The 69,186-nt window shown below is 50.1% G+C and overlaps 3 protein-coding genes across 5 annotated transcripts in view; 2 read left to right on the forward strand and 1 right to left on the reverse strand.

Annotated features, from left to right (window-relative positions):
* Window positions 1-2,178: 2,178 nt before the first annotated feature.
* Window positions 2,179-6,962, reverse strand: MMGT1 (membrane magnesium transporter 1). The gene is made up of 4 exons (XM_062006893.1): window positions 6,845-6,962; window positions 6,244-6,296; window positions 5,255-5,358; window positions 2,179-4,349 (listed from the first exon to the last, which is right to left on the reverse strand). Exons 1-4 carry the CDS (start codon window positions 6,924-6,926, stop codon window positions 4,187-4,189), a joined length of 402 nt encoding a protein of 133 aa, XP_061862877.1. The 5' UTR covers window positions 6,927-6,962; the 3' UTR covers window positions 2,179-4,186.
* Window positions 6,963-8,531: 1,569 nt separating this feature from the next.
* Window positions 8,532-34,267, forward strand: SLC9A6 (solute carrier family 9 member A6). The gene is made up of 16 exons (XM_062006584.1): window positions 8,532-8,808; window positions 15,090-15,289; window positions 15,639-15,716; window positions 16,367-16,443; window positions 17,342-17,454; window positions 19,587-19,692; window positions 23,206-23,347; window positions 23,574-23,679; window positions 23,905-23,993; window positions 24,202-24,315; window positions 25,888-25,999; window positions 26,897-27,050; window positions 27,208-27,238; window positions 28,950-29,029; window positions 29,569-29,674; window positions 30,950-34,267. Exons 1-16 carry the CDS (start codon window positions 8,547-8,549, stop codon window positions 31,223-31,225), a joined length of 2,046 nt encoding a protein of 681 aa, XP_061862568.1. The 5' UTR covers window positions 8,532-8,546; the 3' UTR covers window positions 31,226-34,267.
* Window positions 34,268-47,516: 13,249 nt separating this feature from the next.
* The window catches only part of FHL1 (four and a half LIM domains 1), a 33,707-nt gene continuing 12,037 nt past the window's right edge, over window positions 47,517-69,186 (forward strand). For 2 of the 3 annotated variants that reach the window (XM_062007033.1, XM_062007034.1), the window contains exon 1: window positions 48,372-48,512. The gene's annotated coding sequence lies outside the window, so the exon portion shown is untranslated. Of the gene's footprint in view, window positions 47,675-48,371; window positions 48,513-69,186 lie in introns of those variants that run through there. The other variant, XM_062007035.1, reaches the window with a different exon arrangement.

Consider the following 69,186-nt stretch of genomic DNA (forward strand, 5'->3'; position numbering starts at 1 on the left):
GTGGGAGGCTGCAAACCAGGAGCAGCAGCATGCTGGTCTTGGGGAAAAAAGAGAGGGGAATATTTGGCCCCTTCCCTCCCCTCTGTGCTTTGTGAAGTGGTGCTTTACCCCGGGGTTGCCCTTGCAGGGGCCTGTGGGAGCCTTGTGGTAATGGCCCAGGGCAGGAGCAGCAGCTTTGAGTGGGCGAGGGAAAGCAAGCAGCAGCTTGGAGCGCCAGCCAAACTGCCTCCTCCAAAACTGCATCTTGCTGCAAGGGCCTTGTTCTTTGCCCTTCTGTGTCTGGATGGGGGAGGAAATTGCTGTCTCAGTGTTTGCCCAGCGCAGCGGGTGCTCGCCCTGCATCCCGCACTGCAGCAGTGACCTCCTGGGCTGGGGGTGTCTGAAGTACACAGCACAAATCCCTGGGCAGGAGGGGGCAGGGAGGAGGGGGATTTTTTTTTCTTTATTTCTTTTTCCATATCCCAGAGAAGCTGGTTCCACTGGCCCCGGGCCGGGCGCGGGGGCACTGCCGGCACCTGGAGCTCTGCGCAAGGCATGTGGGCATGGGAGAGGGGCAGCAGGCCTCTGTGGGTTCCCCAGGGCCACTGCCATGGAGTGAGACCTTGGTTTGATAAGCCAAGTGTCACCTTTTCCATTTTTTCCCCCTCTCCTTTCCTTTGAATCTGGCTGGTAAGCTGTGACACTGCACGGGCTGGGCCCCTGCCAAAGAGCCCTGGGGCTTATGTTCCTGCTCGCTGCCAGGCTCCCGGCTGCCTCACTGCTTGTGAACTCCCATTTGCCTTTCTTGGCTGGAAAAAGGATTAAGTTAGCAGGACAGGAAAATTAATTAGCTGCCATTTTAAGGATGTAGCTTTTGTTGCAGTCAGAAGTGTTTTAAAACGACATTGTGTCACTGAGACCAACCTGGGGCTGATTAAAAGGCTTTTACCTGCTGGAATATCAGATTTATTTCCACTATGGTTCTCCCTCAGGTGATTACAGCTTCAAGGTGAAGCTCAAGGCCGAGCCAAAGGAGTGTTCTGACTGCTCTCCTAGTGCTGGCCGTGCAAAGCTGCTCCCAAAGTTGGTTTTTTTCTGCTTGTTTAACATTCAAAATAGCCTCTCTTCGCCCTTCCCCTCAGCACAGGCAGCCTGCCAGCTCGGCACAGGCACGGCGGGACAGCAGGGAGCTGCAGAGCCATCCCTGCCCTGCCAAGAGTCCCCACTGGACTCTCACTGGCTGGGGAGGAAGAGTAGAAAAAAACCCCAGCAAAATGAATGCAGCTTAAACCTGCTGCTCCAGCAACGAATGCAAGCCATCAGCACATTTTTTTAAGTAGTCTTTAATGGAACTGAAGCATCACATCCTGGAGCCAAAGCAAATTGTGATGGCAGTAAATGCACACAGACAGGCTGAGGATGAAAACTCTTTCCCCTAATCCAAGAAGCTCTTGGCACAACTGTTGTTTTGCTTTTGAAGGAGGGAAGGTTGTCTGTGGAAAACTGCATGTTGCAGGTAAGCACAAGGTAGCCTTGGGAGCTGGCTGAGGTGCCCCTTCCTTAAAACACCAGTTCGGGGGTTTTAAAGCCCTCATATTCAGTGCTGGATGCACACAACTGCATGGGAAGCAAAGGCTGAGTCTGCTGCTCGCTGGTGCAATCACAATGGATGCTGTAGTTAAGAAAACTTCTCTAGTTCTTTGCTAACTTTTCAACCTCCCTCAATGGAAAAGCAGAACAGGGAGTGAAAAATGATCTTGCTCAAGTCCAAGATTTTAACTCTCTCCAGCCCCATGAGTAGGATGAATGTTTCCTCCAGCAACTGTTGCAATACCAGACCTCTCAGGAGCCTGTCCCCTGGGCTGGCAGGGGATTAGCACACAGCAGAAAAGCTTTTACTGTGGTTAAATGGAAGACAGAAAATGTCAGCTCTGCCAGAGACAGCGACTAGAAATCTTGAAGGCAGGCAGATCCCCTCCACTTCCCTCCTCAGTATTTTGTTTAGCTACTTGTAGTGTGTTTGATTCCCCCTGCTGAGCTTATCTCCTAGTACTGAAGGCCAGGCCAGGCATGCACCTTCACACAGAGCTGCTGAAATTAAGGCAATCACTTCTCACCAGTGGCAGGTGGCCACTGTTAAGGTCCTCACCTTTGCTGCAGCAGGCTCTGGGGTGGTCAGAAACAAACACACTCCCACCACTTGATATCAATTTTTATTGGACATTGCAAGATCAATAAGAAAAAATAATTTGTACAGCTTTGTGCTATACCCATTGCTGCTGCAGAGTAAGGTGACGTGGCAGGAGCAGCGAGAGCCCCGCGGCAGCTCCTGCTCCGCTGCCCCCGGCCCACAGCAGCACTTTCCCCCTTGGGCAGCTCCACGTGGCCTTATCCTGGCACAAATGGGGCTCTTCAGTGAAGGGTGAGCAGCTCTGCTCTGAGGCACCCTCTGCAAAGGGCACACTGCCCAGCACAGGGGCAGGATCAGTCTGGTACAGCAGTTATGGACCCTGTGCCTTGGTCCTTCCTCCCTCTCGCTACTGATTCTGCCTTTTCTCTGTGCTGCACAAGGTCACCTGCCCAACGTTCAGCCCTCTCCTCCATGCAGCAGCTCCTGCACATTAGCCTCTTCCCCACGGAGAGCTCTGTCTGCAGTACAGAGCTGACCTGACACTATGTTGGAGGCCTTTGGTGGCAGCAGCTGGCAGGAGCTCATTTGTGACACCACTGAAGTGGGGGCAGGGGGGAGGACCAGATCCTGCAGCTCCAGTGCTTTCAGCAGAGTTAACCCTTTCTAACCTAACCCAGATACTTGAGTGACTGTAGAGCAGCAGCTGCAGTTACTGCTCCAGCACTGGGGCACCCCCTCCATAGGACGGGCAGAGCTAGAAAAGGGCCTTCAGTTTACAGTATTCTTCACTAAGCTTTTTGCCTTTGACAGCTCTTGCAGTTTAAAAAACAAAACCCAAAGCAAGCAGATGCTGGAATAAAAGGCTGAGTTTCCACCGCAGCAGTGAGACATCCTCAGACTGCACCAAAATCCTAGTTGCCCCCATCAGAATGTTGAACTTGCCTCCGCCACGTCAGGTAAGTGAAATGCCAGACCAAGAGAAATTCAAGCATTGATTTAGCCCCTAAGGGGAGGTGGGAATTTAGACATTAGTATCATCTAATACAGGAAATGGAGACCGTTATCTTAAATCAACAAAGAGCTCAGCTGGGAAAAAAACGAAATCAAACTGAAAGGTTCTGCTGGCAGAAAAGGGTAGTTGTACCCTGAGTGCTGGCTACCTGGCTGGGTTAGTGCCAGCCCACAGGCACAGCCACTAGGCCATGCCAGGAGGCGCATTTCTTACAAATCTCACAGTCATCTCACAGAAGGTGACTCTGGAACTTGTCCCTGGTGCCAACGCAGCGTTCAGCCATCTGATGGACATTCACAGCCAGAGAGAACAGAAATGCAGTGGGCAAAGAAGCTGAGTGTGGGGCCTCCCCACAGCCCAGGCACGGCTGCCTCCCAGGCAACCTGAGGCAACACAGGGCAGTTTAGATTTAAACCAAGGAGGGCAGCAAGGAGAGAACATGGTAAAGAAAAACTAAGGGGGAAAAAACCCAAAAACCCAAACCCCAACATAACTGTTTTTCAGCATTGTAAAAAAAAAAAAAAGATAAATGAAAAGGATCTTTTTGCCTTGCTATGCCTACACCACACAGGTGCCCCAGGCATTCGAGGGGCAGGAGACACTGCCCTTGGCTGCTGTGAAGGGATGGATGCAGCACACAGCGGCTCCGAAGGAGTTCCATGGACTGTAGTGCAAGCAAACTCAGAACATAAATAGCCCTCAAACCTTCCCTCTTGCCAAAGAACATTAACCATGGTAAAAACCAGCTTGCTTTTTGTGTGAACTGAAGTTAAGTCAGCTGCAACTTGGTTTAATATATGAAAATTTGAAGATGTGTTTCACAGCAGAACTGTGGGATGATTTACACTGAGTTGCCAATTCACAATTCAGTCACTCTCATTAACAGTGTACAAAGAAGGTCCTTTAGTTTATATATATATACATATATATATATATATATATATACTTTATAAAGTCTGGAAGATCAATATAAATACTGCTCCAGAAATTAAAAAAGTGTTTACATCCCCGACTTGAATGTTACATCTCAGTGTCCAGGATCATCACCATCAGCTGGAAAAGTCTTAGCGGCGCAGAGGTTCAAGTTTTCGGAATTTCAGTGACGAGCTGGATGACAAAGCATCTTGGTTTGAAGAAGAATTCACTGTGTCTGGGGACTGGAACAACACTCTACCCCGATGATTAAATACATAAAATGATGGGTGGTTCCTTAACGTGTCAAACGTCCTTCAAAACAAAGGTGAAAAGTCAACGTTAACACTCGTTCAGAACAGGGGGGTTTGAAGAATCCAGCCTGGGGTACGACAGCTTTTACAGACACGGAAGTACCATGTTTACAAGCCAAAACTCTTGCTCTTTTTAGCTTTCCTAAACTTTATGACTTTCCTAAACCAAACCACAGAGGAAATGCAAAGCCAAGTGTGAAAAATGCCACCTGCCTGACACGCAGAGGCTGTCAGCCCCACAGGCGACCTCCACCCTCCCTCCCCAGGACCACTGTCTGCACTCCTGCCAAACCTGCCACCCTCACCCCAGCTGTTAATGCCCTGATGCTGTTTACTCTCAGCTTTCCATCCCTTTCTGTGCTGAAGCTGAGGGGTTTAGGTAAACACTGTGAAATACAACAGTGGCAACTTGTTTCCTTTCCACACTCCCCTGTGTTTTTGGAGAAGCTGCAGCCACCCATCCCACCTCATCCCCTTTGCAAAATCTCAACTCAAAATCCCTTCTTAAAGTCCTTCAGAGATTCTGCCTGAATAGCTCAGCGTGAGAGTCAAGTGACTGACGCGTGTAAGGAAATAAGCAGAGGGTGAGGCAGACACACTGCCCCGAAGCCTGTGAGACCCTCTTGCAACAGCAGTTTGTGACTGCTGAGCTCCTACTTCCCAGGTAGACATTTCATTCCTCTACCAACTCTGCACAGCAGGATTTTGGATGAGGAAAAGCAGAAAGCTTGTTTAATTTGTTCTGGGTATCTAAGTCTCTCTGAAGTTCAAGGCACTGTGGGCTTCCCCAGGTAGGAGCGTTCCTCTCAGGATCTTTTAAGAACTGAGCTGGAGAGAGAGAGCTATTTCCCAGCGTTCAGGGAGCAGCAGATACAGGTGTTTATAGAAAGAAGAGTTAAAACATACTTATTTTTTAGTTCTGAAGTGGCATCCATGTCTTTAAATTCTCCTGCGATATGTACTATCCCATAGCAGGTGACTGCAAAGGCTAGCAGAGTCTGAAGAACTATCTGTAACAGAAGGAAGCACAATGCAACACACACATTACTCCACATTCTTCACATTTACTGAAAAATCTCATCTTTCAACCTTGGGGCTTTCACACAGTGACAGCAGGAGCTTTATGGAGGTGGGCAATGCAGCAGTAGGGAAACTGAAGTACATGAAACACCTTTATGGATGGCAAAGGGGTGGCAGAGCTGGGGAGAGCTCCTGCTGCCTGACACGCTCTGCGTGGCACCAATTGAATCAGTTCATGTGGCTCCTCAGCAACACCCTTAGAACAAAACAGTGTGTTCTGGTGCCCTTCAGGATCTAACGCTCTCTCTGAGGGGTGAGCTGGCTGCCAACACACGCTGCACAGCCGTGCACGCCTGCTTCTCCTGGGTGTTCCATCTCCTTGCCTTTCTGATTAAGCAAAAAAAGGAACAGATAACTGAAGTGCAATTAAAAAAACCCCAAATAAATGTAAAAAATAAACACCCCTCCCCTTCTTCAGGAAAAAAAAAACCCATCAGGTTGTGCTGGGATCAAATGGGCACACAGCCACGCTGGATAAACAAATGTCAGCCAACAAAAGCCTGAGAGGGGAGGATGTTTATGCTGCAGAGAAGGAGATGAATGCAAAAGCTCTCTGAGCTACATTCAGGGAATTCCTGGACAAGATCTTTCAGGGTAGTTCTAAAGGAGAGGGAGGTCTGGTCCTGGGGTTTGTTGTCTCTGACAGACACAAGACACTGCAGGAAGTTTGAACGGTTCTTTTTGACCGAGGGAGCTCAGACCAAAGTGCAATTTAAAAATTAATCTGCCCTTTATTCTTCCCTATCTCATTAAAAAAAAAAAAGAGACTAAAGTATCCTCACAGCATTACACCTGCCAAGGGCTGTAAAACTTACATCTATGGGCAACGTTTCATCTTCCTTTTCTGTTAATCTCATATAAGAACGATCTACAAAACAAACACACAGAGGAATCAAACACCCTGTACGAGCCAATAAAGCCAAGAGCAACACTCGCCCTCTCCCACCGCTGAACTTGCCGTGTGTCAGTCGCGCCCGCACCCGGGCTCCGCTCCTCCCCGCCCCCAGCAGTCCCGGGCACCAGCCTCCTCTCCTCTCCTCGCTGCCCACAGGGAGGATGGCTGCGGGGACGGAACGCGGCTGCGGTCCCGCAGCCCTCCGCGTCCGTCCGTCCCCGGCTGCGGCGAGCCCCGCGCTCCGCCCGCTCCCGGACAGCCCCGGCCCCGCTCTCGGACAGCCCCGGCCCCGCTCTCCCCGCAGCCCAAGGACAGGGCCGCCCCGCCGACGGCCCAGCAGCCCCGCGGGGCGGACGAGGACGACGATGCTGACGATGAGGCCGGTGCCGCCGCGGCCCGGCCCGGCGCCCGCCCCGGAGCTCCCCCGGCCGCCGGCAGATCCCGGTGCGGCCTCCCCCGCGCCGCGGACCGCCGCCCTCCCCCCGGCCGTGCCGGGAGTCCCCTCCGCGCCCATCACTCACGCTGCGCCGCCGAGAAGGCCGCGTGGGCGAGAGCGAAGAGCCCGATCCCCACCAGCCCCTTCCACACCGAGGCGGCCGCCATCGCCACCGCCGCGCCCGCTGCCGCCGCCAGGGGCGCCCGCCGGCCCCGGCGCACCATGATGGCGTCACGGGGCGGCGCCTGCGGCGGGGGCGGCGCCCGCGGCTCGGAACAGAGGCGGGCCCGGGGGATCGGAACAGAGGCGGGCCCGGGGGATCGGAACAGAGGCGGGCCCGGGGGATCGGAACAGAGGCGGGCCCGGGCCCCTGGCAGCCCTGCGCGGGTCTCTCCAGCAGTTCTCAGTCACTCTTCAGCTGAGGAGCCCACAACTGGACACAGCACGCAGATGTGGCCTCAGCAGGGCACAGCTGAGGGGGAGCAGAACCGCCCTTGAGCTGCTGCCCACACTCTCCTGGATGTCCCCCAGAATGCCGTTGGCTTTCTTGCCCGAGGGCACGTTGCTGCTCGTGCTTAGTTTGCTGTCCACCACAACTCCCAGGTCCCTCTCTGCGGAGGTGCTCTCCAAGAGGTAACTCCCACTTTCCACGGGACGAGCTGGACAATTTCCCCTTATTTCTGTGGTAAATAAGGTGCAGAATTTCTCTTGGTCTCACTCTGAAGCTGCCCAGGGCTCCTGGCACCACCCTTGTGCCTTGGCCAGGTGTGAATGCACCATGACCCTCCTGTATCCCCCCAGCCTTGGGCTGCAGGGCTTGTTCCCCTTGAGCCTGGGGCAACCCCCAGACCCTCTCATTAACCCCAACTGCTCCGTGCATGGCTGTGCAAAGGCAAGGCCCATATGAAACTTCTTCCTTCCAGTAAGTCCATTTGGGGATATTTTATTCTTCTTGCAAAGCTCCATGCATTCTGGCCACCTTGCATTCCTCCCTTTTTCACAGACTCACTGAGTCACAGAATGGCAGGAGTCTGAAGGGACCTCTAGAGCTCATCTAGTCCAATCCCCCGCTAAAGCAGGTTCCTCTCGATCATGGGTCACAGGAACGTGCCCAGGTGGGTTTGGAAACGTCCAGAGAAGGAGCCTCCACACCCTCCCTGTGCAGCCTGTGCCAGGGCTCCCTCATCTCAACAGTATATTAGTTTTTCCTTATGTTTAAGTGGAACATTGTGTTCCAGCTTATGTCCATTACTCCAGATTCCTGCAAAAAAGTCCTACCCATCCTCTTGACACACGCCGTTTAGGTATTTATAAGTATTGATAAAGTCCCACTTCAGTCTTCTGCAGATGAAACAGCTCCTGCAGCCTTTTCTCATCACAGCGATGTTAAAACCACCTGAGCAGCCCTTTTTGCACCCTCGCACCCCCTTCCCGCTCTCTGGCCCTTCCCCTACGTGCCTTCTCTCCTGTTCGCCAGCCTCCAGCCTTCTTCCCAAGCACCAACCCTTCCTCTCACAAACCCTTCTCTGCCCGCTTGCAACCCGCTTTCCCCGTGAGGAGCCTCCAGGCGCCGCCTTCGCACCCTCCCACCCGCTCTTCTTTTTAAAGAAACCCCATCTCAAGCCCCTCTTTCCGCCCTGCCCAGCCTCGCCTCCCCGGCGCCCGCGGCCCCGCGCTCCCTGCCGGCCTCGTCCCTATCCGGGCTCCCGGCCGCGCTGTCCCCGCCCCCGGCGCCTGCGCCCAGCGCCGCTTCCTGGTGGCGCCGGGGCCGGGCCGGTACCGGGGCGATGGCGGGGCCGGGGCCGGTGCTGGCGGCGGCGGTGGGGCTATGGGCGCGGGGGGCGGCGGGCGGGGAGGTGGTGGCGGCGCGTCCCGGGGCGCTGGAGGAGGAGATCGTGTCGGAGAAGGCGGCGGAGGAGAGTCACCGTCAGGACAGCGCCAACCTTCTCGTCTTCATCCTGCTGCTCACCCTCACCATCCTCACCATCTGGCTCTTCAAGCACCGCCGCGCCCGCTTCCTCCACGAGACCGGCCTCGCCATGATCTACGGTGAGGGGCGCCGGCACCCCCACCCCCCCCACGCACCCCCCACCGTGTGCCCCTCGCCCTGCCCTCGGCGCTGGGACCCCCCTTCAAACCGGTCCCGGCACCGCAATGGGCCAACCGGAGTGCCGGAGTTGGTGCCCGGCCGCCCGCTTTCCCGGCACTGCTGGCGGGGACCGTCAGCCCGCTGTGCCCTTCTTCAGTGCCTGGCGGCCCCTTGCCGAGGGGCTGTGACAGGCCTCGTTGTGCGGAGGTCTGTGTGGGTGAAGGGGTGTGAGGCTGCGGGGGGACGTGCTGCGTCCCCTCTCGTCTCGCTGGGATGGCCGGGCTGTGTGCCCCCTCCCCTGCATCCCGTGCCAGGCACTGTCCGGCTGTTGCTGGAGGGAGGGTTGGTTGCTTTCTAAACCCAAGATATTGAGGAGTTATCTAAAATCAGCTTTCAAAATCTCTGTCAGCAAGGAAGTGGTTGGGTTTTCCCAGATAGCCTCAAAGGGCAGCTGCAGCACAGGTGAAGCTGGAAGGGTCAGGGGCTACCACAGGCCAGGTGGCCATGTGACCATGTCCCTGAGCGCTGTCAAGTCCTGCTTGCCTGTTCCAAAGTGGGGACTTGGGGCAGCATAGACCAGGCTTTGCACTGGTCAGGAGCCTTGTGTCGTGCACATGGGGCCAGAGGTTGTTTCCACTCTTTGTTTCGCACACATGAATTTCCAGAAGCTGTCCACAAAGACTGGAGAGGCCATTTAGGGAGATACTGCTGCCCTTTGCCATGCTCAGGGAGGCCTTATGTCCTGCTGCTCAGGGACCTGTGCATGCAAGCTCCTACTTTTGGGGTTCCTTCTCCTGCTGTGACAGAACCTCTTGGTGAGATGTCCAGTGTGTGTTCTCACGAGCAGTGAAGCAAGGCTGTGGGTCAGAGGAGCGGGTCTGCAGCTGGTTGAATTTTAACAGTGACCTGTGATGTACTGAGGTGACGTGGCCTCGTGAAGTGGCCTGAGGAATGTGTGGAGGTGCCATACGTGACTCTGCCCAGATTATCTGGCATGATTTGGAGTTCAATCAAATTAAGACTGGGAAGCATGCTAGGGGACTAATTAATGCAGCCACAGATCCTTATCCAGATGGGATTTGTTGAGTCTAGGATTGAAAAGGTGTCTTCTGCTAAGTGCTGTGGTTAATGTCTGTTCTCTGCTGGCCCTTGGTGGTTGTGGGTGATGTGTGACAAAGCTCAGCCAGAGCAGCGATGAAGCTGAGCCTCCTGCCCAGCAGAAAGCTTTGCTCTGAAGGCTGTGACTTGACCCGTTCAGGACGTGTGCTTTTGCGATCCTAAGTTTCAGTGAATTGCAAGTGTCCTTCCAAACAAAGGGGTGGAGACACCTGTGTCAGCCCAGAGGCACAAAGTACTGGTCTGCCTTTTCAGATTCCTGCAAGCCACTGCTGAGGCAGGTGCAGGTGTCCCTGGCGTCCTGCCTGGGGCTGGGTGCTCTCCTGCCCTGATGGGAGCTGTGCTGTGTGAGCACGTGCTGCCAGCATGGAAGGTCTTCCTTGTGCCCCAGAGTGTGTCAGCACATGGACTTTCTGTTCTTTCTGTACTTTTAAACTTGCCCTTAACCTCATTCTTCTCCTGGAGTTTTCTTCCTCTTGGTCCTCTGTTCATCCTGACCCACCTGAGCATACTCCTTGTTCTCAGAGGATGGGCTGGGTTGTTTTGGTCTCCTGCTGATCCATTAAACACATCTTTTCTGTCTGCTCTTTTGCAGACTGTGCTTAAAGAATTGCTGGTGAAGTTTATAACATCACCTGCCCGCCCATGTAGAAAATCCCGAGTTTTTCCCTGCTACCAAGACTTTTGGCATTTACTTCTCAGGTCGTGACAGCTGCCATAGGAAAAGGGATGTGTAATTTCCCAAGGAGCGGTGAGATGCTGTAGTATTACAGTGACAACTTAAAAGCTGCAGGGAGCAAAAGCAGGTACTGCTTCTGCTTCACTGGCCCCTGCCTCTGCCATGCTTCTTCAGCCCCTGCCATGCTTTCAGCCCTGGAAGTCTGTGGCAGATGTGGAAGTACAGCAGCAGGCAGGCTGCAAAACAGACCCTGAAATCCAGGCAAGAGAAGCAATTTGTAAAAGCTTGTCTTTTATTATTGAAAAAAACACCCAAACATCTAAGTCAATAAAACTTTTGTGTAGATATCTTCTTGTGGAAGGACATCAGAGTTTCCTTCATGTCTGTTTTTTCCTGTAAGCTGTAAACTTTTACACTGGGTCTGTTTGTATCTTGGAAATCACACTGTCAGCTCAAGAGTTGCCGTTCAGGAGCTGGATGCAGGCTGACGTCCTTTCAGGGTGATAGACAATAGGTGTTTAGTAGTCCCTAAGCTTCATTTCAGTGTTTAAAATGAAGTTCTTGCATCTGAAGCACTCCCCATTAAGGATGATTAATTGAACAATTTTGTTTCAGTTCTTCTCAGGGTCTAATGGTGGATGTGGCCAGTAGCAGTTTAGTTTCCTCATACTTGTTCCTGCTTGGCCCCTGGATTGTGTATGTCTGGGCTGCTTGCTGTTGGGGTGTCTTCAGTTGCTCCCTAACATTTTCCTTTCCTTTTGGTGTCCAGATTAATGCTTGCCTGGGGATGCTGTGTGTTTCCATTGTTGTTAAGTGCCTGGATGGTAATATATTAGTCTTCATTTAAAACCTTACCTCGGAAATGTTCAACAGCACCTTAAAAAACAAAAAGGCCCATGGGCTTTTGTTCTTTTTAATGAAGTTGGGAGAAAAGCAATGAAAATAATCTCTTGTAGTTTGCATAAAAGAACTCAATTAATTTACCAGCTTTGCCTTCAGCCTCTCTACTCCTTGCAGCTTTTGGCTGGCAGTTTCCTTGGTGTCAGATTCCCTCTGCTCAGCTCCCTCCCAGGGCTCAGTTTTGTAAAACTTTAGGCTGCAGAAGCGTGTTGATACTGGCAGAGCAGCTCACGGGTTGCTGTTAGGACAGCCCTTCAAGCACCAAGAGAGTCTGAGCCATTTCCTAAGAGACTCTCAGAACCAGGAGGGCTTCCATGTTCCCTTGAGCTTGGACCAAGTAGCCTGAGGTACAGGACTGGGTTTGGTCTGAAAAAAGTTGCCAGCCGAGTCAGGTTTGTCCCAAGTGCCCATGGTCAAGTGGGGAGGGTTAATTAAAGGTCCACTCTGGGGCAGGAAGGCTCGGTGGTGGGTTCCTCTAATGTTGGCAGAATTATTGGTGCTCAGCAGAGTAGCAGGGTGCTTTCCTCACAGGTGACTCTGGCGGTGTCTCTGTGAGGAGCTGCTGACGTGGTGCTGGCTGCTTCACACGCAGTGCCCACGAGCTCTTTGTGTGTGAGTGTATTTTTGCACGGGGATATTTTCTCACCCCGGTCTGGGGAGCTGTGGGAGCCTCCCAGGCAGCACGTTACAGGGCAAGATAAATCTTCTGATTTTGGGAGCCTTGAGCACGGTGCTCTTGGCTTATCTGTCCCTTTTTCCTTGTCCCATTCCCGGCCAGAGTGGGAATTCTGCTGAGGGTGGGGACAGCTGCCTGGGTAAGCGAGATGGTGGGGACAGGAAGGGGTGCTATCAGATGTAGCACTGCTTTGGGACAGGGATTAAGAGTAGGGAAGTGGGTGAGTCAGGATCCCTTCTGAATTCCCAGCAGTGACGTCTGTCCATCCATCAGTTCCTCCTTCCTCCTGTGGGGCCTTTCATCTCAAAGTGCTGAGCCTGGGCATTAAAGGGATTGCTGGATGGGTTTCCATCTGAGAAAAGGCAGACACCTGCTGCTGCTGGAGGTTTCTGACTCTTGTGTGAAGCTCCAAAATCAACCTTTTTTTTTTTTTTCCCCTTAAAAAAAGGCTTTCTAAAAGCCACCCCAGGTAGCTCTGGAGGGTTGTGCAGCACAGGGTACCCGGTGCTGCCTGCTCTTTAGGAGTGGAGGTAGAGGGTAAAGGGTAAATGAGCTCTCCAGTCTGGCTTTTCCTCCCTTTCATTTGAGGTTTCACTGTAACTGTGTAAAACTGCTTAATAGTCATAAGCAGGTGTAAATAACCCTTTGAAGCTCACTTTATCCCAGTGAAGAGGTTTGGTTGTCTCCCCTGGTAGCCTGAAGGCCATCGTCTCCTGGGTGAATGGAAACTGGGGTGTTCTGCATGCTGTGGTGCCATGCATCCCCCTGCCATGTACACTCATGTAAATAAGTGATGTGACATCTCAGTGTTTTTGACATCCTGGGCTTCATTTCCATACTTTTGTTTTTTTCTGGAGCACTGGAGGATCAGAGGAGCAAAGAGGCCAGCAGAAAAGTAAGCAAAAGGATTCCTCACTGGTGTCTCTTGTTAATCATACTGATGTAAAAGCAGCTTTCAGGTGCCCTGCACAGAGTGACTGTGCCATGGAGCAGCTCTCCTTGCTGGAGCTGCCCATCCCTGGTTGTGCTGAGAGGGACTTTTCCTGCTGCTGCCAGGGCAATTCTGCACCAATGGTGCGGTGCAGGATAAAGCCCAAAGTGTGTAGTGAGCACACAGTTCACTGTGGCTTAAAACCACCAGTAGCTTTGTGAGGGCAGCTCAGCTGTGCTGTAGAAGTGGCATATTAGACCAGGGACTTAGTTTTAGGTGCAGCTCCCTGGTCTGTTAGCCTGATCCTTGAGATGAGCTCTCTGTGTCATTGGTGTGAATTAGCAGCGGTGAGTCTCTGTTTGCAGCTGATTCTTCTGCCTCTGCACATGGCCTGGATGTGGCCTTGGGTGACTCTGCCATGTGTGACATCCCCTGGGATGGAGGGTAGGAGCTTTTCTTCTGGCCATTGGCAAAATGAGCAAATCTCATCCTGGAAAACTGGTGTCAAAGGAAGAGAGGGCAAAAACCAGGCAGCAGATCAGGAATGGGCTGCAGGAGATGCTGAATGCTCTGAGGCTCCACAATCTCCTGCTGGGCCCTGGCAAAGCTCCTGCACAGGCTCTGCTCCCATGAGATGTGGTGGAGGAAGAGTTTGGTGTTCCCTCCAGTTGGGGTTATGCCCTGCCTGTAGCAAAGCACAGAGCAAGGTCTTAATTAAGGCAACAGTAAAGAAGTGGGAGCATCCTGGAAGGCAAATGGAGAAGCTTTCTGCATGTTGCGGTCTCTGTTTAGTTCCCAGGTGTCTGAAGGCTTTCCATAAGTGTGTGGTTCAGGATGGGGTTAAGAGGCTGGATTTCTGTGGTGGTGCAGTGCTGCCTTCATCAAGGAGTTTCCAAACCCTTTTGTGCTGAAGGCTACGTGGAAAGGTATCTTGTGGGACATTCCTCCTCCCCAGCCTGCAGATGTCAAAGAGCTCTGCCAGGAGAGCACTCGGCACACGACGCAGGTGAGAAGGAGCCGGAGAGGAGCCTGTGCTGTGCAAATGCCATCCGTGTGGCTGTGAGGCCTTGAGAGTGCAGCTCCTCAGCTGTGTTGCACAGGTCAAGTGCTGTATAAATTGCTGACTTGCAAAGGAGCCCCATGAAAGCCCTGTGCAGCAGCTGAGCCAGAGGCAACCTTGGCTGATGGGGCTGCCCTGCGGCTGCTGCTGATGTGCAGAGCTGAAGCTTGCAGGGGGTGAGGAGCAAACCCTGGGTGGTCAGCCTGGAAGGCAAGACATGTTTATTTATAAAATGGAGATTTTAGATATTAAAAAAAAGATAAAATAGAGTTCTTCTATAAAAACACTTTTGTGTTTTTATAAAAGGGAGATGGTTGCTGTGTGCTGCAGAAGCTGCCTGGCACGGGACGAGGCTGTGTGGTGCTGCAGCCTTTTCTGAGGGATGCCCACTGTCCTCAGAGCACTCCTGGTCATTGCTTCGTACCATTTTTAATCCCTTATGAAAAATGTAATGTATTTCTGTACTGGCAAAATGTTATGCTGTTAGGTTTCTGGGTGCAATGTTTGGGCACACGTGAGCAGTGCCTTGCCCAGCTGTGTGCCAGCAATGCCAGTGCTCACCCTAAGAAGCCAACATGGCCTCAATGTTGGCTGTTTGCTGCACTAGAGTGAGGGTCTGATTGATTGCTGGGTAATGAAAAGCCTTCAGGACCAGTCCCTGGCTGGTGTTAGAAAGTCTGCATGAACACAGAGCATTTGTGTGGCTCGTGGGAGCCCATGGATGGTTTAATATCACACAGGCAATTATTTGGATGGTGTTGTGCTCTGCAGCTGAGCAGAGAGTCAGGATCCCAGCGTGCCTGGTGCTGTATCTATGCTCAGAGACATCCTCCCGGGAGTTTGCCGTGGCTTGTCTCACTCACACGTGTCCCTCCACAGGGGTGCTGGTTGGTGTGGTCCTGCGCTACGGCATCCACGTCCCCAGCGACGTCAACAACGTGACGCTGAGCTGCCAAGTGCAGACCAGTCCTGCCACGCTGCTGGTGAACGTCAGTGGCAAGTACTATGAGTACACCCTTAAGGGGGAAATCAGCGCCCAGGAGCTCAACAACGTCCAGGATAATGAGATGCTGAGGAAGGTAAGGGAGTCTGGATGGGAGAGGTGAGCGATGCTCCCTCCATGGGGATGGGTCTTGGATCTGTAGGGTGAAGTGATGGTTTCTGAACTTTGGTCAGATTGTAATCAGCTATAAATTAAATGCAATATTGTGAAACTCTGGTTTGTGCTGTCTTAACTGAAGTTGTTTAGACTGGGCTATGTGGGCTGTGTCTCCAAAAGATCCCAGCCATGCCCTCAACACTGACCTGACAGCATTTCATCTGATGGAGGTAGAGGGTTTCCTCCCTATATTTTATCTGACTTACTTGTGTTTTGTCTTGCAAAATTTTAACAAACCATTTTACTGTTGTGTTTTTTGTTTTCAACAGGTGACTTTTGATCCTGAAGTATTTTTCAACATTCTGCTTCCTCCAATTATATTCTATGCAGGCTACAGCTTGAAAAGGGTATGTGCCTTTACAGCTCCCACGTGTTTCGTTCCTCTGCCTCCAGAGCATTTTAATTCTAGAGAGTACTTTAATGCTTGCTCAGCAGGCCAAGGCTGCGGGGGTGGGTATGGTTTTTCCTCAGCACATTGTAGGAGACAGGTCTGAGGGTGCCCCAGTCAGTATCATCCATCCCTCTGCCCCAGGAAGGGTCAGCGACTTCAGCTATTTCCAGCACAGTCTTGTGCAGGTATTTTTGAGGTCAGCTGGGCCATTTCAGCCATTCTTGTTTTCAAAACACATTGGAGAGTGAGAAAGTTTTAGAAAGCAGCAGCTCTCTGAAATGCTAATTTGGAAAGAGGAAAACGATCCTGTTTGGCTTGCAGGAGAAGGAAGGAGGAATGCTGCATTTCCCAGGACTTGAAACCTTATTAAATACAAGGGTATAAGAGAATGCTATGTCCTTTTTGTTAGTGCTGCATTAACATCTGCTGGCCTGGCACCGTACACCATTGTACTGGGCACCATTCAGCTGTGCTTGTCCAGCTCGTAGTGTCTGAGCTAGGTCCAAGTTCCTATGGACATTGTATGGGTGCCTGTGCAGGCTTGAAATAAATAGTTAGCAGGATATAATACAGTTTGGTTTGGTTTTTTTTCCCTGTTTCTTCTAGAGGCATTTCTTCAGAAACTTGGGATCCATCCTAGCATATGCTTTTCTCGGCACTGCAATTTCCTGCCTGGTGATTGGGTGAGTAGTTGGAGCTGCTCTGATTCTTCCACAGGGGTTTGAGCTGCACTTGAAGTCTGTGCTCTGAGTTTAGAGCTGTGGCTGCTAATGCCAGCCCTGCAAGATCCCCCAGGCTTTTTACTGTCCAAACTGTAGCTGCATGGTAGGCAGGGTGATTGGTGTCTGATTCCACAGTGCTTCCTCAGCATCCCATACTGATACACACAGCAAGAGAAGTTTCACACTTCTTTGAAGATTGTCTTGAAAAATACAGGCAGTAACTTCAAGTTATTGAAAGTACAGCCCTAGCAAGCATGAGACACAAGAGTAGAGGGCAGGATCATAAACACGTCTTGTCCTTACTTGCTGGAGGCAGGTGCCTAGTGAGCTCAAATATGTCTTAAAGTATTTATCCCTAAGTGCAAAGGGAACTAGATGATTCCTTCTCTGAATAGCAGCATGCAGGCTGGTGTGGGGTGTTTTCCACTGGAGAGTCCAGTGGATTCAAGCAAGTTTAGCATCCACATTATCTGTTCCTTGATGAAAAAATTTCGGCCATTTCAAAGTCAAGCCAAGGTCACCCCACTGAAATGTGTTCATGTGAAACACTGCAAAGTGCTTGTGAGACCCCATGAGTCTGGCTGTTGGTTTTTTTTTTCCCATGTTATGCTCTTGGAGGGGTTTTGTTCCTGGTTCCTGGTCCAGTGTGGCAGGAGCCTTGGTGTGTGTGATCCGACACTCACCTCCGGGACCACGGCCCTGGGATTTCACCTGGCTCAACTCACCCAGTACAGTTCTTTGGTGTTCTGGTGTTTGGATAACTTTAGGAGTTAATCTGGTAAATTCAGGGGGATCAATCTCATTTGAATGCTGTTTTCAGTCACTGCAGAGATGAGTAATTGCCTCTTGTAATCACCAGCTCTGTCGTGTATGGCTGTGTGGCGCTGATGAAAGTCACTGGGCAGCTCGGGGGAGACTTCTACTTCACTGACTGCCTCCTGTTCGGTGCCATCGTATCAGCTACTGACCCAGGTATGTCACATGGTTCTTGGCCCCTTCATTCTACCTATCTGATCTGTTTTGAGTTGTGATGAAGACGGGAAGAAAGTATGAACCCTGTGGAAGTTCTCTTGGAGTTTATTTGCAACACTCCTAGAGGTCAAGTGTGTCTCCATGCCTTCTTATTTCTTTCCAATTACATGTAATATACCTTCCAAACCTCTGCTTCCCAAACCTTTGATTCTTAGCAGTCTCTCTTGACTTCCCTGGGTTTTGGGACAGGTCCACTGTGTTTCTGCCATGCTGTGCCAACGGCTGCTGCAGAGGAAGATGTGTAACGTGGGGAGGGTTCAGGTGATAGTTTTACTTAGTTTGGCTGATTTCCTTCTGCTTCTCCTTGGGTGGGATTTTTGGAAGGTGCTAATCTAAGTGAAAGTTGATCTTAACAGCAGTGACAGCTTGGTCTGTTGGCTAAATAAATCAAATTTCACTTCAATTGAATTTCACTTTGTCCATGATTACTTTTACGTGGTAGCTGTTTATTTGCATGTTGCAGTTTCACCAAAAGCCACAGAACCACAGAAAGGCCTCTCCTTCCTCCTGCTCTTTGCTGAACAGGGCCTGAGCTTCCTCTTCTGCAGACTGGCTGCTGCATTTGAGACCAGTATGGTGGTACTGGCAGTTGGCACCATTGCCCCTGCTCCCAATGTTACAGTAGCTTTGGGGGATATTTTAAACACCGATATTGCTCAGTTTTGCATAAGGAGCTTGCACGCCTGAATAAGCCACATCTTCTGCCCTTTTGAAACAAGTGCTAGTGGCTGCCATTTCCAGCTGGACTGGGACTTTACCTGCTTGCCTTAACAGTGAGACATTTCTGTTTTCAAAGGCAAAATGAGGAGCCTTGTATGTACACATGCAATAACAATGCTGCAGAACATAGCCTGCAGCATAACGTGGCAGAAGCCACATCTGTCTGCCAGGTGGAGATATGAGCTGTACAAAATGGGGAATGCACATCTCCCTAAGATTTGCCAGGAGCTGATGTTGCCATTATTGCCATTACTTTGATTAAAAAACACCTCAAATCCTTAAAAAAGAAAGGTGAAACAATTTTACAGCTTCTCCAAAGGTGCCTTGGGTGAGTGTTCAGGACACTCATTCCTTTAGTGGGAAACTGGTCACATGTGGTTGAGCATCCTCCCTTAACTGGGGTAAAAGGGGGCACGTTTGCAAAGCAGGGAGCACCTTGGAGACCTGATGGCAGTGTGGTAGATCTGGTGGCAGATGGCAAGGCCTGTAGGTCGAAGTAATGCTTGGAAATGCTGCAGGTGAGCTGTTAGTGTTGTGTCCCTTCTTCAGGCTTCAAAATAGGAGCACAAACATTTCACGGGTAAAAACGAGCATTTCCCTGGGCAGAAATGGGTTAAAGCCCCTTCAGTGTGCACAGATGGGTCCCTGAATGCTGCTTTAAAGGACTGTCACAGAAGTTGATTGGAATTAGCTCAGCCCTGCCCGGCAGCCTGAGCTGTGCATGATGCACCACGTGTTACATCTCACTTGCTTTAGGTTTTGTGACGTTTTTGCGAGTCAGATACATAAAAACCTGTGGTTTTCTTCATCTTCTTGGAGCCACTGGAGTGTGGGAGGACTTGAGGGTGCTCCAGTCTCTGCCATGTCGCTGTACATCACAAGAAACCCTCACATGGGGTTTGAGCTAATGCCTGGCTCTTCCCAGACGGGTCTCAAATACGAACACATCTGTGTTGGCACTTCCAGTGTGTCAGCCTGTATTGAATCTGAGGATTTTTCTTGGAGTATCAGGAATGGAGGGAAAAGACAGCCATAGTCCTGGCCAAGCCTGCATCCTCCTGGCCTTCTGCAGGTGGAGGAAGCTCAGAGCAGAGTTTGCTCATGTCTGCCCACTAAAGACTCAATAGACCTGATGCCCAGGATGTGTTTTAGTAAAAGGAAGAGAAGGGAAGTGATAAAACAGATTGAAATCTTAAAGGGCAGAAGGAGGACTGTCAAAGGGACTGGCACCGTTGCAGCAGAGTGGCACAGACACGCAGGAAGGCAGCTTTCTAGAAAGGAGTGGTTTTGTCGTTGATTACACCAGAATAATGGCACCTTTTTGAATGTCTCTCTATTTTTCTATTTGTCAGTGACTGTTCTTGCCATATTCCATGAACTCCAGGTTGATGTTGAGCTGTATGCTCTTCTCTTTGGCGAAAGCGTCCTCAATGATGCCGTTGCCATAGTGCTGTCCTCGTAAGTGTGTTCTGTTTGGATTTTTAATTGTTATATATGTTATATGTCAGGCACTGGGGGAGAAACCTCTCATCCCTTCTCCTGTAGAAGAGGATCATCAGTGTTTGCAAGAGCAGATTTCTCTATTAAATGTCCTGAAAAGCTGTAGTGACCTTCTGATGCATCTCCTGGCTGCAGACTGCAGCTTGGGACCGTGGGTTGTCCTTGCACGTTCCCCCTGCATGATGGATAGCTTTGTTTTGCTTTTATGGCTGGCTGACCCAGCCAGAGGGAAGATTTTACATCTCTCTGAAATGGGAAAAACACCATGTCTGCTTTTCAGCCCCAGGATCTCACTAAAACCCCTTGCTGATGGCTTTACTCCTACCTGCCTTCCTTCCCATCCACAAAGGAAGCATCCCATCTGCTTTTGCTTAGGTGGAAATAGTTGATAAAGCAGCTGTTTCCTTTCTCTCCCCACTTTCTGTGCATCAAGAAGATGGTATTTCTTACAGCTGGAGTTAATACCTTGGGCTGAACACGTGGGAAGCTTGTTGGCTTTCTAAAGTGTTTTATATGCTTCAGTATTTTATGTCCTCTGCATGTAGCACGTATTTTATCTGCGTTTTCACTGTGGTGTCACCACAGGAATTTGTTTGGAAATATATAATATCTGCAATGGTGACAGGGTAACATATAGCTAAGGCTAATGCAGGAAATATTTCTGGAATCCTTGTCACTCTGGTGTGCCGGTTGTGTGGGTTTTTCTGAGGTGCAGGCAGCAAGTAACACGTTGTGAGCTGTGTATCGCCACCGGCACCAGCTGTAGTTACTGAATTGAATGCTTCTGATGAGGTTTGTGGAGCTGTTTGTATTGCTCACTCTGGCTTTTGTGCTGGATATATCAGTGCTTGTGTGAGAGTGAATGCTGCACATGTTAAGAAGTGATCCCGAGTGGGGAAGGGATGGGATCTTCCATCCTGTGCCAGGACGTTCTGGGAGGGAGTGGGTGGGTTCAGCATCAGGGCAATGAAATCTATGATGGGTCTCCACATGTGTAGGTGGCTGCACCATTCACAGTGGTTTGCCTCTTTCACTGTTTCAGTAGCAGATTTGTAGCTGTGGCTGTGATTTCCCACCTTACTCTTTCCACAAGCTGAATTCAGTCCACTCCCTTCCCTGAAATCAGCTAATTTGCACCAAAAGAGCAGCTCCGAGCTGCAGTCAGCAGTTATTTTGCTGCAAAGCTTTTGTGCAGAGCGGCCCAGCAGCGTGCTGACTCCTCAAGGGCTTCTCAGCAGTTAACCTATGCCTGTTCTAAAGCTTGCTACGCTGTCTTCATGGCCGCCATAAGCAGTGTAGGGCAGCCTCAATTGGCACAGTGGATATTGGTCAGTACAAGTATCTCAAGGACAGCCTCAGGTCACCTGCACACAACCACATTGTGGGTGCAAGGAGGAGATGAGGACTTCTTGCTCCACAGAGGAGAGCTGCTCCAAGAGCAGTCCAAAGCTCCTATTTATGGTTCCTCATTTTCAAATCTAGTTTGGGATTTGCCTGTTGCACAGCAGAAGCATAAGTGGGGAAACCATGTGGGGATGGTTCTGCTCCCACAAGCAGAAAACTTGCTCCCCAGTTAGGAGATGCAAGGGTGAGGGGGGAAGGTGGAGAGTTGGGGAGGTTCTGTTGGAGGATGGAGGGACAGCTGGTGGTGGGTGGTGCCTCATCCCAAGGGGTGAAGAGGGGCTTCACCCGTGGCCATGCAAGTGTGTGGGTTCAGTGATTGCCCTGAGAAGTGCTGTTGGCACGTGGGCACCATCCCTGTGCCAGAGGAGGATGAGGAGCCAGGGCTGGCACTGGCCTGGGCTAGGACTGTGGTTTCTGCTGGGAGCTCAGTGCACCTCGAGGCTCCTCTCCTCAGTCACAGGAAAAGGTCTGTTCCCATGCTTGGGGAGCAGGATGGTGCTTTTCTGTTCCTGCCTCCTGTTAGCCTGGCCTGGCCTGGCCTGGCTTGGCAGCAGGGAACTGGGTGCAGGATGAAGAGGAACTGAACCCAGAACTGAAAGCTGGTGGGCAACGAAGTGCCAGGGCTGCGGTTGGTGAGTGGTGGGTAAATGCAGCCACAGGGTCTCTACCTGCTTCTTCCAAAGGCAGGTTTCACAGGGGCTAGATGCCACGGGGAGCCTCATGGGCAGGGACAAGGGATATGAAGCACACAGAGTTGGCAGTTGGCAAAGCTAAATTAGGAGGGAAAATGTAATGGGTTAAAATGCAAAACCAACATGCAAACAGTTGGTTGTGGAAGGGAAATGAAACCAGTCTGGAGTCAAAAACAAACCCCAAACCCCAGCCTGAGAGCACGTTGGTGAGTGGGAAGTGTAAGATGGGACTGACAAAAGGAATGAAATCTCAGGGGGAAATCTGTGGCTTGTAGTGCAAAAGACAGTGAGAAAAATATAATGTATTAAAAGTGGGGAAGTTTAGCTAGGGAAGTGACGTGTTGGAAAGGGGAAGATTGTCATTCCTGTCGCAGATAAATGGTGTGTAGCTGGGGGAGAGAGCTGCAGGGTGTGTCCACGAGGCAGTAACTTTCCATTGCAGCATAACTCTGGAGGTTAAACAGCACTGTTTAAAGTTCACATCCAAGAGTTTTAGCAGAGCCAGCTGAGGGATTGCTGACAAGGAAGTTCCTGTGTTCAGTTAGCTTACATTGAAGGAAGTGATGTAAGGAGTCCGATATTAAAGTGTGGTTTAGGAGATGGATAGGGGACCCCTGTGTCTCAGCCTTTCCAAGTCAAAGAACGGAGAGGCTGAGGCAAGGCTTAGCTCACCTGGAGTGGGGAGGCAGCAGATTTATGGGATCAGCATGGCAGAGAGGTTTGCCACCCTGTCACAAGGGTCTGTTGGACTTTGGTGGATGAGGACAGTGGTGTTGCTGTTGTGGACTGGCCTTGTTGCCTTGTGGTATTTTGATCTGACAATGCAAAATAAGTGTAGGACACGTTGAATGTGGTAAAACAGGAGAACTTACAGGTCTCCAGGGGATATTCATATCAGCCCCCATCAAGGGAGTTGATGGAGAAGTGCAGGCTTCCCACGTGAACGCTTTGTGGTCCCAGAGTGCCTGACTTTATGGAGAGCTAATGTCAAACCCCCAAATACCATCATGAATGACAGACTGTCACCTAACAAAGGCATTGGCAGATCTCATGCAAGAGGTGGGCTTTGGTCTGCTGCTCTGTAGAAGGAGACAATGCAGAGCCATGCTCAGGAGGGGTGGCTGGACTGTGGAAAGCCCCCCAGGAGCGAAGGGGAGGCCATCATCCCCGGGACAGGGTGGGTGTGCTGCAGCTGGCTGCTGTGAGCGCCAGGGGGTTGCAGTGTGGGATGGGGGGGTTGCCTCTCTGATTTCTCAAGCTCAGTGTTTGCAGCGATGGTAGCACTGGGCAAAGCTCATGTAGCACCACCGAGGTGCCACTCCCTCCAGACTAAGGGGTGTTTTGTTCTTGTGGGTGTTTTTCCTCCCTCCTCCAGTTCAATTGTTGCGTACCAGCCAGCAGGCGACAACAGCCACACGTTTGATGTCACAGCGATGTTCAAGTCCATCGGGATCTTCCTGGGGATATTCAGTGGATCTTTTGCAATGGGAGCAGCTACTGGAGTTGTGACAGCTTTAATATCCTTTTTGTTGGTGTTTTTTTTCTCATAACAGCTGCTGTTTTGTTCTGCTGTGCTGCATCTCACTCAGATGGAGGGCTTCAGGACTTTTTGCCTAAATTAATGCAAGGCAGCTCTAGAGCCTCTTTAGGGGTATTCTGTGTGGTGGTGTTGTGATACATACTGGGATCTGAACTGCTCTTAGCCTACAGTTCCTCTCCAAATTGTCCTTAACCATCTGCAACGTCACCAAGTTCACCAAACTTCGGGAGTTCCCATTGCTGGAGACTGGCTTGTTCTTCCTTATGTCCTGGAGCACGTTCCTGCTGGCTGAAGCGTGTGGCTTTACAGGCAAGCTCCAGCACAGCCCTGCCCCTGGGAGCAAGACTGCAGGGATGGTGGGACTGTGGAGTTTTGCTTCTCCCAGTGCAAATTGCAGCTGGGGCTTTTCCTCCACTCTCAGAAATTTAATCATTCTGGGTTCTGGGCTTATTGCATGAAGTCCCCTGCACTACTGGGAAGCAGCTCAGCTCCCTTTTCCTGACCAGGAGCCTAATGTGATGCTCTACCCTCCAGGTGTGGTGGCTGTACTCTTCTGTGGGATCACACAGGCCCATTATACCTATAACAACTTATCCACAGAGTCCCAACACAGAACTAAGCAGGTGAGAGCTTCTCAGCCTCCTTCAGCCTCTCTGAGTTTCAAGTACAATACTTTTTCCTTCAGCCAGATTTAGGTCCATCCACCTTTCTATGGCTGGACTTTACTAAGGTTGCTTCTGCAGAAGTATTTATTGCATGATGGATGGACTACTGTGGTTTTCTTGTTAAATTTATCTTGTGTCTAACTCTTAATTTCTTCTTCTCTTTCAGTTATTTGAACTTCTGAATTTCTTGGCAGAAAACTTCATTTTCTCCTACATGGGACTTGCACTGTTTACCTTCCAGAACCATGTCTTTAATCCTACCTTTGTGGTGGGGGCTTTTGTATCCTTTGGAGCCCATATTATAAGGAAAAAAATGAAAGAGAGAAGCACCTCATTCCCAATTTCTGGTTTTCATTCAAACCTGTGGGTTTGGTTTTTCCTCAGTCAGTCCAGCTCTATTTTTAAAAGGGGATTTCTCCTCTGTAGTGCTGCCTTTACTGGTTATTTTAAGACAATGGAGATTCTTTTCTCAGCTTTTCTGTTTCTTTTTTCTTCCCACTGTCTCATCTCCTTTTGTGGGCATCTGACTCAGCTGTGGTGGGGATGTGAACGTGGTGCTGAGGCACAGGGCTTCATGGGGCAGCGTGGCACCAGGACTGGCTTTGCAAATGGGGACTGCCTGGTACAGCCATTTATTTACTCTGCTACTCCATTTGGCTGACCCTCCCAAGAAAGCTTTTTTTTCCTTTGTCAAAGCACAGCTAAAGCTGTAGGAGATGCCTCTGAATGATGTCATGAGAAAGGATTTCCCCTTCTGCAGGCTGATACTAACAGGAATGAGCTATTGGTCCTGGTATGGCTCAGGAAAACAAGGATTTGGAAGGAATTTTTTTCATATCTCAGGGAAACCAGTTCAGATGTGCAGAACTATTTTCACCCTTTGCCTGCACTGGAGCAGGTTTACACTGATAAGTCCAATCTTGTTGTCTTTGCCAGTGCTGGTGGGTGGGTTTGCAGCAGGGTCTGCTGGGTTTCCCCGATGAGCTTTTGCAGGGCTGCAGTGGGGTGAAGAGAGAGAAGGGCAGGGAAACGCTGTTTGGGGGGTTAGGTGGAAATTTTGTGCAGTGCATCTTGAGTAGGAAGTGGCTAACTTGCTGATGAAATAGCCCATTCATGAGAGCGATCATGAAATACGTCTCATGCAAATTCATGATGTTCAGGAAAGCACATAAAAGCTGGAAGCATTTTCCATATTATTCAAGGCTGCATGAATACTGGCTCCAAGATTATTTTTGCCATCTGGGTTCTGGTATTAAAAGACACAGCCTCAAAGATAAAAGCAACATGAAGGGGCTGATGATTCTTGTATCTCACAGGCTATGAAAACAGAAAGGGTATTAGGGTTTTTTTTTTTACCTTCTCAACTGCTGCTGCTTTCATTTTGCCGAATAATCTGTGAGAATGGGACTTGGCTTAAAGCTTCAAACCCAGCTGTGAAGTGTGGCATGCCAGGGAATGTCAGAGGGGTTGTGGTAGCTGTCACAACTCGGGCTTTTCAGAGGACAAATGTCATTTCTTGGGGTAGAAAACAGACCCGGCAGGGCAGAACATACAGTGGGAAATGGTGGCTTTTTGCTCCTCTCGCTCAGCTAACCTGTCTTCCCTTGCTTATTTCTGCTTCTCTCTGTGTGATATTCCCAAATTGTGATGTGACCTTTCCTTTGGTCATGTAGCATGCTTTTCCTCCACTGCTTTGCACTCAGAGCTGGGTTATTTGCTTTGCTTCCAGAGGAACCGCGTTGCTGGGGCTCTGTGGCGTTTCTGTCAGGCAGCAGAGACTGGCTCTGTGTGCAGAGGTGGGATGTGATGGGAGACAGAGGAAGAGCAGTTTCCTTAACACGTGCAAATACAGCTTGCTATCTTCCTAGGAAGAGCTGCCAATATTTACCCACTGTCATTTTTACTGAATCTGGGGAGAAGAAATAAGATCGGGACAAATTTACAGCATATGATGATGTTTGCTGGTATGTTATTGTGACCTTGCCTCCCACCACGTGGCCCATCTGCACTTCCTCACCCTTGAGCACCTGGAAATATTCCTCATTCAACCCTAAATCTCTTATGGGCAATGTCTGGAGGAGAGGCTGGGCAGGAGAGGACTCTCTTAAGCTCAGTGGAGTGAGTGCCTTGGTTATGAGATGTAGGAGTGAACTCCTGCTCTGTGCTTGAGTGCACAGTGTGGGGCGGGAGGAGAGTTTGCCTTTCTGGGCTGGGAAAGAGTGATGCTAACACAGGTGTTCAGATCATGTGCTGGGAAATCATAGAATCATTTCAGTTGGAAAAGGCCCTAAAGGTCATTGAGTCCAATCCCTCCCTAAAGGTCATTGAGTCCAATCCCTCCCCTCACACTGCCAAGCCCACCACTACCCCACGGCCCTCAGCACCTCAGCTCCACTTTGCAATAGCTCCAGGGCTGGGGACTCCCCCACCTCGCTGGGCAGCCTGGGACAGGGACTGACAACCCTCTCAGGTACACAGTTCTTCCTCATCTCCAATCCAAAGCTCCCCTGGTGCAACTTGAGACTATTTCCTCTTGTCCTGTCACTCATTACTCGGGAGAAGAGACTGACTCCCACCTCACTACAGCCTCCTGTCAGGTAGTTGTAGAGACTGATTATGTCTCCCTTCAGTCTCCTCTTCTCCAGGCTAAATAACCTCAGCTCCCTCAGCTGCTCCTCATAAGACATTCTCCAGACCTTTCACCAGCTCCATTAAATGATCACTGGTAAAGCAGTTCTGGTGAAGCACCTGGTGGTGAATGTCCCCTTGGGGGGCAGGACTGCACGTGGGGCAGCGTGTGCTGGGGCAGCCGCCTGTGCCGTGGGCTGACACAGCTCCTCTGCACCCCTTCCCCTTGGCAGGGCTGCGGGGAGCCATGGCCTTCGCCTTGGCCATCCGTGACACAGCCACCTACGCGCGGCAGATGATGTTCAGCACCACGCTCCTCATCGTCTTCTTCACGGTGTGGGTGTTCGGCGGGGGCACCACGGCCATGCTGTCCTGCCTCAACGTCCGGTGAGCCTCCTGCCGCAGCACCTCCTCTCCCTCCTCCCACCCTCTCATCAGGGTCCTTGCTTTGAAGAGGCAAGGGAGAGTGAGTCCTTCCCCTGAGCAACAAGGCCTCCCCCCTGGCACTGCCTGGCTAACCCTGGCCTCGTTTTGCCCCCCGCAGGGTTGGAGTGGATGCGGATCAGGAGAACGTGGTGAGTGTGGTGTGGCCGGGCAGCTTCTGCAGAGGGCTTTGTGCTGTGCTCTTTGGGGCAGGGGTAACACTGGAGACCCTCTGAGTGCCTGTCTGTGCTCTGCTCTGGTGAAAGAGTTTGCAGTCAGTGGGAGTCATGGCTTTTCTGTGCCCTCTGTGGTTATCGTGAGGCTTCCTTTATTCACTTGGAGAGATGGGTGTGGAAGTAACACTGTTTAGTCACAGAATTACAAAATGGTGGGTGTTGGACTTCAGGAGCTCTTCCAGCCCAATCCCCTGCTAAAGCAGGTTCCCCTCGATCAAGGGGCACAGGAATGTGTCCAGGTGGGTCTGGAAACCTCCAGAGAAGGAGCCTCCACACGCTCCCTGGGCAGCCTGGGCCAGGGCTCCCTCACCTCAGCACCAAAGGAGTTTCTCCTCATGTTCCAGTGGAATTTCCTGTGTTCCAGCTTGTGCTCATTGCTCCTTGTCCTGTCACTGGGCACCATGGGAAAAAGACTGTCCCTATCCTCTCCTTTAGATATTTATCAGCCTTGTTAAGTTCCAGTCTCAGTCTTCTCCAGGCTGAACAGCCCCAGGTCCCAGAGCCTTTTCTCATCAGAGGTGCTCCAGTCCCCTGATGATCTGGGTAGCCTTGTGCTGGACTTTCTCCAGCAGTTTTCTGTCACTCTTAAACTGGAGAACCCAGAACTGGACACTGGACTCCAGATGTGACCTCCCCAGGCTTGGATCACACATGGGCATGTAACTAAACCAAACAAGAACATAGTCCACGTTGTTGCTGTGATAGATTGTCTCTCCCTTGCTGAGTCTGAGATAAATACCACAATGTGCATGACGTGGAGGCTTTCTGCCTCATCCCAGCATCCAGGGCAGCAAGAACCACACTTCACTATCCCACTTTTACCCACGGGTACCTTGAAGCTCTCCTTTGCCTTGCAGTTTCCTGTGGGTAGTTTTGTGGCAGCCCAGGAAGCACCGGCTGAGCTGAGATAAATGCTGCAGCCCTTTGGCCTCAGGGGTTTCCTGCCCAGTAGCCTCGAGCCGTCTCACTCTGCATCTGCAGCCCAGCCGTGCTGTGGCTGAGGCTCTAATTGATTTCAGTGTGGGTTCTGTACCTCAGAGGCTCCTTTTATTGAGAGCCATTTGTTAGGCTGTTCACCTCCTGGAGAGGAAGCATCAGATACTGAAGGCAGCCTGGAGCCATAAATCTGAAAGCCAAATTTCTGTTAAATATGTAATTGTGTTTATAGTCCCCTCCAAACAGTTTCATCTCTTTTTCCCTGACTGAAATGAAGGCAGGAGTCCCCATAACACATGGCTCTTTGCATGCAGAAATCTCAGTTGAGATTCAGTGGAGCTTGGACCTGTCAGTCAGTAGTAAATGTGGTGTCTGGATGCAGCCACTGACCCAGAGGCTCTTAAAACCTTGGGGCCAGAAACTGGAAGGCTCTAGCAGAAAAAGGGTCACTCTGTGCCATGATAGCACCTCCTGTTGTACACTGATAAACACAGAGTGTGGTGCTGGGAGCACCTTCAGCCTGTCCTGGTATGAATGTCCTTGTGCTCCTGCAACACAAAGCTTTCTGCTGAAGAGGCAGTGGGATGGTGTGTGTCTTTTGGGGGTATCTGGTGCCCTGTGGGGGGCCCTGGCCCTGCCCCAGGGCATGGCACGTTGCTCTGCTGCTGGCTGATGTTTTTCTGTCCCACAGGGTGTCCCGGAGAGCGAGAGGAGGAGCACGAAGGCAGAGAGTGCCTGGCTCTTCCGCATCTGGTACAACTTCGACCACAAGTATCCTTTCAGGGCTGTGGCTGGCTGCCCTGCCCCAGCAGCAGTGCTCACTGGCAGTGAGACTGGTTCCTGCTTCCTCTTACATTTCCAGGAGCTTTTCCTGTTGCACTGCTGGGTTCTGATTTGCACCTCCTTGTGTCTGGAGAGGCCCCTGAAGCCCAGGGGTTCCTGAGTCCCACGGGCAGTTGGGCATAAAGGGCAGAGGGTCTTCTCTTGTTGATCTGTGTCCCCCCTCCCTTTCGCATGCTTTGCCATGAATTAGTGGAGGAGTGATTTGCCAGGCTGAGAGGTGCAGGATGATGAGACAAGTGATGCTGCTCAGCCTTTTCTTACTGGGACTGTGCTCTGGTCCCCTCACCTCCCGCTGTGTTTGGTTGCCTTCACATTGCTCATCCCTATAATCCTTGTGCTTCCATGGACCTGTGTTTCTTTCTGTGATTTTTCTCAAGACACCAAGTTCCTTGCTGCTGCGTCTATGTCCCACCCCTTGACTTACCAATGTGGCCCTAGTCTTCTTTCTTCCTTAACCCTCTCTGTAGCTATCTAAAGCCTCTGCTGACGCACAGCGGGCCTCCGCTGACCACCACGCTGCCGGGGTGCTGTGGGCCTGTTGCCCGCTGCCTGACGAGTCCACAGGCCTATGAAGTGAGTCCACTGGGGTCCTTTCTGTCACACTGTTGCTGAAGATTGACATGTTTATGTTTCTGCCTTGTTTCTGGATGCTGCTCTGCAGCACTGAGCTGGGAGCCCAGGGGGAGATCAGGTACTGGGGCTGATGGATGAGCTAATTTCCACAAGCATTTTGCTTTTCCAGCTGACTGTTTGGTCATGAAGGGGTTTGTGGTGTATCTGTGGTTGTTCTTCAGTGACTGGCTCGGTGATGCTGCCATGAGTGTCCTTCCTCAGACCCAGCTGGGAGGACACACGGTTTCCCCATCCCCCACGTTCTTCCAGCCTTGCAGCTGGGCTGCTCCTACAGCCCCTTCAGCTGCATCCCTTACAAGCAAAAAGGTTGCCAGCATCTGAAATGAGGCTGATTTTCTCCTGAAATGGTGAAGAGCCCTGGTTTGAGCAGCCCAGAGAGGCAGTGGGATGATGAGCAGCTCTGTTGGGCCTGTCAGCTCTCCTGCCATCGCGGCAGGGCCCGTGTATGCGCAGGCTCTCCCCAAGGAGCTGGCTGTGCTGGCCACGTTTGGGCTCCCATGGCTCTGTGAGTGGCTGGTGCTGGCATAGCTCTTGGGCAGGGCTGCAGCACTCAGGGCATTCCCGTGCCAGGTGCTCTTTTTTTTCTTGCCCTGCCTTGCAAAGTATTGGCATCAAGTTCCCTGCACAGAGCAGAGATGGCTCTGATGGGTCAGCGATGCGATTCCTGTGCTCGTGGGTGTCTTAGTCCTGTCCAAACCACTCAAAACTGGTTCCATATATCTGGCTGTGGCATCAGAAAGATGCTGAGAGACCCTTGTAGGCAGTTTGAAGAGAAGTGAGTGTGTTGTGCACGCCTCCTGGGCTCAGAGGTGTGTGTGTGTGTGTATGACCCACCTGGTTATGGCCATAGAGTCATTACAGTTGGAAAAGACCTTTAAGATTGAGTCCAACCACTGCCGAGCCCATCACTAAACTAAACCATGGCTCTCAGCACCTCATCTCTGCGTCTTTTGAATATCTCTAGGGATGGGGACTCCACCACCTCCCTGAGCAGCCTGTTCCAATGCTTAGTAACCCTCTCAGTAAAAAAGTTCTTCCTAATGGCCAGCCTAAACCTCCCCTGGTGCGACTTGAACCCATTTCCTCATGTCCTGTCATTCATGACCGAGTGCTGCAGGAGAGTCTGTCACCTGGTGCCCTTATCCGCTCGGTCTCCGTCACACGCAGCTCTTCAGGGAGAGCTGAGCAGCCCTTTTGCTCCTCTTTGTTGCCCAGAATCAAGAGCAGCTGAAGGACGACGACTCTGACCTCATTTTGAACGACGGGGACATCAGCCTGACGTACGGGGACTCCACGGTGGCCACGGAGCCGGCGGTGCCGGGCGGCGTGGTGCGGCGCTGCGTGGGGAGCGGCGCCGAGGACGCGCTCGACCGGGAGCTGGCCTTTGGGGACCACGAGCTCGTCATCCGGGGAACGCGCCTGGTCCTGCCCATGGATGACTCGGAGCCGCCGTCCAACGTCCTGGATAACGCGAGACATGGTCCGGCATAAGGTCGCTGGGTTTAACTGACAGTCGTATCTGCATATAACGATCAAGAAATATGTACTACCTAAAGTCTAATGCATGTCTCGAGGTGTCTAAGCTGTATAAATATTATTTATATGGTGTCAGAAGAATATAAGTATTCTCTGCCAAGCACTTGTAAAGAACAAGCTGCAAATTTAAGTTAAAAAACTGTGTTGACTGCACTGTGTAGGGTGGAACTGTTCTAGCGTAAGAGTCTTTTGCACACAGTCAGCTTCTTTAATGTGTGGTTTGACGAAGGGTTTGGTACCCAGCAGGCGAGGTAAAGGAGTTGACCCCCTGCTCATCCTTTGAGCCTGGGAGAGGAGGGCAGGGAGGTGCAGGCGAGCGGTGGAACTCGCTTTCTTTTCAGATGAGGGTTGGTTTGGTTTGGGTTTGGTTTGGTTTAATTTTGGTTGCTGATCTTTGGGTAGTCATGTTTAAAATATCAGCAAAAACTCTGCCCACGGTCCCTCTGGCCAGGTGGTGACCGGTGAGAAACTTATTGCTTAGTGGGTACCTGAGCTGGGACCTGGAGACCTTCTGCTCTTTAGTGACCCTCTGCCCAAGCCCTGCTTCAGTGGCCAAAGCTGGTGGCAAGGCCTGCAGCTGTCAGGCTGCTTGGGTGAGAGCAGGGTTTGTGTCTCTAAGTCACGTTTAGCAGAAGGAGGTGATCCCACAGAAACTACACTGGGCACGCAGAGATTTTAGGGCTGAGTCCATCTTTCAGTTGTGGCTCAAACAGCTTTCTAGAACCAGCCATCAAATCCTCAATTGGCCACTAAATTACACCTTGGGGAAGCGACCACATCTTTGTTGAGCAAATCTCTGCCCCTGCCATCCCAGCCCTAGCTGAAGGGTGCAGAGCTGCCACAGCTGGGCCCGTGGAGCCCGGCCAACAACCCACATGAGCTTTATGGCTACAGATTGACACGGTACCTCCAGACCTCTCCAGAGGTATTTGGCATCCAGGTGGTACCCAAGGGGAGTTGTCTGTCCGTCCTGCATAGTCAAAGCCCATTGCACTTTGTTTAATGACTCCTTAGCATGCTGTGTGTCTGTAACCCCCACCCCACCTCTCTCATCTCTCTTACCATTTAATGAGAAACATTTGCCAGTTGATCGTGGGTTTTCTCTTGTTTAAATGAACTTGTGTTTTGTTTTCCAAGGAAGAGCACAGAACAATTTGCGATTTTGTCCTGGTGTTAAAGGATTTACTCTGTGGTGATGAGAATGGCTAAAGGTGCAGTGGAATTGTTGACCCTGACATCCTTCTTTATTGTTTCACCGCCGAGAAGGGGGAATCACAGGAATTTACTGTATGTGAGTTTATTGTCTGTTTTAGCTGCGGTTTTGCTATACAAACCTTTCAGGGTTACCGGTGCACTGCAGGCCCATTCTGGAGTTAACCCTCTCCAGAGGCCTTAAACAGAGATGTTTCAAAAGAGAATATATGAGAAAGAGCCAGGGGAGGCCGAGCACTCACAGCGCCCATTGGCTTTCCTCGCCACAAACTCTGCATCTCTCAGGATCCTGAGATCTCGGAGCAGTTTCCCCAGCAGGAGCTGAGGCCTGGAGGAGGCAGGAGCTGCTGCAGTTCTGACTGGATGTGGAGAGCTGAGAGAAGAAATTGAAACTTTTCATTTCTATTTGTTTTCGTTTTCTCAGGTCTAAGTAACATTGCCTTAAATTCACAGATGTGGCACTAATTATTTTGGCAGTTTATCCCCAAGAAAAAAAGCTTTCTGTTTTTATCTTCTGATCAAAACGTCCAAGTGTTGCCACAGGGCTCCTCTGGCAGGGGGGAACGCTCAGCTGTGCAGGCAGAGCATCGTCCCCTCCCTGGGGAAGGGCAGTGTCACTGGTAACGGAGCTGTTGGGTTAGTGCTAGCCTCTTTGTTTCCTGCTATGCAGGAATTCCATAAAGTGTGCATTTTATATGATGTCTCTAACTTAACTTTGTGTGTTTAAAAAAAAAAGCAAAAAAAAAAGGAAAAACCCCCCAAAGTAGGTACCTGCTGAGTTTAGGTTTTACTGCATCACTTCTACATCCTGTTCTTTGTTCATTTTGCCTTTTTGAAGAGGCGTGGTAAGAAACTGCCTCTGGTTTTTCCTGTAGAATCTGACTGTCAATTCAATTTACAAAGCTGGGGTGGGTACAGCTGGAGGTGGGCAGGGGTTCTGCTCCTGGGGAGGGCTGCAGGCAGCACAGGGCTCCCTCCCAGGTACTCCCCCCTCCCTGGCACTCCCCACTCAGATGGCCACAGCATAACGTTTCCCATAGCCTCAGTAATGTTCCTCCCTTCCCCTGACCCTTCCACTTCAATAGTTTGTCCACTCCCTTTAAGCTTGCCAGCACCTCACCGTGAGCCTCAGCTTTTGACACCGGTTTTGATGGTTCAGTTAGTAGGTTAAAGAAAAAACAATAATTAACAAAGGGTGATTTTTTTCCTGGGTTCCCTGTGAACCCTTATGATCCATATATCATATAACCAGGGCTGTTTGGAGTAGTCCTGGTGAATGAATGAATCTAAGCTGAAATTCAGCAGTGATTTAATACATGACTCAGACTCATCCTCAGCTGATTGTTTTCTTTGTCCTGCTGCAGCAGACAGTATACAAGTGCCTGGTTTTCAGAGGCAGAGCCCTGATGGCTTGTGTGCTGCAGGTGAAGTTAAGGGTACCTTGGAGAATCAGGCACTGAGACCTTTTGCCAAATAGATAAGACAGCCCTGAGGAGGCAGTTTCCAGCTCCCATGAAGATTTAGAGGTGCCCTTCTTCTGTAAATTGAATTTTCACAGGTTTTACACTTGAAAAAGCACTGTAGGTAAAGTTATGATTTGTACTGGTACTGTCAATTTGTGTGGTAATGGCATTAACCCCGTAGTTGTGGTGTTTGTGCAGCTGATCTGTGATAGCTGATGATCACTGTTGGACCTTCTGTTTACACTGACTAAATCCTTTACTGTTGCATTGTACTGTGAAAGAAGGATTATGGGCCTATAAAAGATTTATTTTTTTCCTGGCATTGTGTGTACAGTTTCATTCATTCCCACAGAAATAAACCTGTAGCAAAGTGAAGATGTGCCACTTGACCTTCTCAGACCAGTTCATGGCCTGTGGCCAACGGGTGCAGATGCTCAACGCCATGGGCTGGGGGCAGCCGAGCTGTGCTGCCCTCTCCTGCCTTCAGCCTTGCTGCTGAGACACAGCCCAGCCCTGGGTCCATCTTCCCTTCTAGGAACAGGCAGCTGAGGAGTAGAGATGGCAGCAGTCAGCTGAGGGGGTAGCCATTCTGCTTTCTGAGAGACCCTGGGCCTCCTGTGGGTGCTGAGGCCTCAGCTCTCACCCTGAGCTTTGCAAAAGTACTGTGATTCTGCAAGCAAGAAGGCCACATCCAGCCTCACGGTGGTCCTGGGTGTCCTGTGCTGCTGGAAGTCACAGGAACGTGACAGGAGACAAAGGTGTTTGTTTTCTTACTAATTCTACTGTGCACTGTTACACCTCCAAACTCTGGACAATCAGGATCACAGAATGGTTGGGACTAGAAGGAAGCTCTAGAGCTCATCCACTCCAACCTCCTGCTAAATCAGGTTCTTCTCGATTAGGGGGCACAGGAACGTGTCCAGGCTGGTTTGGAAACCTCCAGAGGAGCCTCCACACCCTCCCTGGGCAGCCTGGGCCAGGGCTCCTTTACCATCACAGGAAAGAAATTTCTCCTCATGTTCCAATGGAACTTGTTGTGTTCCAGCTTGTGCCCACTACCCCTTGTCCTGTCACTGGGCAATACAGAAAAAAGACTGGCCCCATTCTTTCAACATCCACCCTTTAGGGATTTATCAGCCTTAATAAGGTCCAGTCTCAGTCTTTTCTGGACTAAACAGCCCCAGGTCCCAGAGCCTTTCCTCATAAGAAAGATGTTCCAGTCCCCTGATGGTCTGGCTAGCCCTGTGCTGGATTCTCTCTAGCAGTTGTCTGTTACTCTTGAACTGGAGACCCCAAAACTAGACACAGTACTCCAGATGTGACCTCCCCAGGCTTGGGTCAAACACAGGCATGTAACTAAACCAAACAAGGACAGAGATTAACAATTGAACAAATGCCTTTGGGCAACTCTACCCTTGCAAACTCTAGAAAGAAGTCCAGCACACCCCTTACAAATGAGTTGTTTTGCTGAAATAAGTTAAGGTTCGGGCTTTTGGGCTCACCATTGGTGAGCACCAGCTCCAGTGCCACTGTTGCTGTCACCGGGGCCAGCCTGTGTGCATCCCCTCTCCCTGGCCTGGGCACCTGCAGTCGTCCTCTGCCAGGGGCTTGCTGTGCTGCCAACTGGGATGTCATTTCAGCCCTGAAAAAAGATTTTGGGTAAGTGCTGTTTGGAAGCATTGGAAGAAGGGACAAAGCAGACCCATGCATAGTCTGGGGACTTACACCACAGGTAGGTGCATGGAGCTGCTGCTTGCTGAACAGTCCCAGTTTTGTTAGTTCAGTTTGGGCTGCTGAGGAACTGCTTTCTGCTAAGCTGTGGTACCACCTGGCCATGTTCATGTGGGGATCACTAAAGTGCTGGGAAATGGGCCAACAAATGGGTACCTACAGGCTCAGAAAAATCCCAGGGCTGTTTTTAGAGCGATCCTGTATTCCCATGGCACACAGCCCTGTGTGCCCTGGCTCTCTGTCTCCATGTTATGCTGGGGAAACATTATGGGAGGTAAAGTGAAACAAAAAGAGTTTGATTCTTCTACTGTACCCTCCTAGTGAGGGTGGAGCAGCAGCTCTTGTCCTTGCTGGGTCCTCTAGATGGCAATGTTGGAAAGGACAGTGAGTGCCCATCCCCACCGGCGCCTGTGGGTCCAGGGGCTGTCAGCCCACCCCTGCACCAGGGACCCTCCCCACCCCCTGCCACGGGCACCTTGTCTTACACACCGTCCAGATGAGGTGCTGCACCTCCAGTACTGTGTTCAGTGTTGGACATCTCGCTACAAGAAAGACACTGAGCTGCAGGACTGTGTCCAGAGATGAGCACTGGAGCTGGGGAAGGGTCTGGAACACGAGTCTGATGAGGAACAGCTGAGGGCACTGGGAGTGTTTAGCCTGGAGGAGACATGATCAGTCTCTGCAACTCCCTGACAGGAGGTTGTAGTGAGATGGGGGTTGGTCTCTTCTCCCCAGTAATGAATGCTAGGATAAGAGGAAATGGCCTCAAGTTGCCCCAGGGGAGGTTTAGATTGGAGATGTGGAAGAACTTTTTCTCTAGGAGGGTTGTCAGCCCCTGTCCCAGGCTGCCCAGGGAGGTGGGGGAGTCCCCATCCCTGAAGGTATTGCAAAGCTGTGGAGCTGAGGTGCTGAGGGCCATGGGTTAGTGATGGGCTTGGCAGGGTGATGGGAGGGGTTGGGCTTGATGATCTTAAAGGTCTTTTCCAACTGAAATGATGGTTCTATGCAGCCCTCACACAGCACATCTTTCTGCTGTTCCTGGCTCCACCCCTTACAGTCCACCCTGGGCACTCAGAGCCAGGGTCAGGGGCTACAAGATCCCTTAATGACTGCAGGACACTCTGCGAAGTTCAGGGCTCTGGGGTAGCAGAGCCTTGATTTGTTGCCCAATATTTAGACATGTGTATATACAAAAGGATTTGGATTGTATTAATTGGCCTTTCATAGGAAATTCCACCAGCTGTCCTGCTCGGAGGGGAGCCAGCAGTGCTCCAGCCCCAAGGAACCCATATATGGCTGCAATCTCCTAACCCTGCATGTTTCACACAATAGTGTGGTCACAGCTACTTTTAAGGGGATGTGTGAACAGTGCTCCCTTTCCTGTAAGTGTAAGCTGCCAGGAATGCAGACAGAGATAGAAAGTCTATAAATGAAAGCTGCCAGCTTCATGCAGCCTGTCAGCCCCTCTACCTGCAGCAGTGAGGTTGGCTATTCCCATCTGCCCATGAGGAGCACCACAGTGCTTTGTGAATAGGAAAATACCAACCACCTGAGCATCAAAGGCTTTTGCAATGTGAGCGTGCCTGAGCTGAGAGCAGCAGAAACATTTTCCCCTGCCCTTCCTCTTGCTGTAAGCATGTGCTAAACTACAGCCAAGAGCTGCAGCTACCCTTGAACCCTTTCTGTCAGTGAAGGACTTGTGTAGCTTGAATTCTGCTTTGTCTTTCCACCAGGGACATCTTCCCCCTCTTCCTCCTTCTCTCTCTGTGGCCCAGGTATCCACAGCCCGTGGTTAGCTCCTGCCTCTGTTCCTTCTCCAAAAACAGCAAGAGGAGCTATTGTCTCCTTCAGTGTTGATAGCAGTAAATGTTCTGCAACCCACTGACCTCCTCCTCTCCCCCACACCAACTGCAGCTCCTTTGCCTGATTTAAGATGGGCTAATCACAGAAAGTCGGAGTGGGGTGAGTACAGTAGGTGTGTTCTACACCTGCATCCTATCTGCAGCATCTCCCTTGCCTTTCCTGTGGCACTGACCTGTACTAAAATGCACCTGTTCTGCTTAGCAGCTCTGTGGGCATGACCCTGAAGACAGCTAAAGGCAATATATCTTCCACAGCCCTCCAGCATCCTTGTTCTCTGCAGAGTCTTGAAGCATCTCCTCTTTGGTGATGGGAGGCTAAATCTGCTCTTCTGTGATATGGCTTGCTCCTAAAACTCGCAGAGGTACACGGGGAAGGGGAGCAACAGGTGCAGCATCCCTTGCTTTTCCCTTTTCCCAGGTAGTTAATATTAACCACTGGTGATTTTGGATCCACTGTATGAATTCTTCCAGCCTCTGAGGCTTTAGAGATCTGCAAAAAGAGACAATTAGAAACACCTCTGGATTTCAGTGGTAGAAGGGCTAGATTTAATACAAACTTCTTTCCTTCACTGGGTGCTCTGCCATATTTTCTAGCTTTGGAATAGACACGAGCATGCTAAAGCTGTTTAGCTAAATTATACCTGGTTGAGTGGTCTGAGGCCACTGTTTGCATTGTTGTCCATTTTTCAAGGTACAAACTCAGGATTGCTCTGACCAGGCAGGTCAAGTGATACAACACTGCAAACGTACCAGGTATGTCTGGGTTATGTTTTCCACTCTGTGACCACTCAGGTGAGGATGCCCAGATTGTTAAAAGGCAAATCAGTTTGCCTTGTGACTTCATTTCTGCTCTGCATGGGTTGGTTCACCAGCTGGAGCTTTGTTGCTGAGATATTTGCTGTCGATAAAATGCCTTAGCTCTGGGTCAGATGCCTGAGAGGGCTGAGTGCTATTGTCCTGCTAGAGAGAAGCCAGCGCTGTTTGGCACAGTTACATGCCTCAACTCAACTCCCACCAGCGACTTGTTGCTTCAGCTGGAATCTGTGCTTTGATGACAGCTGATAATAGATTGATGGCACTAGTGCAAGGGTATAGGGGTTGGGTAAAAAATTCTTTGGAAAAAAGTAGATCATCCAGGCTCTACAGATATTTTAATGAGAGATTCCCCTGCAGTGCTTGCAAGACTGGATTTCATTGCCTTAGGGAGGAGAGCCCAGCTGGGGGTCGGGCAGTGGAGCAGTTGTGTTGGCAGCAGCACAGAGCTGGCTGGGCTGCAAGGATCTGCTGATCTGGGGAGCAGTGGGCAAAGCTGATGCTGGACACATCAAGATCAGAGCAGGATGCACTGGTACCTTGGGCTGGGAAGAGAGGTATCCCCTGGCATCCCCGGGAATGGGTCTGATGCAGGACACCGAGACAGTAGGGATTATGGTCTGTCTGAAAGTCCTGGAGCACAAGCAGCAGGACAGTTAATACCTGGACTTCTGTGGCTGGCCGTGCTCCTGAGGCAGCAGCAGGAGCAAAGCTGAGGCACAGTCTGTAAATATTTATAGCCCAGTTACCAGGTTTCGTGTTTGGCTGCTCTCTCTTGGCTCCTACCAGTTGATGTTTGCAGCTCTGAGTTGCCAAGGACACTCGCAGGGTTGCTCCAAGGGGCAGAAGCCTCTCTGAAGGGCGCCAGGGCCACGGCTGTGGCACTGCTCCTGGCAGCACCCATGGCATCTGACAATGTGTTTTGGCAGACAGAGCTGGTTCTGTGCCACATTACAGCAGCACCCGCTGCACCCACCAGCACCTGCACCCAGTCAGCAGCCCTGGGAAGGCGCACACGAGGCATCGATGAGCCTCCAAAGTCAGTCTGGCAGACCTTTACACTGACCGTCTCAGCTCTGTGAGGGAGGTGGGAAGTGTTCACAGAACCCAGAGCCCTTTCCTCTCAGAGGTCAGCTCTGTTTCCTGTCACTGTAGTGTGTTGCTCCCCTGAGAGAGGCTCCTCCATCAAAATCTAACCAGCCTCTGCATAATTCTCACTTTCTTCCACGGATCCAGAGTCTCTAATACCAAATATTTCTCTCCATTATTGGTTCTTCTGTTCCCAACCCTCACGTGAGCTGCCCAGGGGAAAAAAAGATCACAATCTGAAGATATTTCTTTCCATTTGGAAGTGGCAGTAAGACAGTTTCTCTATATCCATGCATACATACATCTGAGATCTTTCTCTTGGCTCTCTTGCAGCTTTGACTTCAAATCATCTTTAAATGACTTCTCAGCGGGCTTCAGCAAAGAAGTGAGCACTCTCATTTTCACATAAGAGATGGTTCTCAGAAAACTTGGTTTAAACCAAAGAAAACACAGCCATGCTCTCTTCATGCCAGTTGAACTAAATGAGTTGAAAATCCCATCTGAACTGGAAGGAGAGCAAAAGTCCAGCACAGACAAATCTCCTTTGCAGACGGCTATCATGTCTAAAATCTTCTGGTAGAGAAAGCTGCCTGACAGCTATTTATTGCAGCTCCTTCAGCACATTGAGCTCAGGAAATTGCATTCATAATTTCTTTAGTGCCAAATGGTTTGTAATTTTCCCATGACTGTTGCTCTTTTTCCCTGTTGTTTGTGAAACAAAGCCTTTGAGAAGCAGACGCAGATTTACTTTTTGCCCAGCAATGAAGCTGACACAAAGCCTGTAGTTTAAGGAGATCTTATTCACTTGATTTGTTTGACATAGAGAGTAAAACCCCCCAACCTATTTGTGACTAAGCTCTTCATAAATAGCCTTATAATTTTAATGCAATCTTCCTTAGCAAAGGGAAAATTGATCTGACAGGGAAAGTAAAAATGCTCATACAGTCAGTGATGTCAGACACAAGGAACAGCCAGAAAGGTGTGACCTGGCCTCTCTGTCACCATCAGCACAGGTCTCAGCAGTCAGTGTGATTTCCAGTGCATTTATATACAAGAAAAAGACTTGAGCCTGGTTTAGCCAGAGGCACTTGGGCTGGGGAGCTGGGGATGCCTGGGACAGATGGCATCCACTGCCTCAGCCGAGCAGCTTCTTTCTCCACTTTGCCACTGCTGTAGCCACAGGCACCACCTGGGATTTAGGTCAGTACCTGGCTTCAGCTGCCATTAGCTATCTTAGTAAATAAGACTTCCACTGGCATTAGTTGTGAGTCACAGAAAATCACTGTGTGAAGAGCCAGCAGAGCACTGAAGACTCCCCAGATCGAGGCCCTGCTTTCAGAGAGACGTGGCCACATCGACAGCGGCAGCGGATGGGTCTGGGCTGTGACTCTGCCATCCCAACCCACGTCTGAGTGGACTGGAAGAGGCTGTGGCAGCAGCAAAGGTCTGTGTGAGTCACAGAATGGTTTGGGTTGGAAGGGACCTCTAGAGCTCACCCAGCCCAACCCCTTGCTAAGGCAGATTCCTCTCGATCAGGAGACACAGGAACACGTCCAGGTGGGTTTGGAAACCTCCAGAGAAGGAGCCTCCACACCCTCCCTGGGCAGCCTGGGCCAGGGCTCCTTCACCATCACAGGAAAGAAGTTTCTCCTATGTTCCCGTGGAACTTGTTGTTCCAGTTTGTGCCCATTACCCCTTGTCCTGTCACGGGGCACCACAGAAAAAAGACTGGCCCCATCCTTTCAACACCCACCCTCTAGGTAGTTATCAGTATTGTTAAGGTCCCCACTCAGTCTTCTCCAGGCTGAACAGCCCTATGTCTCACAGCATTTCCTCATAAGAGAGATGCTCCAGTCCCCTGATTATTTTAGTAGCCCTCCACTGGACTTTCTTCATCAGTTCTCTGTTACTCTTGAACTGGAGAACCCTGAACTGGACACAGTATTCCATGTATGGCCTTACCAGCGCAGAGTAGAGCAAGAGGAGAACCTGAGTCCTTTACAGTGATGCCGTGTCTCCAGCTCTGCTTTTTGAACCTGCATCTTCTCCATTGGATGTTTTTATGTCTGAAAGCTTCTCCTCTTTGTACTTCTCTCGTGTTACAGAGCCTGCATTTTTAACAGAAGCCCCTTATGTGTCTTTGGTAACACATCAGGGAAGCAAAAGTGCTGTGATGTTGTTTTCTACACACAGGAACCTGAGGCACAGTGAGAGCAGATGAACCCCTCCAGCCTGGTGATGTCATCAGTGCCAAGGCAGCTGCAAACTGGTTAGAAATGAGGGACTACAGGCACTGAGCACAACTACAGTAGCCAGCAGCCCTGGAGCCAGGCAAGTAGTGCCTGAGAGACTGGTGGTGTGTGATTCAGCCAAAGTCAAGCAAGAAGTTTGTCCTAGGATTGGGAATTTAATTTTGGCCCTCTGAGCTGTAGGCAGGTGCTGTAAGTCCCAGCCCATGCAGTGCCTATCACTCATGTTCACTGCAACCAGTTGTATGTGCTCCTCCATGGTCCTCAGCTTTCTAGTTGATTTGATTTTAGCTGCAGACTCAAGCAAAATGAAATTTGTCGTGGTTCAAAAACCTCCTCTGCTATTAAAACACTTATTTTACTTATGTTAGCCTGGGGGTACCTCAGATTAATTCTTTTTCTGAGATGGAAATCTAAAGCTAAAATTAATAAAGGAGCCTAATTTCAGTCTGATGCCTGGAAGCCATCTTTTCAGAGCTGGAACGTGAAACGCCTGGTGAGCCTGACACCAAGGAAAAAAGACCACTGTTAGGGTGATTATGTACAGTAAGAAATAGATAAACATGTTTTAGGTGTCCATAACACATACCATCACAAATCTCTTTGCTCTGGGAAAAGTAAAACCTTACTTTATGTTGCTACTGCTTTACCTCATTGCTATTAGAATCCTTTGTTTGTTAAATCTCTCTGGATACGCATCCACCCAATAATTGGTATTTGATAAAGACCAAGCTAAGATAAAGACCAAGAACCAAACCTCCTTGGCAAATTTCATCTGTTTTGCTTAAGCAAATACTCCACTGTTTGATGGATTTCTGTTCCTGTTGAATAGCTGGCCAAGGTGTTTGCTGGAAGAGCCAAAGTCTGGAAACACTTAAGCAAACTGTGACCCAGCAGTTGTTGGAGTCAATGGAAACTTCCTTGACTTTGGCAGATGGTGGCTGAAAAGTTTTATTCACAGCAGTAGTTGTGCAGGGGGAAAGTGATTTGTTTGCCCAGGGTATTCCTCCTGCTTCAGTTTGTGATGTCTACCCAGGAATGGAGAGGGTTTACCCAAACCCTGAGACCAGCTGAGGCCGTGTGTGTGGCTGCAGAGGCAGAGGTGTGCATGCTCACTGGGGTACTACATCCCACGGGCACGTGGCTGGGTGCAGCCATGCCTGTGGCCACCGGCTCCCTGCGGCTCCCACAGCCCAGCCTGGGCTCCAGCAGGCAGCGGAAACGACCCCGGGCACAGGGCGTGAACGTGGATGGAATTGCTGAGGTTCAAATGTCCCTGGAGCAGCAAACCTCAAGCCCTACCCTTGGCAGAAAACCTGGCGTGTTTGAATAACCCCCTGTGGGCTGCAGATAAATAGCTGTGGCAGCTGCCAACATTCCTTGAAAACTTATATTGTTGCTGGAAAGATGGATGGAAATCTTCATTTCTGTTGCCTTTTCAAAATGCAGCCTTGCTGGTGCTGGAGAGTCAACAGATGTGTCCATTTTGCAGGGCACTGGTACATCATCTTTTATAAATGGGAGTCACCTTTGTAATTTTCCATGCACAGAAGGAGCAACTTGTACCGGGAGAAGCATTTTGGCTTCTGCCAAAGGCTGCCAAGCAGGCTGACACGGCTGCTCCTCTTAATCTGATAGCTGAGCCATCCTTGCAGTTGCTTTTTAAAGGTGAGAACAATCTCTAGCTAGATCCTCTCTCAATGTTCAGATTCTGGTGTCACTCAGGAAAATCTGAGTAGCAGCGATGCCTCGAATGACGCCGCCACTGCGCTTACTCACGGGCTTATTTGATAGTGGTCTTTCAGCAGGTGACTGTCCTGTTTGATCTGCTGATCCAGGTTGGCTGATGGTATTGTAGGGCTATGCCACAGACATATGTTGACACTAACCAGTGGAAAGCTGAGTAGGTTTATGCAGATCACCCAATGTAACCACGATCCTTTTGTGTGTGTGTCCTTACTGTTTTGCACCCTACATTCAGGAGACCTTGTCACTTTGTCCTTTGCTGTGAAGCCAGATCCATTGATGCTCCTTAGCAACAATTTCACCCCTCACTCCCATGCATGTGTATGATTTCCAAACATTGATAGGAAGGGTTACAGCAAGCTGACTGTTGCCTAGTTTTTTGCAGGGATGCCCTTGGCAGTCTGACTGCTCCCAGCTAAGGATCACAGCCCCAGACAGGTTGCAGTACTCTCATTTGCATCGACTTGGAAAGCAGCACATTATGTGCTTAAACTCCACGGAAAAAGGGTTTGCATCACTGACATTTTACCCACACCATCATAAAACTTCCCACAACCCCACCCTTAACTTACTCCCCCTCCCTCAGAGGAATGACTCTGAAATGTTTCAACTTTTCCATTACTCTGCTTGCCTGGAGCCTCTTTGCTAATGGCCTGTGAGGTAATTAGCCAGCTGCAGGTGAGCCCCAGCTGCCTGCAGGGCTGGAGTTCAATTTGGCCACCCATTACCCCCTACAGCAACAAAATAGTGGGACAGTTCAGGAGGGTTGAAACTGTCCTACCTCTTTTCCTGTTTATTTTTTCAGTCTTTCCCTCCCTTGTTTTCTCTCAGGTCTCTTGAAAGCACTCACTGCAGGGTGATGTGTCTTCCTCTGTGCACCTGGGGCTAAAAACAGCTTTTGGAGAAGCCAGAGGACAGCTGAAGAAGGAGCATCCCTGGGACTAAAAACAGCTTTTGGAGAAGCCAGAGGACAGCTGAAGAAGGAGCATCCCTGGGACCTCGAGGGATTGACTTTCCAATGTGACTCCTCTGTCAGCTTTTCAGTTGGGAGGCCCTGTGTGAGCCATGGATGCTTTATATACCAGTGGGAAAGCAACCAGCTCAAAACAGGGCATGGCTCCGAATTGCACACAGAGTCAGGGACAAATAGATGTTGCAGGAGTGGCCAGTGTGCATGGCTGCTTCTGCCAGGAAGGCTTCCCTCTCTTTGAGGCTAGTGAAAGGAGGTGGCTGTGCTTATATGGATGAAATCTGTCAGTTAGGCAAATAACAAGGCAGTGACCCCAGGGAGCCAGTGTGGATGGGGAGACAAGGGGGTTGTGATAGCACCTTGCCCCAAAATGGCTGCATTCCTTAGGCTGCAACATTGGAGGAGGAAAGAGTCCTCCCCAGCTGTTTTGGGTGAAGAATTAATGTTGTTTATGAGAAAGGAGGTTTGTCTGGAGAGGGTTAATGACAGGGAGTGGTAAGTGCCCTCATGGGGGCTGATGAGAAAGTGAAGGCAGCTGAGGGGAAGGGCTGGAGAGGAAGGACTGAGGTGCTAGTCCTGCATGCTGAGAGAACAGGGAAGAGAGGGCTCTGAAGGGCTCTGTGTGGCCCTGGTGTCCCAGAGAGGTGAGTGGGGCAGCTCTTTCTCCTCTCAGGGGGTGGTTGTCCTCACTGTCACTCCTGGCCTGAGGGCATCACTCCCTATCAGGGCTCTGCCTGGTATGTGGCAGCCAGGACAGCTAAACCCACCCAAGGGGCACCTGCATGTCATTTGGTATGGATTCAGCCTAAAATGCATGTGGCTCCCTTCCACAGAGCATCACCCTGCAAAGATGGCTCCTGTCATGTGGAAGAGCTTCCCCTGCTCTGTGGCTGCAGGGTGACTTAATAAAACCAGCATGGAGACCCACAGGATGATGGAAAATACTTCTCCTTCTTCACTGGTGCAGATGAGCCCATGCTCTGAGGTGAGCCCTTTACTTTGGGGCAGTGTCCTGCCCCATGGGTTTTCTTGCAGAGCACTTGGCTGTAGAGAAGCCTCCCCCTCCCTACGAGCTCCACTGCTTCCAAATAAAGTTCCCTAGCACTTAGATTTGAGTGAGCAACTCAACGGGCTTAGTTGTAAGTGCTTCTGCTCATAGTTCACTCTGTTTGGATAACTAGTCAAGGGTATATTGGAGCATCAGAGATTTAAGAATCTATTTTAAATTTATGTGTTTGCCAAGAAGTAAACAGCTGGAATATCTTCCTTAGCAAGCAATGGTGACAGCGTGGGGTTGACTCAGAGTCATCTCAATCCTTTCAAATGAGTTGTGTTGCTCTTGCAGTTTATCCTTGTTGAATCCAATGCTTTGGCAGAGGTTTTTACAGCATTATATTGTATCTGTAGTACAGAACTGCCTGGGTGCCTTTTCCTTGACTCAAGTTGTGTGCTGACCTTGCTCTCTAAATTACCTTCTGCTCATTTCCAAACTGAATAAAGCTGCTGTTGTGATATGTGTGAGGCTAAGAGTGCTTAAATTCTTCTCTGTGAGGTATACTGGTCATTTTAAGCCTACAGATTTAAAGTCTGATCCAGCAAGCACTCACTTGCTGTCAGAGGCAGCAATATTGAAGCTGGGGTAGAGTAGTTGCTTGCTGCCATGTGCCTTTGTAGACTTTTTATCCTGCTGCTTCACTCTGGATGTGACCATGTGTCTGTGGGGCTGACTGGGGAAGCAAAGGGAATCTAGAGGATGAAGCAAGTGTTAAGGTCAGACCTTGAGCTGTAATTCAATGAGAGCAATGAGTTAAATAACAACTTGCTCTGCTGTTATCAGTGGGAGACATGTTAAATAGATCAAGTTGTTATTTAGCTGCTGCTCTATTAGGCCAACAGACGTCCTGCCTTAGAGTTGGTTTTGATGGTAGCTGGTGTCTGGGATTTGGCTGTGAAGTCTCTAGTTTGTGCTGTATGTGGAAGGCACCTAATATTTTAAATAAGAGGCAGAGGGTCTTGGCAGCAGCCTGGTGATGCTCCCTGCAGATATAGGATGCTTGTTATGCTGCAGGTACTTGCCATTGTGTTCATTCCCTTGCTAGAACACTTCTGCTTCCCCAGGATGTGTAACACAGTCATGCTCCTCCACCATCTGAATTGGGGTCAGTCCCCAAAAACTCCTGTGGTGGCAGGGGCACTGCAGGTCTCTGGTAAAGAGGCAGTAACTAAGCTTCACTGGTACAGGCGCTCCTGTGCCCTTGCTGCTCTTGTGTCCACCTCCTTCCACTTACTACTAGAAGCAGGAAGGTTCCTTCCTTTGAATAATGAAACCCTGCAGGAGGTAGTTGCAGAGTTAATTTACCCTGGTGACATTTTCCTATAGCTGTAACAACACCTAGTTTGTCTTCATATCCCAGCACTCTGTAATTCATGTTTCTCCTGGAGCTCTTGGCTTGATTTATCTAATTGGAAATGTACTGTCCAAGTGTCCCATCCTTGAGAGGCTGCAGTCTCTGGAACTTCTTGTGGGTGCAAGAGCTTTGCAGCTGCAATCACACAAGTAAGATCATACTTTGGGGGCAGAGGGCTTTTGCTAATGTTTTTGTTGGTCTCCTTGTTGGTTGCAGACAGCCACCAGAGAAAAGGTCTTGCTGATGGTAACTAAGCTTCATGCTTTCTGGGAGAGCTGTTGGAAAAAATGAGCTAGAAATGGGTATTTGGATTCCTTTGAAAATCAAATGTAAACTTAATTCCAGCATGATAAATAAAGTTGGTGTCTCACATCTGTGAATTCACGTTCAGCCTGAAGCTGCTCTTGGCAAGTGGTGACAGACTGAGCCTTGAACCTCATGGTAAATTAATGTCCTTTTCCCTTCTAGGAAGATAGTTAAACATAGATGGTGTGGTGCTGAAAGAATCTGTGGGACTTACCTATTGAAAAGAGACACACAGAAATACGAATGCTTTTGTAAAGACAGTGTGTTTGCTCTTTCCAAGTATTTGTTTTGTTTTACTAAACAAACAGGAATTCCTTGGCCCCAGCGTAACACTGTGCTTCCCAGGGATGCTGGTGGTGTATCCAGCATACCCACAGGATGCACAGCCGCTCCTGCCGGTACTCAGAGCCTCTGTGGCTCTCCAAGGCACCACAAAAGCCTGTTTGTAGTGCACAAACTCCAACCCAAGCACCTGTTAAAAAAGAAATTTACTGGACTACATATCCAAGAGCTAGAAGCATAGAAGAAAGTGAGATGAACTTGGAAGACCTGAGAGTGAGTGGGGGGGAAAAAAGGGATGAGGGCTGGAGATAAGAGAGGGGAAAGAAAACAGATGTGAGTGGTGTCAGATTTGGTCTACTGTAGTGCAGCACAAACAGGCAGATTTGTTTAAAAATAGGAATGACTTACTACCTGATAGTACTTTTTCTCGTGTGTGCTTTGAAGAAAACACTGCCCTCCTGGCATCACTCTTCCTGTGCTCTCTTCAGCTGGATTCCTCCTCTCCTTGCAGGCTTCTGACTTCAAACGCATCCCTCCTGTTTGTTTCTTGTCCTGAAAACTCTGTCTGTGAACCTGAAGGTGGCACACACTGTAACAGAGCTGCCAGGATAAGTTTTACCTTGGAGAGGGGGCAGCGGGGGCAGCGTGAGGGGCTGGTGGCAAACCCGCCACATAAGAAAGATGCTGAGCTGCGTGAACAGCCGGGGAGCGGGGCTCTCGGCACTGTGGGGGAAGCAGGGCATTGCAGCGTCCCAGTAACACCAGTAACAGCTCTTTGCCGGTGTGGGGAAGCAGGGGAAGGGCTCTGCTGCCAAACTGCGGTCGCTGGTTGGGTTTTTTCCCCATGATCCTGGGAGGAGCAGGCTGTTCCCCCCTCCCGCCTCGGGCTGCTCCCCGGGCAGCGACGGTGCTATTGGCTGGACCGAACGGGGCTTTTTTGCAATGCACCTCCCTGCTATAAGTGGCAAAGCAGCGGCGGGGCAGCGCAGAGAGCCGCATCGGCCGGCCCCGCACCGCGCGGCTCCCACCCGCACCCGCCGGCACGGCGCGGAGCCGCGCTCCGGCCCTGCCATCGCCGCCTCGCAGCAGCTCCTCGGCTCGCCGGCAGCCTGTAAGCACATGCCTCTGCCTCTCTTGCCGAGCATCACCTCCCTGAGCGCGGCGGGGAGCGCTTCGGCATCCCGCGCCTCGCGGGTTTCGGGGTTCTGCCGGGTCTTTTCTCTGCCTTGTGGCTGCTGTGCCGGGGGAGGGGTTGAGAGGGCAGAGCTGGGGGAAACGACAGGTCTGTGGGTGGATGATGTAGCTCTAAAACCACTCTCTTTCTAGCAAGCAGTTACTTCATAGACCAACTTCAGAAACAGCCTCCTTTTGTGGGGTGTTCTGGGGATGGGATCTATCGAATTCTTGCTTCTGATTCCTCTTGCAGCCTCTTTTCCTGATACACCTATTCCCTCCGGGAAAGTGATGGCTTTGAAAGCACAGGCACCCTCTGGGGTATAACTGTAGCTTTTCCCCCCGGCTTCCCGGCGCAGCGCGGCTGTGGGGAGTGTTTGCAGTGAGGAGAGGGGTGCAGGACGGCCCCGCTGTGTGTTCCGCGGGCAGGTGATCAGATGTGCCTGCTGGAAGCTTTTAGTGACAGCGGGGAAGAAAATAGCTGAGGAAGTGGTTGTTTCATGGGCTTTCAGGTGATGTGATGCTCTCGGGAAGTGAGGAGTGATACCCTCTGAATCATGGGAGCAGGCTGGACATAACAGAATGGGGGACTATGGCAATGCAAGCTTCTACCTAACGATTATCACACCTTCCCCTTTCTCTCTGTTACAGACTGCCATGCAGTCACAGAGTTTCTGATGAGCCACACTTGCTGTCCCTGTGTGACTGCAAACACCTTTATCCAAATAGTGCACCCTTTTATCTCTCTAGATTTGTGGAATCACTTGCATGAGTGAGCTGTTCCTGTGTGTTTGCAGGATGGGCTGTTTCTGTCATTAATCTTTAGCAACAGGTCAAATGATAACGTGTGTGCCTCTGGTCCAGTTCAAATTGTGTAAGCAGGAGCTGGTCTGTGGTTTAGAAATGGATGTGTCTGCTTTTTAAATCGCTGAAATCTAGCACGTGAAAGGGGAGGGAAAATGCTCAAAACAATCCACCTACCAATTAGTCTTTTACCTTCTTTTGAGAGGAAGAGTGCCTTTTAAAAACATGGACAAAGAGCCTTCCGAAAGGAAGCTGATTAAATTCTTAAGGCATGATGTGCAAAGTAAACAGCTGATCCAGCAGCCAAATATGGCTTTAAAATCGAAACTTTCTTTTTCAATGATAAAAGCACCCACCTACTTCAGTTCAGTGACAACACTCTCCTTTTCTTTCCCCCAAAGTACAGCATTCTTGAATATAAACCAGTTCTTAATTTCTCCTTAAAGAGCTCGGTGTATAAAAATTCACTCTAGAGTAATACCTGCTAGCAAAACGTGGGTTAGGTGTTCTGGAGTGAATGCCACGAGCACAACAAAACCCAAACCCCCAAGAGCTTAGTGCAAAAGAAAGTGAGTTGCTCAGATTTTTATGGCTCAGAGGACTTAGTTCAGGGCTGGAGCTTTGCAGTTGGTTTCTGAGTTGCACTGCTCTGGGGGAGTTTTGGCTGGGGGAAGTCTGCAGGATTGGACTCTTGGTGTGTTTCTGAGAGGAGAAGTTATTCCCTGCTGTGAATGATGGCTTTGCCTCCACCTATGCTGATCTAATTCTCTGCCTGGATGTAAATAATGGCAACTGTTCAAAGGAGACAATATCTTGGGTACTCAAACACTTGAAAATAAACACTCTCCAGCCCATCTTGGCTGGCTTTTATTTCGGAGGGAGCCTTTCCATCCACTGTTCCATGAATGGAAAATCCAGACCTATGATCTGAAGCAGCTGGTGGAAGCCCTGTCAGATCCCTATTTGCATCCATGTTTAGGGGGACGATGCTGTAGGATGTGCTTTATCAAAAGCCCATGTCCTGTGAATATGACTTACAGTCCATATCCATTGCACTAGGATATAACAAAAGCTTTAAGGAACTTCCTTCCTTGCCCCCCCAAGAAGCAATTTACTTTGTTTTGTGTAATAACTATGTCAAAAGAGGGTAGTTCTGTGTTCTAGGATATCCCATGGCCCTCCTTGTGCTTTGTGAGTGTTGGGGGAAACTTATTCTCCCTTGGGGTGGGTTTGGGCACTGCAGCTGTCATCACCTTCTCATCTCCACCTTGGAAAGTGTCAGTACATCCAGCTCCTACCTTTGGTTGGGAGCTGAGATGTGGCTGAAGCTTCCAGTGCTTCAGTGGAGCAAACGAATGATGCGAGCCAGAAATAACATTGTCCCTGCAGCAGTAGCCTGTGTGAATGATGTCCTTTAAAGTTTATTCCTCCTGCAGGGGATACACTGAGGAGGTTTAGATGTCAGTTCCTTAAAGAACACTCCTTAAAGAAAAACCCTTTGATTCTTTAGCTACATGGAATCACTGTTGCTTGAAAAGATCATGGCAATAATGGCTACCCAATAAACTTTCCCCAACCCAACCTGTGGTTTTCATAATAAATAAATGCATTGGAAGTCAAAATACTTCAGCTTGGTGACTTGGGATCTCTTTTTTTTAGTTTCTCTATACAGAAGATGCAGACAGGGACAATAAGAAAGCAGAAACGTCTGAGATCAGTAGTTTCACGTCTGATTTTGGCACAGTGAATGTGGGAGGAAGAGACCTCATGTTTCATTTAGATACCCTGATTTGGAGAGGAGCTTTAAGCAGATGGGTCTTGAGACACCAGGACTCTAAAGGATTAAATGCTGTTTAGATGACTGGATTCAGCTCCGTGGTTTTAGGAGGACTGTGCTATATATTCTGGCTTAATTTATTTTATCTCTAGGTCCATTAAAAGCCGTGTTTGCAGCCACTTGGCAGGGTGAGGAGCAAAGACACTGGGGCTTCCTTGGGGCTGTATGCCAGCATGTTCTGACACCCTGGTACATTTTGACTGGATGTCTTTGTAGATGGGCAGCCCAGAGCCAGTTCTGGGGATACCACCCCAGTTGGCTACTGTGGGAATGAGTTTGAGCCAAGAGGCTGAGGTTAGTCTGTGATGAGCATTTTTCCTTGCTGCCCCTCCACCTATGTCCAAAGGAAGCCTGAGCAAAAATACTGCAGAAACCTGGCTCTGAAAGGGTGTGTGAATTGGTGGAATAAAGTCTCTAGAGAAGGATTATGAGATGCTCAGTGTAGGGAAGTATTCCTGTGGTGCCCAGAGACAGCTGCAAAGTTGGGTTAAAAAGAGGTCTGTGTGCTGGGAGAAAGCCCATGGCTGCTCCTGAGCCCCACTCAGGGTGCACAGAGAGGAAGGGTGGCAGGAGAACAGAGCTTGTCCTGGCTTCTTACCCTCAGTTCCAGGGGCTACAAGTGCTGTGCTCACCCTCTCCAGGCCTGTAGCCAAAAATCTCCTACCAAAGATTGACTCATTTTACTGTTCCAAGGATTTCCCACAAAGGCTTTGCTCTGCTCCAGGCTGCTCTGTGGACAGCCACAAAAAAGCCATCATGGTGGGACAGGGTTCATCCTCCCTGCACACCCCTGCAGTGTGTACTGAAAAAGGATTTGGCCCTTGATACTTTCAGAGTGATTCAGGAGTGTGTGGTGCCTAGAATGCTGCCAGAGCAAACTCATGCTATCAGAGCAAGACGGAGCATGGTGTTATCTGGAGGATGGACAGATGGATGTGCTTGTGCTTCTCCAGCTTTTTCATCTCACTCCGAAGAGATGGCAAATAAAGTTTGTGTCCTATGGCAGGACAGAACTCAAATGACATTTAGGGCTTCAGAGCTATTCCACTCGCTACAAGAAAGTCATTGAGGTGCTGGAGTGTGTCCAGAGATGAGCACTGGAGCTGGGGAAGGGTATGGAGCACAAGTCTGATGAGGAGCAGCTGAAGAAACTGGGGATGTTTAGTCTGGAGAAGAGGAGGCTAAAGGGAGACATAGTCACTGTCATCAACTACCTGAAAGAAGGTTGTAGCAAGGTGGGAATTGGTCTTTTTTCCCCAGTAATGAATGACAACACAAGAGGAAAGGGCCTCAAGTTGCCCCAGGGGAGGTTTAGATTGGGATGAGGAAGAGCTTTTTCCCTGAGTGGGTTGTCAGCCCCTGTCCCAGGCTGCCCAGGGAGGTGGGGGAGTCCCCATCCCTGCAGCTATTGCAAAGCTGTGGAGCTGAGGTGCTGAGGGCCATGGGTTAGTGGTGGGCTTGGTGGTGTGAGGGGAGGGCTTGGACTCGATCTTCAAGGTCTTTTCCAACCAAAACAGATCTATGAAAACAGAGGAAGGATTGCATTATAGCCACGCCACAGGACAGACAGGGATAGAACGGGGTTCTGAGGAAGCTCTCTTTCAAAACAGGCCACATGAAAGAGTGCCCTGGAAAAGGCTGGAGAGCCAGAACTGCCAGTGACAGGGATGCAGCCCAGGGTGGAAGGGCTGGTATTTTGCTGTGTGCCTGACTGGAAACTTTAAGGCCACGTTACAATTATGGTTTGGATGCTGTTAAAGAATGGCATTATTTTTGTAAAGGGAAATCTGAAACCTCTTGACTTCAGATTGGTGCCTTCAGATGACCCGCTCAGTCCACAGATCTGACTGCTCTTTTTTGTTCCTGGAGGTGACCCTGGTGATTGATGTAATTTGTGATGCATCTCTCTTCCTCCTGCTTGGCAGAGCGGGCTTTTTGGCATGTGAGGAGGCAGCCAATAGCCAGGAACTGTGAGGGATTAAAAGTGCTTGAGCACGGCTGCATTTGTGACCTGTTGGGATCAAATGCAGAACACCAGTTGTCACACAGACCTCTAATGAAGAACAGGAAGAAACTATCCCTGCTGGGAACAAGCACTGCAGAGTGGCTTTTTGGCTTCCTTGTTGCTAACATCTTTCCATCCTTGGAAAGGTGAAACCAGGGCAGAGTGCAAAAGAGGAGATTAAAGTCTGCTTCACAGGAGGCTGCCTGACAGGTATAGCTTGAGGTTTAATACTTTGGACCAACGTGTTTCAGAGCCAGTTTACTTGTTGAACTGCAGAGCTGCAGGAAAATGAGTGTGTTGTGATGTCTCTGTTGTGATGTGGATGGGGAGGAAGAACACGAGAAATAGCTAAAAAAGCTGGAAAATCCTCCCACTTGTCTTCAAGACATCAGAGACTTTCATGCTTTATGATGCTTCGAGATAGGAGGGGGCTTCAGATCAATTGATGCTGGCTCCAGTGAAATGATGGGTTTAAGAGACCGCTGTTAACAAGCAATTGCATGTGGTAGATAGGTTGAGGGGCTCCTGCTAGGAGGCACAGTTGGTACAGGGATCCATAATCCACTGATTTTGCTTCAAATTAGCTTTGGTGCTGAAGAGGCTGCCCCTGTATGAGGGTTTTTGTGTTGCACCAGGGTCTAAGCAGCTGAGGGCTCAGAGCAAGAATTGTTCTCCACTATTTTTTCTTGGCCAGATGGTGAAAAATCCACCCAGTCCTCCAGAACTCTATATCTTATGAGCCAGTGTGCTGGATGTGCCTTTCTTCCTTTGCTAAGAAGAATAGAAGTGGTTCATCACACTCAACCCATGGCTGGTCCAGCCCACAGTGGTTGCTAGTTGGCTTTTGTGCAGGGAATTGGCTCCCAGCTCTTCCCCAATGCCTTCATTTGGGGATATTCACTTTTCATGTGCTTCCAGTGGTCTTTGACCAAAGACTCCCTTTAGAGTAACTATGAAACCACCCTAAATATAACTCCCCCACTGCTGGTAGGATGCTGGTGTAGGAGAAAATAATGTACTCTCTTTTAAAGCAGTGCCCCAAGTTGTGGGAACCATTCTGCCTTGGCAGGCTGCTTGCAAGGCATTTGCTCTTTGTTTAACTTGGGCCTGGCTGCCCCTGGCAGTTGTTACCATCAGCCGCCTTTCTTATCTGCTCTTTCTATAATAAACATTGGAGCAAAGGTTTGGAATTAGTCACTTCTGAGGCAGTGCTTGCCTGCCTGTCTTTCCAGCTCCTGCCTTATCTTCTCATTTTTGGACTCTGGAGCTGTTTCCATTTTGTTCTGTGCCTCTTGGTTTGCCTCTCTCCTCATTGAACTGACAGAGCAAGGAGCTTGTAAAAGTATCCCATAGATGTGTTACCCCCAGACTGCAGCATCCCAGAGATGTGACCCTGGGACAGCTCTGTGCACTCACACTGCTGCTGGGTACTACACAGGTTTTTCTTTACCTAATCCAACGGATGGGCTGGATGAGCTGTTCTGATGTCTGTCAGATGAACAGCCTGAGGAGGCAGACTGAGGGTCCTGGAAGCATCCTGGGGACTGGGCACCGTGTCCTGCTCTTTATTACAGCATTAACCGAAGCATGGTCAGTGGCTTGAGGGGTTGCAAACACAGACAGCACCTCCAGAAGCTTGAGAACATGTGGTCCTTATGCAGAGATCTGAGTAATTCCTACTGTTGATCCCACTTAAAAATTCCCTGGTGATCTCTAAGCATTGTCTTGACATGGTCTGACAGTACTGTGAGAGAGGCAGTAATGAGCAGTCCAGGGGGCAAGAATCTTTTTGTCTCCTTCTCTCTCTGGTCTCTTCACACTTTAAAAATACACTGAGCTATATATTTCATTCAACACATGCAAATCCTGTTTCCTCTCTACCCCTGCCTTGCCCATTGAAAGCCAGCTGTGCTTTCCCTTGGGGACAGCCTGCCAGGTAAATGCCACTTGATGTGTAACATATTTCAATGCTGCCTCTGGAAATGGTCTGAGAGTGCAGCCCACATTCACCCTGCAGCAGCACAAAGGCACTCTAGGGGGATGCAAATCTCCTTAGTTCTGCCTGGATTTACTTTACTGCATGCACAAGCATATCATCTACCTCTTGCCATAGTCTTCCCTCCTCTCTTAACATAATGGTTTTTAGCTGAAGGTAGAAACTTTGACTCTGGATCCATTTCTATGATGAGATGGGTTTCTTGCAGTGAGCAGGGGACACAACCTGTCTGTTTTTATTTTAGAAGGCTGAGCATGGATTACATACCTTGACCAACATTCCAGCTTGCTGGATTGAGCTGCTCAGGCTAGAGTTTTTATTTCTTGCAAAACCACATTCAGTAAAAAGCCCCACACCAAACAACCCACCAAATCCTGTGTTACATGGAAGAGGTGATTTGGGTGACTTCTGAGCAGTAGCTTGGCACAGGCCTGGGCGTGACAGAAAAACAAGACACTTCTGATCTCTTGCAGGCACTCTACACATTGCAGATCAGAGCAGGCAAATACCCCAGAGTTAGTTCTGCTTCCCTGGCTCCTCAATGCCCTTTGTGCTGATGCATGTGATAATGAATGAGGAAATTCCTTCCCAGAAGCATAAACAGGCAGAAAGTCCTATAACTGTCCTCTGTCCTCACAGTCCTGACCTGTGAAACGAAGCTGATGATGGCTGGTGTTAGTGGATATGCTAGTGTCAGACCCTCTGGATACCTGTTTTGGGAAAGACTGTCTTGACTTCTGGCTAGACAGGATTTCAGACAGTATCTCTTTGGTTACTCTGATGTGCTGAAGGAGTCTCTAACATGTTTTTGGTGTCTGGGATGGCCGGGGGCTACCATGCAGGAGCATCTGTGGTGTATGTGAGAGAAGGCCATCCCTCACACCTCCTTTCCTCAGTTTCATGGTGCTGGGGTCAGGCCAGAAGTCAGCTTTCTCTCTGAGCTGCAGTGCTAAGGAAGCCCATCTCCATCAGTGGCTGTAAATACCTCCTCTGTGCTCTTACACCCTGGGCTGTGCTAGTGCTGTAATGTGGTGTAACTCTCCATGTACTTCACCAGACACTGGAACAAGCAACTAATAAATCTGTTCTAAACCAATGAGTAATTTGTTTTGGTTACCAGGGAGATTGCTGAGTGCAAATTCACCCTGAAATAGGGATGAGCTCATCCTCTGAGCAGCGTCGGTGCCTGAGCTGAGCCAGAGCCTGGGACGCTGGCTGCTCTGATGCCCTTTGGACACTGCCTGAGCTATTTTGCCAGAGAGCTTTTGCCTTCTAAATGAGACTGTGCAGGGGATGGTGCCTGAGGCTGGTTGCTGAACCCGGGCTTCTGCAGTTCCTGGAAGTGTGGTAATGGCATTCTTTGTGGGGCCATGGGCTGGGTTAATGTGCTGCAGAGGTGGCCTCCCTTGCCATCTTCCCTGTCCTGGCAACTTCTCTCTGTGCAGAGATTGTGGGGAAAGCAGAGGTGCTGCACTTGTAGATAAGGGCTAGCTTTAAAGAGCTGATTAGATATGTATGTTTGATGGGTAGAACCTCTTCCCTGCTGCTGCTCCAGGGGCTGGAGCAAGGACTTGGAGAAACCTTTCCATCTCCTGAAACATACCAGGAGCAGACACTGGAAAATTTGACCTCTGCCATTCTTTCACCCTGAAGCATTTCCAGTTTCAGTAGATTAGGACTTGACTTTTGAAGAGCTGATGCTCATGGCAGGGTTGGGCAGCTTTCTGTGTCTGCCTGTTCCTTCAGTTGCTCCCAAGATGAAGCCCACAGGTGAAACTAGGCTGTGCTGGGGTCACCTGCTGCCAGGGCACAGTGAGCAGGCAGGGAGCAGCCACTGCAGGCAGAGAGAGGGCTTTCCTGCTCTCTGCTGCAAAGCCAAGACCTAGGTGATAGAATTTGGGGTTGGAGGGAACTATCACAGAGCTGCTGGCTGTGGCCCTTGGAAGGAGGCTGTGTGGCACTTGGGGTCCTTGGCAGCCCAGCCAGAGGGGTCCAGGCAGAGCTCTGATAGCATCCTGCACCTTTCTCTGCTAAGGCAGAGATGTTTCCAGGTGTACTTGCATTCCACGAGTTTATATCTCCTGAAGTCATGTAATTTTAAACTAAAAAGGTCTGTAGGAGGAAGTGCTGCCTGTCCCTCTGCAGTGGGATGCTGCACCAGGGAGGCTGACAATGTGGGACAGTGATCTCTGTGCTCCCTCTTCTTGGTTTTTGTTCTTTATAGCTGAGCTATCAAACCCATGAAGTAATGTAGAAACACATCAACATGTTGCCTGGCAGCTGTGGGGGATGAAGCAATGCACTTACCAGAGGCCCACTGATGGATTTCAGTGAATCTTTTAAGACATGGTTACCAGTAACTGAAAGCAGATAACAATTATCAACAGCACAAACACAGACAAAAGCAGAGCCCCTAATGTAATCCATGAACCTACTTGCATAGTGCAAAAACACAGTCTCCTTTTGAATCAACCTTGTGGCTTTCTGCAGCAGGGATGATGGATGCATCTATAGAACATAGGCATTGGTTTCAGCCAGGGGTAATTCTGTATTTTGGAAGTCTGTTGTTATAATTTTACATGCATGGAGAGATCTGAGTCTGTGTTCTTGCAAGTCCCTTCCAGCTCCTTCCTGGGCCATGTAAGAAATGCTTTGGTGATGTGACCAAGTCCCTCAGCATCACAGGCAGCTCTGTTGTAGCCACCAGTGCATTCAGCCAGCAGCTTTATGAAAGAGCTTTGTAAAGCCCTAATACTTGGAGTAAGTCAGTGTTTGAAAGAAGATGATTTCTATGTGAGGAGTTATAACTGAGATTTGGGTGAAAGAGGCACACATCTGCCTTCCACAGCTGGCAGAGAGCTGGTTGTGCTGTGTCGTGCAGCAACTTCCACCCTGTCCCCCATATTGCCCAGAGCTGAGCTGGCAGGCAGATAACAAACTGCTTCCTAGTGATTTGTCTTTTGCTTTCAGCAACTTTTAAGATGAAGCACAGCCTGTGTCACCTGTGTAGATTGTTTGCATGTGTGGTTTGATATTCTGCCTCTTTGCTCTGGGGCTGAGCAGTGGGTGTTGGTGTCTGGGAGTGGGACAGGCATCCCTGCAGGTCTCTTCCCCAGCAGTGTGTCCCCACCCCAGTGTTTCACCTCCTTGATTATTGGGGCATATTTGCTTTTGGCCGTCTCTGGGCAACTAAAAGCACTGCTGTGCTTTGCAGATCCTGCACTTGGCCAGGACCGAGCCTAACCTTTGCTCAACACTGGCATAAAGCAGGCAAGGCTTCCTCCCAGGCTTGCTCTAGCACAGTTGAGAAGACAAGTTGTCTCAGGACATGAAACTTTATCAAATCACCAGTAGAGTCCTTTTTACTGCAGGAAAAGGCCTCACACTTTGGAACCCTCACCCTTTCCCCACAGCATTCCCAGCAGGACACGGGTGCTTGTGGGCTCTCATGCAACGCAGCTGCACGTGCTGGTTTGAAAAGAAAGCAAGCTGCTTTTTCACATCTGCTTTAGCTTTTTGACAGTTTCCTCTGGCACTTGTGTGCAATTAGCACTGCTTTTGTGTTACATGGAGCCTGTCCTCTAGTAGTTTGATTTGGACAGTAGTTTGACAGCTTGCAGCAATCGTACTGAGAAGGGCTGTTTCTCTTTGCAGACTGTGTTACTCCTTCTTCCTGAATTTATTGTCTCACTGCTACTTGAAAAAGAAAACAAAGTAATTTTTTTGGGCCTGGATCCAGCCACAGAGCAGGGGATGGCTTAATCAAACACATAAGTGGCTGTACCAACTCCATTTATTTCTGTTGCAAATCAAGCACTTTTCTAAGTGTCTTATTTTTCTTGTTCCAGAGTTTGTGTTTAATAAATGTAACAGCCCATAGACTTTGCCCCTTGCTCCAAGAGTGATTACTGATGGAAATGCTTAACATACAGTGCTGGGAGCTTGGCGAAAGAAGGGGACCTTCTCTTTCCTCCAAACACCCTGACCTGTGGAGGTGGGAGATGAGGGCATTTGCTGTTTCAGTAGATGAGACTAATTAGCAGCCTAAGTATCCTCACCTCCCCATTCTCTGTTGTCCCAAACTGTCTCTTGCCAAGTATCCAACCACTGATCTTAACAAAGACACTGAAGCCACTTAAATTTTGTTAGGTTACCCAAAAACTAGAATGGGAAGGTGTTGGAGGAGGAGAATTCCCCTGCCTCCCTCTCCCAAACAGCCTCCATCCTGCAGATGATGGCACTCAGCTCTGGCAGGGCTCTGAGAGCCATTTTGGGTTGGCTCTCTCTGCTTTTGCCTTGAATTGAACCTTAATCCTGACGAAAGACTTAGCAAAAAGGAATAAACATTTGTATATACACATAACTGAATCGGTGTTTTCTAACCAACCCCATGGAGGATGCTTTTCAGTGTAGTCCTTGCCCAGCTCTGATCAGACTAGATTTCCAGGGAGACCCAGGATCCTTATCAGTTTGTGAAAGATGAGGTTTACATTCCTGTATCACACAGGCACTTTGAAAATATTACCCCTGACTCCAGAGAAATGGCTCATACATTTTAATGCTGTTATTAGAAATTGAATTGACAACACTTACCCTCAGTGGAAATTGCTCTGCAGCTCAAGGGGAAAAATATGCAGAGAGCACTGGTGGAGACTTCAGAGAGGCCTCATTACCCTGAGATGTGTGTGCTTTTGGTGCAGTGTTTCTGCTGAATGAAGAGAACAAGGTTTGATATATGCCAGAGAAGGGGAAAAGCGTGAGTGTGTGGGCCAGCAGCATGGGGTGAGACAGCAGTGGGACTCACAATGTCAAAATTAGCTTCTGGACTGAAAGCCTGTGCTAACATGTGTAGAGAAACTGAGCTGGATGAGTGCTGGCTTCAACTGGCATATGGGTGAGGTGCTGTTGAGGTGCTTAGATTGGTTAAAGATGCCCTTGGGAGGTGAAGCAGCAAGGAGCTGCAGCAAAAAAACCACCCCACATCACGTTGCTTTGAAAAGAAATAGTTTTTAAATGGTAAATGAACTTGCAAGAACCAGACAATCTCTACTTCTCTTGGGGCATGTGGACCCTGTGGAGGGCTTCATGTTTGGCTGCAGTGCATTGAGACTCTGGAGTCGCTGAGCTGGGACACCCTTCCTCCTGAGCATGGAGGGAGGAAGATGGACACAGCTGGCAAAACACTCCTGTCAGGGCTCCAGACTCTTGTAGGAGTCTGGCTGACTTCTCTGGTTTTGTCTGAGGGTCTGGAGAACAAGTCCTATGAGAAGTGTCCGAGGGAAGTGTTTAGTCTGGAGAAGAGGAGGCTGAGGGAGATATGATCCCTCTCTGCAACTACCTGACAGGCAGTTGTAGCAAGGTGGAGATCGGTCTCTTCTCCAAAGTAACAAGTGACAGGACAAGAGGAAATGGCCTCAAGTTGCACCAAGGAAGGTTTACATTGGAGCTGAGGAAGAGCTTCTTCCCTGAGAGGGTTGTCAGCCCCTGTCCCAGGCTGCCCAGGGAGGTGGGGGAGTGCCCATCCCTGGAGCTATTGCAAAGCCGTGGAGCTGAGGTGCTGAGGGCTGTGGGCTAGTGGTGGGCTTGGCAGGGTGAAGGGAGGGCTTAGACTCAATGATCTTAAAAATCTCTTCCACCTGAAACAATTCTGTTATTCTTAGTCTCTTGGGGGTCTGTTTGGAAAAGAGGAGCCAAGGCAAGTTCAGTAGGATCAGTGGGAGTGGTGTCCCAGTCTGGCTGGGGCTCCAGCTCCCCTGCAAAAGGAGAGGCAAAGGGCCTGGCTGAGCAGTGTAATGCATGGTCATTAAACACACAGGGCTTTAAGGGGAGACTGGATGGGCCAATTTGTAGAACGTGAATGTGAATAGTGGCTGAAATCAGCTCTGGCCATAAATTCAGCCTAGGCAAAGGGCAAAGTTAAACGGCATCTGCTTCAGCAGAGCCAGGTGACTTGGAAGGCTGCGCCACGGCTCCATCCTGCAAGTGAGTGAGTGCTCACAGACCTCCTCACCCTGCTGTGGTGGGTGTCTTCTCCTTGGCTCATCCTGGAGCACATTCCCAGACTGTCCTGGCACACATCCCCTGGCACAGCTGGTGCATGCCCATGTGATGTGGTGCCAAAACAGCCATCGTGAGTTTGAAGCCACTCCAGGGTGAAGGGTTCTCCTTTCTCCCGCCCTTGTGGATGTTGATACGATGTGGCCCAGCCTGTCTGAGCCTTTGTCACAAGTGTCAGGGTGTGAGGAAGCTGACCCCTTTTTCCATTTTAAAGCACACTTATCTGAATTTGGAAATTAAATCAAACCCTCTCAAAGCAGAGCTTTCTGAGAATAACTTCTGTGACTAATCCAACCCCACAGGCCTCACTGGAGGAGACTTTGCAGCTTTGTTTTTCCTCGTGAAGAATGCCCAGCATATGTCCTGACAATTAGTCAGAGTGCCCAAAAATACCCGTCAGCCCTGCAAGCTGATCTCCTTCTGCTCTTGGAGCCGGGACAGACACAGGGTTATGCACTAGGGGGCTTTGGGAAAGGTTATTTTTAAAATGGCCACATAACAAAGGTCATTTGGTCCTTTCAGCCACCAGCACTGTCTAATGACTGAAGATGCAGGTAGCCAAATGCTAATCTTGCTTGAGATGGCTGTCCCGTGCCCAGGGTGATGGGATGGGCTGGTTGTCCTGCTAAACCCATATGCTAAGGCTGGCTCCCATAGCTCTAAAACAGTGCTCAGGGCATGGCCCTGTGCCCAGTCCAGGCAGTGCTTTGATGGTGTGCTGGATGCCAGGGAGTCTTCCTAACCAGCATGCCAAGGCTCGGAAGGGCATGTCCTCACTGAAGTGGTGGCCTGTCTTCACCCTGAGCCAGGCAGTGTGCTTCTTGCCCAGCCCTTTTCTGAGAAGCTTTTGCTTTACCCTTTTCTGACCACCTGAGCTCAAGTTTTCTACCCTCAGTGTCTCTCACATGCTGAATTTCTGGAGGATGCTTTGCCAGAATTGTGGTCCTTCCACAAACAGCCCTTTCTTCTCCCCTGAAAATAAAACTCTGTCAGGGGAAACACCAAACACTACTTGGTCTTTTGATTTGTGTGGCAGTTATTGTGTGGATATGGTAGGATTATATTGCTGTGAGTGTTTGTGATTTGTGTGGGGTGGTGGCTTGGCCCACTGTGCTGTAGGGGCAGAGGAAGGAGGTCTGCAGAGCTGTCTGCCCAGCAGCTTCATGGGAATGCGGTATTTTGCTAGAAAAATCAACCCTGAGGAAGAAGGACTTTGGAGTGTTGTTTGAAAAGAAGCTCAACGTGACCCAGCAATGTCTGTCTGCAGCCCAAAAAGCCAATCCTATCCTGGGCTGCAACAAAAGGTTACCAGAGAGGAACTTCTTACAAGGGCACGTTGGATGGGGCTTGAAGCAACCTGGTCTGGTGGAAGATGCCTCTGCCCACAGTAGGGGAGTAGTATGAGATGATCTTTAAAGTCCCTTCCAACTCAAACCATTCTGTGATTCTATGAAAACATCACACTGACAGCATTCCCAGTTTTCAGAGGCAGAGCTCGGGCACAGCCTGCAGACCTGCCTTGCAAGTGCTTCTGGCTGCCACATCCTGTGAAGTGAGTGCAGGAGGATGACAGAGCTTCTGGAAACCCACGGAGGGGGGATGCTGGGGAGCATGTGTCTTGCAGCTGAAGTCCAGGTAGCTGCAAATTTCTGGCTCATAGTGGGTAGACTTCCAGGGAAGGTGAATGACCCAGCTCTCAAGCAGAGATGCACACTGATAGTTGAACTTCTTTCCATGCTCTCCACAGTGGGCTGTTTAACTTCACCGGGGAGAGCATTGCTCAGCCAGCTGCCTTGCCTGTGAGAAGTAATTGGAAGCAATTAAGAGTGCAGAGAGCATAATGGAGGTTGTGAAATATTATTTCAGTGATGGCTCACTAACAACTTGAAGCCCTGACATGAGCATTCATTGTGTGGGTATGGTAGGATTATATTGCTGTGAGTGTTCACCAGACCTCATCCCTCCTGGAAATGACTGCCATGCTGCCTGGCTGGGATCAGTGTGGTATTTATTTGACAGGGACTTAACATTACTTTTCTCAGCTCTGAGACATGGGAGAGAAATGTGGGCCAGCTTTAACCTAGTGCATTTGAGACTAATACATTTGTCTTCCTAAGAGATTGTAAAAGAATCTTCTGCCTCTAGGGACTGTCCTTTTTTGAGCTTGTACTCAGGCACTCAGCATCCTTGCTGCTGGAAGATCAGTCTGGACATCTTACCCGTAATACTACCAAGAGCCACAGGGAGGAGGGAGTGGGGACAGAAGGGAAGGAACTTGCTTATGCAATTGATCCAGAGCCTACATCGTGCAGCACCTAGTACCTCTTACAGTCCAGTCCTCTCTGCAGCCTGTATGTCCTGGGGCTGCTGCCTTGTGTCTGAATGGTGCCTGCACTCCACCAAGCTGCAGCTTCTGTTCTGCAACCCTGACACAGCCAGGAGTGAGGACAGGAGATGATCAAAGCTTTGGTTCTACAAAGCAGCTCTTGATTTATGTGCAGATGCTCCCCAGGCCTCCGTGCCACTTGGCTTTCAGCAGCATCCAGAGGTCTGCCATGTCAGCAACAGGTGATGGGAAGAAGTGCCAGTCTGGAGTGTGTGTGGAGGGGAGCTGCAGAGCAGATGGCAGCAGGGGAATAAATTTGGAGCTGCCACAGGAACAGTCCTGGAAACAGTCCAGCTGGTGGATGGAGGCAGATGGGAAAAACCCCATTTATATGTCTTCCCAGCTTTGCTATTTTTCAGATGCCTTTATTTACAGCTCTGTTATCTGTGGACCATCCTTTCCTGTTTGTTCCTACACCCTCGTCCTTATTTTTTTTCTCTCTTCTCATTCTGCCTTCTTTCCCCCCTTTGTTTCTACTCACAGTGTATCTGAGTTCACAAATGGCTACACATCCTGTGTCTACTTCCTTATAAATCATTCGTGGTTCCTCTATCCCTACCTCTACAGCTGATCCAAAAAAGGTCCCCTTGGCACTGAAAGGCTCAGCACATGCATCTGACCATGAGCTGGAGTTCAGCTTGGAAGGAAGGAAAATGCTCTCTGTGCCTTTTCCGTGTGCTGCCTGTGTTCCTCTCCAGCAGCTCCTCTGAGCTGCTTGTCTCAGGCCACAGGGTCTGCCTGATGGCTGCTGTGCTCCTTCCCTCTGTCACTGCAGCCGTGTCCTTGCTGGCTTTGCTCTGGATGTGGGGAACACCTCATGTGAACTGGAGTATCTCTTGTATTCCTGTAAGCGCCTACAGGATGCTTCAGGAGTGCAGAGGCACATCCTTGTATAAAGAAAGGGGGAACTGAGCCAACTCTGAGTCTTCTGAAGCATTTCTGTGATACTTGAAGAAGAAGCTGTCCAATTCGGAATGGAACTGGCTGTTTGAAAGGATTAGATGGAAACTCCGCAGCTTTGGTTCAGGTGTGACTGTGGGTGGCACTCAGGGTCCCTGGCTGGAAGGGAGCAGGGGCAAACACTGCCCTGCAGGGCCTTTCACTGGTGCAGAGACAGTGTGGGAGCAGGAAGCACACAGGGGATGCCGAGGGCTGGGAGAGCTGGATGAGCCCCAGGTGTCAGTTTTGGATCCCCGACCTGCCCGGTGCTTCTGTAGCAGTGGGATCACTGATGGGCCAGCTGCAAGTGCAAACACAAAAGAACTGTGCTTATATTCTCTCTCCTCTTAAGCCCAACTCCTTTTTGGTTGGCTTCCTGCAAGCTCTTTTTGTTAATATAAAGACAAGGTTTTTAAAAAACCATTTTTAATGTCTGCCTCAGCAGAGCCAGGGGAAGCTTCAGTGGGATGTGCAGTGGGCTGGGCAGGAGCAGAGCTCTCTGCTGTGGGAGATCACACACTGCATGCAACCTCAGAGATCTAAAATGAAAAAACCAAACCCTGAATGTCCTGTGCTGTTACTTGGAAGGAAAAAAATGTTTGTGTAAACAGTGAGTGGGAGTAAACTTGGATATGGAGTACTAACCCTCTGGTGCCTGGCTGTGGGACTGTGCTGCTGTCCCAGCAGCAGCCTCCAACAGGGGTGAGAGCACAGAGTGAGCCCAACCTGGGGCTCTTCTTTTGTGGGGAGCCTGGTGAGTGGCTGCTGTGATTTTTCTGTGTCCACTTACTGTGTGTTGCTGAGCAGTGTCTAAAGAAGCCTTTAGTCTGGAGAAGAGGAGGCTGAGGGGAGACACGATCACTCTGCAACTCCCTGGCGGGAGGCTGTAGTGAGGTGGGTGTCAGGTCTCTTCTACAAAGTGATAGGACAGGAGGAAATGGCCTCAAGTTGTGCCAGGTGAGGTTTAGATTGGAGCTGAGGAAGAGCTTTTTCCCTGAGAAGGCTGTCAGCCCCTGTCCCAGGCTGCCCAGGGAGGTGGGGGAGTCCCCGTCCCTGCAGCTATTGCAAAGCCGTGGAGCTGAGGTGCTGAGGGCCATGGGTTAGTGGTGGTCTGGGCAGTGTGAGGGGAGGGGTTGGACTCAATGATCTTAAAGCTCTTTTCCAATCAAAATGTTTCTATGAAGCAGAAGGTACAGTGTTACACCAAGAGCTGGACAGGTGCTCCCCTCCTGCTTGGATTTACTGCTGTCTACTTCTTTCTTTGATGATAGTGACTAATAGTTCATCAATGCTTGGGTTATACCGGCTCTATTTAAGACTTTCTGTCTGTTGAGTGACAGCAGGATGTGTGAGTAAGCTGAGATGCCCAGACCTTTGCTGGCAGGATTGTTAGGGCAAGAAAATACTCTGGAAACCACAATGTGAATCATTTGTCTATCTGAGTGGGTGACACTATGTCCCAGCCACGCTGCTGTGCAGTCAGACTTGTGCAGTGGGGTCAGTGTGTCCACAGTGTGCCCTGGGGTCCTGAAAAACTGCAGCACAGCTTTAATGTTCAACCCATGAAAACCCAACCCTTTATGCCCTGCTGTACACTCACTGATGTGTTGGTAGCTCCCTTTCCTCTGAGACCTGTGGGCTCGTGGTGCCTGGGTAGCAGAGAATGGCTCAGCACATCTCTCCTTCCCGGAGGGTTCTGCTCCTGGCTGTGTTTCACAGGGCAGTGATGTCCCTCCTTGGCATTTGTGCTGTACCTTGCACCACTGCTGTGTGTAGTCACCTGGACTTGTGCAGATGAGGGAAGGAGGTGGGAATTGTGCAAAGTTATGTAGCTAAAACCAGCCAAGAAACAGAGAGCAGCCCTGCCCTCTCAGTAAGGGCTGTTCTCACAGAATCTCAAGGGCTGGAAGGGACCTCAAAAGCTCATCCAGTCCACCCCCCTGCCAGAGCAGGACCCCCTAGAGTAGGTCACACAGGAACTCGTCCAGGTGGGTTTGAATGTCTCCAGAGAAGGAGACTCCACAGCCCATCTGGGCAGCCCCTGCCAGTGCTCCCTCACCTCAACAGGGAAGAAATTCTTCTCCAGCCTATTTTTGTGCTGTGCTGGCTTTGGGCACCATGAATTCAGACAAAATGGCCTTTTTAATCACAGACTGCTCTGGGGAATCGCCAGAGGCTTTGCAGAGTGAGCTGTGCCATGAAACGCTTCTCTGGGGAGTTTCATGGTGAAGCTTCATTGACATCAGCAGGGATGGGTCTTCCTCCTGGTTTTTGGCCAAGCTTTCTCCCTCCCACCTCCTCCAGCTTGTGCCTGCTGCTGTGCTGCGAGCACACGTGCATTTGTGCACGTGAGGCGTTGTGATGGCCAAGTGTGGGTCCCTGCTCCCCGCGTGCCTCTGCCGCGCTGCCAAAGCTGCAGGCTGGCATGTGGCAGGTACTAACGCTGCCCAGCAGCCCTGTCCCTCCTTTGAGAACAGGGAGCAAAGGTTTCCCTTTCTCAGTGAGACACAAGGGTGTTCTGGGGGAAGTAGGAAATGACTGTGGGAGGGAGGCTGCCAGTGCTTTGTGGTGGGAGCTGGAGAGGAATGAGGATGGTTAACGGTGCATGCACTGCCAAAAATGAACTCATGCCTGTAAATATTACACTGTGTGCAGCAAGATTAGCACAGGAAAATACCAGTTGTTGGGGTTCCTGTTACCATCTGAGTTATGCAAACAATTTACTTGAGTTTATAGATGAGCTGGGGCAGAATAATGTTGTTCCTAGCCAAAGTGTGTTAGTGTGCCAGTGTTTTAGCATGTTTCCCAGCCTCAATCTGCTGCACCAGTGGATCTGTGCTGCACTCTTTTGGGACACTGTGCTGTCAAGAGTGGCCTTTTCCAGGCCATGCTGGGAAGGCAGAGATGTGGGGATGCTGGTGAGATGCTGACTCTGTGTGAGCTGGGGGTCCTAGGATGGGTGTGAATGCCCAGGGAGTCACTGAACCTGGGGCTGGAGGCCGTGTGTTGCTCTGCTTCGTTGTCATGTGAAGGGTGAGAACATGATGTTTGCCTGTCACGGTCCCTCCTGGGGACTTTCCCCCAAAGCAGTTTCACAAAGGCAAGGGTTAGAGTTTGGTTTGTGAGCCACAGTTTCAGAAGGCTGACAAACAGGTAATTGATTAAGGTGTCAGATATAACAAGTTGAGATTGCTGTTGATAAATGCTCTCCCTGCAGTAGCACTGATCTATGATAACAATGGCAGCAATCCTGACCCCAGGGATTCCCCCCTACACTGCAAAAAGGGCAATTCTTACCAAGAAAGTGTCCCAGTCTTGGTGGAGGAGGAGGAGTACAGCCTGTCCACTGTCTGGTCTGGGTCTTCAGTCTCTTCATCTCTGCTGTGTCTTTCTCTCTCTAATGTTGACTGGAGAAAAAGTGCTCAAAAGGCTAAAAAGCTGCGTCTCCCTCCCCCTGGGGTGACATTTAACATGATTTGGGTAGAGAGTTGAGGAACACAGTCTCATATGTTTAGCATCCTTTTGCTTATTATCATTTTTAGGGATGTCAAAGGGGTGTTAACTTTAATATTAATGCCACAGTTAATGAAACAATGATCTCACTCCAGGCACTGTGGCCTTGCTGAAACTATTTGGAAGCTGTTTTTCTACTTAATCCCATAATTTATAGCCAAAACAGGACGGTCTTGCCTCTGCAAGGCTTCCTCCCTGGGCTGCTTCTCATGCTGATCTCTCAGGCCTCCACCCCCCAGGTCTGTAGCAGAGATGAGTGAGCCCTGCCACACTTAACCCTTTGTGTGTGATTCCCACACACGTGCCTGTGGTCAAGGAACTCTTGAGACCTCTGCGAGAGGGAAGCAGAGAGACCGCTAGCTCCTGGCTGTAGCAGGGTCCCTCAGGCTGAAGATGCCGATTGCCATTTGGAGGCCAGACAGGACTATGATGGACTCTGTGGAAGGAATGGTGAACATTGGCCCTTCCCAGTGGCTGTCAGGGAGGTTAGCTGCCTTTCCCATGGGCAATGTGGAGGCAGGATTAGCAGCTGGGTATCCCTGGCCCCCAGCCCTGAGAGTGTGCTGCTGCCCATCGCACAACCCGCAGCCAACACGTGGCCCTGGAGCTGCTGCAGCCTCTGTGTCCTCATGGGAGTGAGTCCTGGACCAGGGCTGGCTCTGCTCCCTGTGTGACTTGGGTGGAAATAGGTCAGGTGGAGCTGGGGTCTTCTAGGGAGCTTCGTGGACACCTGAGTAAAGATCCCTTCTCTCTAAGCTGTGTGCTGGGGAATGAGGCCAGACATACTGTTAGATCATAGAATCATGGAATTGGTGTGGATGGAAGGGATCTTTAAGATCAAGTCCAACCCCTCCCCTCACACTGCTGAGCCCACCACTAACCCATGGCCCTCAGCACCTCAGCTCCACAGCTTTGCAATATCTCCAGGGATGGGGACTCCCCCACCTCCACGTGCAGCCTGCTCTCTATGCTAGAATCCAACCTCTCCCATGAAGGCATCTTCTATTACTTCTGTGGGCTGTCAGCTGGGTCCCCAGCATACAACCCACATCCTTTCTGAGCCCTGCAGCCAGGC

This window comes from Colius striatus, chromosome 13 (genome assembly GCF_028858725.1).
Source record: "Colius striatus isolate bColStr4 chromosome 13, bColStr4.1.hap1, whole genome shotgun sequence".
Taxonomy (NCBI): domain Eukaryota; kingdom Metazoa; phylum Chordata; class Aves; order Coliiformes; family Coliidae; genus Colius; species Colius striatus.

Bases quoted from the DNA above. Each gene is read 5' to 3' on its own strand.
- MMGT1 (XM_062006893.1), bottom strand. From the start codon at position 6,926: ATGGCGGCCGCCTCGGTGTGGAAGGGGCTGGTGGGGATCGGGCTCTTC. The intron at 6,297-6,844 runs GTGAGTGATGGG...TTTGTTTTGTAG, and splicing joins GGCCTTCTCGGCGGCGCAGC to ATCGTTCTTATATGAGATTA. The intron at 5,359-6,243 runs GTAAGTTTTACA...CTTCTGTTACAG, and splicing joins ATGAAACGTTGCCCATAGAT to ATAGTTCTTCAGACTCTGCT.
- SLC9A6 (XM_062006584.1), top strand. From the start codon at position 8,547: ATGGCGGGGCCGGGGCCGGTGCTGGCGGCGGCGGTGGGGCTATGGGCG. The intron at 16,444-17,341 runs GTGAGTAGTTGG...TGTAATCACCAG, and splicing joins ATTTCCTGCCTGGTGATTGG to CTCTGTCGTGTATGGCTGTG. The intron at 23,680-23,904 runs GCAAGCTCCAGC...TCTACCCTCCAG, and splicing joins TGAAGCGTGTGGCTTTACAG to GTGTGGTGGCTGTACTCTTC.